Raw genomic sequence first — 60,948 nt, 5'->3', positions numbered from 1 at the left:
ATAAAACATGTTGGTCTCATCACTTCAGCCAATGGCAGCTCACAGTCCACATGAACGGGGCCCCACAATAGATCTATCTTCTTCGCAATGGGCATATTTTGAGTATTACCGATTAGGGGATAGGTTGTGGCTGCCTTTCATGAATTCAGTGAAAGCATTCCTTATGGAAAGCAGAGTAGCGACGATAAAAGCCAGTTCGTTGGGTATTAGTCATTGATTACTGCTTTGACACGGCCTTGTTTTTCCAATTTCAAAATCTCATGTTTGCACTACTTGGTGCTTACATTCAATTATTTATTAACATAACTTGAATTCACGTTGCAGGCAAGGATAATTGGTGGCAGTTGGCAGTAATCTATAAGCATTTCAGATTTTGAATTTTTGAAAATCCTTCTTGAACTACAAGTTGAGACTCCATCTATTTTTGGATGATGGGTATGTGTGTGAACTGATTCTCTGTGCACACTGGGTGAGTAATCCTTTTCGTTTATTTATCATTCATCATTTTTACAGGTAGACATGTGGTTTTTATTGGACTGTTTGGGTGGCCTATTTCAAATTACAATTTGATTGTCATTAGTACTGCACATATTTGATTTACAATCAAGAACTGCAATTCAGCTGCATTAGAATTTACATTTATTATGTGATAGGAAGTTGATGAAGGCCCATGGCTCACAAAGGCCTAGCATGTATGATTTTGGACTTTGTTGATAGATTTATGATCTAAATATCAAGAACTGCAATTTCCCATATGAAGACTAATTTAAAGATGTTATTGAAAATTTTGATAATTATTTTTAAAATTTACCTATTATTATTCTAGTTGCCATCTTAGATAAATTAAATTGATTTGAAATCAATCTAATAATTTGAGAACTTTTATAGGAATTGTCAGTTTTTTTTAGTATTGTAAAAAGACAAGTTTGATATAAAAAAATATTATCTCTTTCGCTAAAATATTCTTGTGGGTGTATTTTTGTTCAAATTTTCACCATTAGATGTCATGATCTCATTGAAAGATTGTACCAAAAGTGTACAAATTGATGGTCTAACAATTCGATATTGTAGGATTTATCTAGCTGTTACCATTTCTCATATGGATCACTTTGTTTGACAATTGTAACCATGCAATCAATGGTCACTAGCAAGGACAATGGATGTTCTCGATAAATTATGAGGAATCATCCACCCCATGGGCCCCACCTTGAATTTCTCATATTTCTCAAAAAACCACTATTGACTGGACAGTACTAACTAGAAAGGTGCAACGCAACATGGACCGTTCATCATGTGGGGTCCATCTTAAATTCACCAGCCTAGCCCATTTTCTGGTCCTTGTCAACAATATCTTCATGTAGCTGGTACATGTCAAAAGTACCAGTTGTACAAACCCTACATACCGATGACTGGTGGGATCTACTGCCAAGTCATCAGACCACTTCTCAGATGACACGTTGTCTCAAAATCATACTGGTTAGAAGTTCATAAGCATCCAACCAATCACTCATTTTTGAGCCATCAGGAAAAGAATAAAAAAGCGTCTAGAAACTTGTCTTTGGATGGAATGTTCAGTAACACAAGATAATCACAATTTTTCGGCATAAAAAATCCATGAGGTGACCCACAAATCAGTCTGTCCGGATTGCTTGACATAATTTACCGAAAAATTATGATGATATAATCAGCCGGTTTGGCTGCCACTTAAAAGATGAGTCATCTCATCTAAGTTAATATTAACTATGTATTAGAGATCATACTTTATACTAATTGTTAGTTATATTTTTAATCCCCACAAAAACAAAAACAAAAAAAGATCTCTAATACATAATTACAATTAAATGAAACAAGATGAATCTCATTTTTAAGCGGCAACCAAACAGGCGCTACAAAAATAAAAAGATGGCAATCATTTTAATAATCGAATCTCTAATACATACTAGAATCCCTCCAAAATTCAAACCTGAAAACTACATATACTGGAATAATAACCCATGTGAAGCATCATCAATTGTAAACAACAATTATTGGACCATACTTGAAAAGGCAACAGGTCAATACCAATGAATGAGATGGATACGGCCCAATGAAGATGGTGTTGAATAGGAACAGCTTCAGATGGGTAGCCTTCAGGATACACATACAGTCACACCTTCACCCAGGCTTTAGCAATGTCCCCAAAGCTTTGAATGATCCATTCCTCCCATTCATTTCACATTGCTATTAGCTAGCCATGATAAAAACATACCAATATTTTGATGATCCTAACCATCCAAGCAATAGTATGAAAAATGGATAGTCAAGATTGCACAGAGAAAAACCAGGTCCAATCATCATAGTAAGACATCAATTCAATAGGCCCCGTTTCACTAATGGTTCTGAGGCACTTTGGTTAGATGATGCTACCAAACTAATCTAATGCTCATAAAAAATGAATGGTCACAGTGACCACGTTTGAAAGAGTTAGGATCATCAAGTTAGTGTGATTTTTCTACAATGGCTTGTCAACAATGCTATGAAACAAATGGTCAGTGAGGATCTATTATTTGCCGTCACACATTATTTAAAAGCTTCAGGGATCCCTCCAGCAAGAGGGCATTTCGATCATTTATAAACATAGCTTGGACGACAATTTCACAATGGTAGTACCACCAACAGCTGCCATAAAACAATAATTAGGCCATTTACAATAATCTCTTTTGTGAAACCAGCCATGCTATAGACAACCTTGATAGTAGTTCTAAGGGATTTTAACTCCAAAACAAATATATTAGGGTGAGTTTGGAAGTACCCAAATCGGCATTCGTTTGAATGTGTTGGCAGGGTTTTGAGGTTAGAGAGCATTTGGCAGTGTGGACAAATTGCAACTCAAGTGGGCAGTTATTGGTCTTCTGCTACTTGTTTCATGTATAAAGTGGAAAGAAGTGAAGTAACTACCTTTGGAAAAGCTTTCAGCCCACCCTCCGATTCGAAATGTACTTCCAAACATTCCCCTTATAATGTTAGACGCTATTTACATGAAAAGCTTGGCGTCAACCATTGGCATTGATGCCATCTCATTTCGTACATTTATGTAATTGGATGGACGGTAAAATATAATTTCTCTATGGTGATCATATGGATGGATTATCTATCTCATCATCAGCGTTATCGTCTCCTGTCTCATCTGCTGGAATCGGGTTATTCATTGTAAATCTCCAACTGTCTCCTTCTTCTATTTCCCATTGCCTTTTCAGTTCATCAATTGCTTTGGATGCAGCGGCCGCAACAGCAGGATTGCTGTCTTCTGCCAGCCTCTGTCAGAAGAAATGATGACTTCAGTGAGACTGTTGAAAAAAACAGACAATATCGATATATCGATAATTCTGTCCAGAGACTTTTGTGGTTGTGTTTGGATGCTCAATTGAATTAAATTGCAATAACTCAAGCTGATCACGAGGAAATTGACCAATATGGGGCTAGCCTCACGTTCACAGGTTTGGTTGTTACTCACGATAAAAATGGTATCATTTCCACATTTGTAATTGATTCATTGCAATTCAATTCAAGTGGGCATCCAATGCAACCTTCAAACTATCAAGATTTGGTGAAATTGCCTGTAATGCTCCCATGCCGGCATTGCCAAGAGTCCACATGGATGGTGCTGCCGCCAAGGCATTGGCTAGAGCTTGCCTACAAAGAAAAAACAGCAGATCAATTGCGAAGATGTGAAGTTCAAAATTGCCGGCATCTCAATGCAAATGACAGTAAATTAATACTATGGTTGCACCAAGTGTGAAGAAGCAGTAACAGATTCAGGTTTTTGAAACAAAATTAAAGACTTCTAAGACTAAACTGAAAGTAGGGGCAAAAACCTCAAGAAAACGCTTTTCAGAAGATTTTGTAGACTTCACCCAGGGAACCATATTCATTTAGGCTCTGAATTTGCAACTTCGTGGAAAGTTTGGTTCCGAAGGGGTTAATCTACCTATCAAACTAGCAAAGAGTCTTCAACTTTTGGTTTATTGACACTTCCAAATGGTACCATCAGGTGCCTAAAAAGAAAATGCCCTATAGGCTGGAGTGATAGCAGAACTGGCAATATGGCCACCCCATAGTTGTCACCTTTCTGGAGGTATCATACAATGCTCAGACCAAGATTTTGTACACTATTGGGTTTTCAGTTTGCACATTTGGGGACCATTGTTCAGCGATACAAATTGTTGATGCAATGGTCCCCACCATAGATGGCCCATGCACAAAAACCCCAGATTGGAAGACCGTAGCCAACTAATCTTGGACCATTGCTTTGCGAACACAGTGACGTGTTAGGATTTTCCTTCTAGGAGATTTTTGGTGCAAGACCATCCAAAATTGTTCCAATAACATCAATGGTTCAGATTGCAGAACCATGGGGCAACACTTGTAATTGAATTTGCAAATAGCCTGGATCTCCCTATGCATTTAAATCACTAGTGGGTATGGCAGGTGCAATGCACATGGAGGTAGGAAGTGAACTGCCAGAAGGGGGATTGAAATCGTAGGTTCAAACATATGGTAGCTATGTGGGGCCCATTGTGATGTGTGAGTGCCCTCCAACCATCCTTTAGATACACACCTACCAATGTGAGGCATGAATCCAAAAACCCAGATTGATTGGTAACTTAGGTGGGCCACAAAAAAGAAAAAGGGATGGAATGTAGCATCCACCAACCCATTCATCAGAAGATCGCCACCAAGATGAAGGGACAAACCAAAAAGCAAGCCATTGAAAAGTACAAGCAGCCAAACCGCATGATTGTATTTTGTCCATGGTGTCCAACATGAGTTTTGACCATGAGTATTAATTGGATGTACAGCAAGCATGAGAATGCGCAATCGATGCATGGTTTGCAAACTACATAGACATCATGGGGGGACCCCACAACTCAAATGTATGGCAATTACCATTCTCTACCAGCTCGAATGGCCAGATGGCGGTACGACTATGCAAAATGACAATCCCCAACATTTTATCTAAAACCCCTTTCATATCCATTAGTAACCCAAAGATGTAACCATTCCGTGCACTAATTGCTAGAAAATGTTGCCCCTCCCTACTCGTGTTATATCTAGCAGAGATGAAGTTATCAAGCCAAAAACATACCTCCAATGGAAGCCATGACCGCTGGTTATAAGAACTTGCTATTCCACACCCTCTCTCGCTTAGGCACTTAAAGATAAGGAAGATTTGCAAAAACATAAAAGAGGCTTAGGGACCAAGACTTCATTATTTGGCATGCCTAGGTAACTCCAGCCCATCATGGAGTCTCTTCAAGTCTCCACACTTTGTAACTCCCACCTTTTAATTGGATTCAATGTACATGATAAACATGGTAGGTAGCATGCCCCAATCATGGTGCACATTCACACTGATGCAGGCCCCACTAGCATGCTCATACACTTAAGATCCAATGTCCAAGTCTGATTCATCTTGATCAAAACCATTATCCCTGATGGCCCACCAACCCAAAAATCTCACAACACTTGTACAGGCCAATACCTAAGTACAAAGTAGAAACTCTGGGCCACATTTCCCAATCAGTAAAAAAGGAGAAACGAGTAAGCACCCAATGTAAAGCAGACCGTATAGTAAAATAACAAATCTAACAAAAACTTTTAAGGCAGGATCCAACATGTGGGGTGTGTGGGCGTATTAAAAAAAAAATGGACCTGTTTGGATGCAACCCGAATTACAATTGGTTTGGTGTTTTCGGTAGACAGAAGACATTATTTAGGGCCTCAATGGGAGATGGCCCACGTTGTGTGAGCTTCTTTTTTTTCCAGCTTTTTTTCTTCCCAAATAACAAGCAAAATAAGAACGGGAAGGATGTGCTATGGATGAAGAGCACCCAGTGTCCGTCGGGAAGTGGGAACACCAAAACCCCTCAGGACCGGTTTTAAGCGTCTTTAGTAGCTACGTGTCTCCCAGGTTTCAACTAAAAAAATGTTTGGTCGCATCCCTTCACTCGATTTTATTACTTCTTTGAGGAAGCCCATACTAATAAAACCCCAAAAATGATGCCTCGGCTAAATGGTGGCGAATGGATATCCCTTTTTTTTTTTTCAAAAGGGATACCCCATGTTTCACTAGGGATATACCATAGCGGCGAACAAATACCCCATGTTTCACTAGGGAAATGCCGTATATGGTTGTTGTCGTCAAAGTATTCCATCAAAAAGGGTCTTGACACATGCCGCAACCTCCATTTTCCTAGCCATTGGTTGGATGGTTAGAATAATCTGATAGAACGGATTTTTAAGAGGGATGGGAAATCAAAAGTGGATACCACATAATTTACGGTGAATAGAAATAGCTTTTTAAGTATAATCAATATAGCCCGTCCATTTTCAAAGCGAATGATTGGTTGGTTAGCATCATCCAAGTAAGGTTCTATAGGGATGGGCAAGCAAATGTAGGCCCTGCACAATGGACAGTGAACAAACTTTTACTAGTATAATCAACAAAGGTTGTTCGTTTTCCTGGCCATTCATCAAACAGTCGGAATCACCCAATCAAAGTGATTTTGGGGTGCATGATGGATGCTTGAGATAAATGATTGGAGCATTTCTAGTGTAATCATTATGAGCCATCCATTTTCCTAGAGCCACTTATCAGTTGGCCAAGATTCTAAGACCAAAGTGACTTTCAGGAGAGATGGGCAATAAAAAAAGCTTCCGAATCCATATCATTGACCGGACCCTTTTCTAGTATAACCAATGCAGATTGCCCATTTTCCTAACCATTAATTGAATGGTTAGGAGTTAGGCCTATCCGATCAATGTGATTTTTGAGAGGCATAGACAATAAAAGGTGGACCCAACAAGGAAAAAAAAAACCAATAAAAGGTGGACCCAACAAGATGAATGGTCTAGATCATTGATCCAAGTTTTCTCTCAATTTGAACTGCCCATTTCAGAGCAATTAACCAAATGGTTCGGATCATATCAAAGTGATTTTTGAGAGCATTGGAGAGTCAATGGGGGCTCCAAATGATGGGCAGTCCAAATCAACTATCAAACATTTTCTAGTAAATCAATGTGGACTGCCATCTTCTTAGCCATTGATTAGATTGTTAGGTTCATCCGATCAAGGAGATTTTTGAGAGAGATGGACAATCAAAGGTGGCTGCATAATGGATGGTCTAGAGTAATAATAACTATCCCCTTTCAGTATATTGATCAACGGTTGTGGTCATCCAATTGAAGTGATTACTAAGAGTGGCGGGCAATTAAAGGTGAGGCTGACATGAAAGATTGTCGAGACAATGTGACCCATCAAATTGTATACTTCTCCCAGGAAACAGAGTGTGAGCCAAACAAATCAGTCTTTTTCCTGGGAAACAGCAGTGTGAACCATACAGAACTTAGATGTTTCCAAGAAACTTTATCTAAGGGAAGTGAACCAGGAAACGTGTTACAGAAAGTGTTTCCATAGGAAAAATAAAAACCAGGGAAAGACAGTTCGCAGGACAGGCCCTAAGGTAACCAGTATAGTAAATACTTCAACCAGATCATTAAAAGTAGCATATTTTGGTAAATTCTAAAGAATGGGAAAACATACCTTGTACTATCATCAGGAGAGCTCGAACACTCGGCCAATAATGAGACACTACTTTTACCATCCATTGCATCAAGATCTATAAGAGTTGCTACTAACAGTTCGAGCTGCCCCATTGAAATCCAAATAGAAAGAATGAGTGAGAAAATGATTATTGAAAAAATAAATATTTACCAATGGTCTCAATCAGAAAATGAAATTCTACAATGATAAAACCTCTTCTGGGTCAGTGTAATCTATTCCATCAGCTTCCGAGAGGGCAGATGCCATGCCCCAATATGCATCCTGTAAAATATTGAACCACGTTCTGTAGGTAAAAAAGAGAAGAAATAATTTATAAAAAGCAGAATATGTATTTGACGATCCACTTGGATACTCAATTGAATTGAATTGCTATTAACATAATTCAAGGATGAGGAAAGCACCAAAAGGGGTGCAATGCCATTTTATTTAATAATGTCAACAAAACCATTAAATTGCACCATGTGTTCCAAGTTGGACTTGAATTAATAGTAATGGTAATTCAGAAGCTAGTCCCTCATTACAAGAGGTCTGGCCCCACAGGCGACTTTGCATGCAGCAACATCTCAAAATGCCATGTGCATGGGGCATCTGAGCCATGCATAAGGTTGTTCCCACTGTGAAGACAAGCTGGTGCAAAAATCGTGCAAGCAAAAAATTAAAAAAAATTAAAAAAAATAAGAAATAAAATCAGAGAGAGGATGGTTTAAAAGAAAATGCAAATCTCCACATTCAACACGAACATGTGGCTCTCCTGATTAGTGGATTGGCCTGATTTTTGCATCAGATCATCTTCACATATAGATCCACCTTTTGCACACTCGATGTAGCACTCATTGCCAAGTTGACACACACTTTGTGAGCAAAGCTATGTGTGGAGAGGGTGCATGTGAGGCTTGCACACCTCTCATGATAAATGGAGCGGAGATATCCCCTCATTTAGTAATTTCCACCTTAGCAACTGAGTTATTTCAATTCAGTAGTGCATCCAAACATGGCCAAAATGTAGATAAGGTGACAGGTAAAGACCTGTATAGCAGTAATCCTGTCAGTAGAGATTTCTCCAGGAAAGAAATTGAGAGCCTTCCCATTCTTCTCGAGTGTTATAAGACCCATCACGTTATTAACTGATAAAGGACCTTGTTTCTTAGGGCTACACAAAAGGAATGCATGCAAGAGGTCATGATCTGATTATACAAGTACACAACAGCCACTGAGATATCACATCCAGAGATCACTGGGATTTTTATGTTATTGCAGCAAGAAAAACAGACTAATCAAGTTATAGGCTCTTGGTTATAGAGAACTTACATCTGTAACATCTTGCTCACCATCATGTCATGAATGTTCCTAACAAACTGCAAGATCCCAACATAGGAATTATTATTCTTTTTCTTTGGGCCCTGTCTTGTCTCTGTCATTAACATGAAAACGTACATATGGCAAAAATGGACCAGAATTAAGCCCTTCATCAGGTGGGCTCCTCTATCAGAGTCCATAGCTCAAAAATCACAACAAAGGACAATCCTAGACATCTCAGTGACCTACGAATGGTCACAAAAAGTAAAAATCAACTAATCAATGGTCAGCAATCAACAGCTAAAATCTTGTCCTGAGGGTTATAATCATCTAATCAATGATTTTAGAGATATGGATCATCTAATGTAAGCCTACCTAATAAATGTCCTCGATCTCGTGCATGTGCCATCTGAACTGCTTTTGGATGTGATGCAGGACAATTAACCACTAGCACTGAACTGATAGAGCATGGCGAATTAATCCCTTTATCTCATAGCCCAGGCCCCAAATCCATGGGTGAGGTCCTCAGCCGAACCGTCCTTGTGGGCCCCAAATCCATGGGTTCCACCCTACACAAGCCACCCACCTCACACTGGCCCCAAATCCATGGGTTATGCAGGCCACCCACCCCGAGTGTGCCCCTGCATCCCACAGGCCAACCCACTCGAGCCCGTTGTGAAAATGCCCCCGCATTAGGATGTCATACACAACTATTAGTGTTGTGTGCCCTAAGCCAATGTTGATCTTGACCATTGATCAAGATGACCATGACCCTACCCGGGCATGTCATTAATGCCATAATTAATGTGGGCTTGCTCTAAATTGTACATGTATTAATGGGTTAGAAGAGAGGGGTTCCTTTGTTGTCCTTGGGTACTTGAGAGTGGACACAACAACCATGGGCCAAGGGAGAGTTGTGGGCCATGGATCTCATACCCATAATGACAATGACCATTTAAGCGGGCTTGGGCAGCCTATCACAGAAGACCGACTCTTGTGTGAGGGGGGACCAATGACAACTTGGATGGGGGTGGTTTTAGAGGACATAGTCCCTGTTTCCAACAAACTTGAGGTTAACCATTAGAGGTAACAAAGGTGGAAAAACCAACCGCTCACCCACAAATGACAACTCGGGATGGAAAGGCTCCACCATTGGACTCAACGATGAATTGGTGCCTTTTGCCCTACCTCACATAGGAGTGTAAGTGTTCATGGATATGGGATCTTATCATTAGACACTTCGGACATTTGCATTGGAGGATTTCTTTAAGTCTCTAAATTAAGAGATCTATTCAAACATTTGCATTGGAGGATTTCTTTAAGTCTCTAAATTAGGAGATTTATCATGTCCGGTCCATATCGACTTGTGTCTGTACCAACTCTCCTTAGACCTCTAGACATATGGGGAGTTGAAGTTCCTAGTGTAATGTGCCTTGGCTCTCCTCACGAGGTCATCTTGGTAGCTCCATCTGTATCGGTGGTTGGGTATATGCATAAGGATATGGTTGAGGTCCATATAATCCAACAAGGGATACACTAGTTGCCTAAGAACACTTTTATGGCTTAAATCTTGGTGATCGGACCATCCATCAAATTGTTTTTAGCTGGACCCGACACTTAAATAGTTTTAAATGTTTTTGTAAATGTTCCCAACTACTGATCTTTTTGTTTTAACCGTTAAAAAGGTTTTAATCACACTTGATGGATATTTGATGGTTATGATCTTGCAAACCACCAGTTGATCTCAATGAGTATTGGATCAAGGGTGGATGAATTGTGTCAATTTAGGGATGAGGTGTATCATAATCGATGCATCTCATGAAATGCTAGCTCCTTATATGTAGATCTTATGAGAGAGAGAGAGAGACGGATGTCCCTACCCCCCTTAGGCATCACCTAGAGAGAAGTAGAGAGAGATTTGTCTCTCCTCCTTCCACATCCACACGCTGGGATCCACTTATTTGGATGGCTCACCTACACACGCTCCAGGACTTACTGTAGGGGGTATGCTTGCAGGCATCTTACTTAACGCTCATATGAGATAGATTGGGGAGAGACCTAGTTTGAAGGATCTGCATCGACAGCTCATCCAGTTTCTTGGCAGTATCAAGCAGAGGTCATTCTAGTCATAGGATATCTTATATTGGAAACTTGATGATATCGAGACAGGGATCCATATATCAGGTTTTATTAAAATTAGGAATTTTTGAAAATTTTATTTCCAATGCATTTTTCACCAACAACAACTCTGTGCACGTGATGCGGATACACAAGCTTTTCCCTTTTCTTTAGTGTCAATAAGATTGGAAAACAAAAGTGCATGTCGGTTGTGAAATGATTTGAATATGGCTAAAGGTGGCATAATAGTTAGAGCTTTCATACAACAACAACAAAAGAAAAAGAAAAAGAAAGAAAGAAAAGAAAGGAAAAGAAAAGGCAAACATTTCAAACTTGACTGCTTTGAAATTATTCCAGGAGACTAAGATTAGAGTCCACATTTTGTAAAATATTTAAATTTGATCAGTATTCTTGAAGAGCTTCATATTAGGGTCCAAATTTTTTACATTTTCTTTGGAATAATCATTAGTCCCACATTAATTATATCTATTGAAGAACAATAGAAACTACTTCAAGAGAAAAAGGAATCACGATCAATAGTTACATGGCAATATTAAAATAGACATAAATAGAACTGGATCTCGCCCAATACACACTCTTATGGAACTTATTGAAATGTTACTCATGACGGATCACTTTACCTCCAAAGCCATGAAGGCATCTTCCATGGCGCGTCGCCTCATAAGAAAGTTGGCTCGCCGCAAGTCCGCCTGCAATGAATCAAGAGGCAGCTTCCATATATAAAAAAAAAACTTTTACATTGTAACACTTCAAGAGTGCAATAGCAGTTTTGATTTATATGTTTCACTAAATACAATCTTGATAGTTATGACCATTGTTCGAAGTATCCCCAATATTATCTATATCTCTAGCTCAGCGATATCGATTACACTGGTACCAATACAGATAACATTGGTAGTATAAAAAATTCCAGTTATTGCCGATATATCGTTAAGTATCGCCAATGTATCAGTATCACTAATGTATTGACAATACATTGCTTGTATTGTCAATGTATCAATATCGCCAATATTTTCGACTGTGTAAATTCCAAGTGTCGCTTGTATCACTAGTATACTGGCGATATTTCAACAATATCACCAATGTATCGATATTGTCAAAAAATTGTTTATTAAAAGACATTTCCATTTCAAATTTCTTTATGGGCGATGGTTGTATGCAATGTTCAATTTATCGATGATAATATCGATAATTTCGCGATATTATTGTTATAGCAACATGAACGATATCAAGACCACGGTCTTTCGTTTCCTTTCCAATCGTCAACAATTGCTCTGCAATGTCTTGTGTTGTCGATATTCTTAAATATCAATGGATCCTTGGATAGAAGGTTGGATGGTTGGATGGATAAATGGGATGGTTGCATGGATAGATAGGATGGATGGGATGGTTACGATAGCACATGCTTTTAGGCCCCCATTAAATGGAAACTTATTATGTATGCATTCTTTTTGCAATTGTTTTATTCCCAAATATGCAAATATGTGTATTTTAGCGTCTCCTGAAGTTTAACTGAAAAATTCCACAGTTTTCCTCATGCTTCCCCACATTTCTAGTTATCGACGATATTCTCGGTGATATCAATATTACTTCCATATCCCCGACCAACAAAACTTATAACAATACTAATACTTCGAAGTTCAAACACTAGTTACAACAACTTGGAATGGTGCCAATGTAGCTTCTAAATATAGAATTCATCACATTGTCATTCTTCATGAATGCAACAGTTGTGTTGCTTTATAAAATTTAGCAAAGGTAATCAATCTTGATAGTTACATGGACTTGGAATATGGTGTGGATCTTCTACACGGCATATGCATATCCTCGCTTTGGCTAACATCTTGGCTAAATTTTTTTAAGGGCCATCAATGAGGCTAATAGCTCGGAAAACCTCAAACTAACAACACCACCAATCTTCGGAATTAGAGAAAAAAGGAGCATCCCAGCTCCAGCGTAAAACAACCAGATTTGAAATTTTTGAAAACGAAACTTAACAATTCTAGTTTAAATAGAAGTGGAGGTCTGATTTTCAAGCTTAGACCCATCCACCATCAAGGAGGAGATACATTTAGACTGGGCTCTACTGCTACCGCTGGCTATACCATGAAAATATTTAGGGCATGTTTGGTTCGTGGGGTTTAATGTTATGGAATTGCATTAAATGGGATTAACACCATTATTGCACAATGATTGCATGTATGGAAATACCATGGTATTTTGGCCATCCAATTCCCATGTTTGGGATAAAATTCTTGCTATGGGAAAAACACTGGATTAAGCAAAACCCGTTTGGTGGACCATGGAATTGTAATCAATGAACCAAATTCACAATGGATGTCAGTTACTTGTACACGTATTTAAGTAACTAGAATGTCACGTGTAAAGGGCATATATGGATGGACAGCATGGGTAAAACACATGCATCAATGTGGGGCACACATGTAGTGGATTTCAAATCCACCGGAAATCCCGCATGGGACCAAATGCAATTCCATCCCATGTAATCCCAACCCTTCCCATCCTCCCCAAATGCAGGATGGAATTTGCACGGGACCAAATGCAATTCCATCCCATCTAAGCCCATGTACCAAATAGGCCCTTAGTGTTCCCATCCCCATCTTTAAGCCAAACAGCCTGCGAGCGCTAGCGCCACTTAATATCCTCTTCCTTAAGTCTCTAACTATAATTAAAAAGGAACTTATCTTTGGAGACTTTTTGTCTTCTGTAGAGAGTGGCTAGAGCTTCTCCTTAATGTATAAGGTTTGAATCTCCCTCAAGATGGCGCCTAGCTCCCTCTCCCTTTGCTCGGGCACTTATGCCAAACTTTAATATTCTCCTTTAGCAACTTCAACTTATGAAAGAGCCTAAAACCAGCTCCACCTGACACCTCAAAGGAAGACCACCTTTCAGAAATTAGAAGCCTAAAACCTTCAACTTTAAACCAAGCCAGTTCAAAGTGGAAAGATCTAGGGACCCAATTAATCTTGTCTGATACATGGAGCAGGGGACAATGATTTGACACCGGCTTGGGGAGGCCCCTCTGGTGAACCAAAGGGAATTTAAGAACCCAATCTAGAGAGAATAAAAACCAATCCAGCCTTGACATAGCAAGCTTAGCCTGACCATTAGACCAAGTAAACTTGACACCTCCCAAAGGGAGATCGACCAAATCATTGCTTCATGACTAAATCAAAGAACCCTTGCATGTTGCCAGTGACACAAAAGTCCCAGAATTTCTCATGGACAAACCGGACGATATTAAAATCGATGGCGACACACCAAGGTGGTGCCAATTTGCAGCAACAACAGAAAGTTTATCCCAAAAGATAGGATGAAGTCTTGGCGCGTTAGGACCATAAACTCCAGAGAAGACCCATCCGAATCCCAACCAAACTTCCCCAAAGATGACCAGCGCATAAAAACAATGAGATCTAAAATCCTCCCTACATGGGGCCTTAGGGTCCCACATAATCAAAATACCTCTCGTCGAACCACAGCAGCCAAGACAACCCACCCAACCCTTTTCTTACCTCAATGGACTCGACAACATTATGGTCCAAATTCTGGATTTTGGACTCTTAGAGAACAATGAGATTAGCTTTAGACCGAAGGCAGACATCCTTAATCAGGATACGCTTAAGGGTGCACTCTTAACCCTCTCCAATTCCAAAAAAGAATCTTCATTGAAACACTAGTCTTACATTTAGAGACTTTATTAGCTTTACTCACCGATAAAAGATTGAAGGGAAACTTAAGAGCATATAAGACGGAAGACAATGACCATATGCTTAAGCTGAGTAATACCACGTCCAATAATGTTTGAGGAGGTACTATCAGCCAAGGTAAATGATATTTTGGAGGGAGTAAGATCAAATAAAGAAAGAAATTATAATTACCGGCAAAATGATCAAAGGCCCCAAAATCTATTTTCAAGGGAGAGGAATAGGATTATAAGAGATGTTTTACCTGAATAAACCCACATGGCAGTAGATGTGGAGGTACATTATTGGATGTAGGACCACTAGAGTAGAGGAACAATGCATATTCTTCCCATGATAATGTGACATTTAGAGATTTTATTAGCTTTACTCAGGGAAAAAGGCTGAAGGGAAACTTAGGAGCATATAAGACAGAAGACAAATGACCAGATGCTTAAGCCGAGTAGTACTAAGTACCAATAATGTTGGAGGAGGTACTATCAGCTAAGGTAAATGATATGTTGGAGGGAGTAAGATCAGATGAAGAAAAGAAATTACAATTACCAATAATATGATCAGAGGCCCCAAAATCTATTATCCAAGGAGAGGAATAGGATTATAAGAGATGTTTTACCTGAATGAACCCAATTAGCAGTAGATGTGGAGGGTAAATTATTGGATGTAGGACCACCGGAGGAGAGGACCCACACATATTCTTCCCGTGATAATGTGACATTAACTTGATCACCACTAGCATTGGAAGTAGCAGAAGGAGCGGGTCTACCGTCAGATGGAACATCATTAACAACTAGTGTCTAGTGATTGATTGGCCCTGGGAGGTTTTTTATGAAGGTGCCAACAAAAATTCATAAAATGATTAGTCAGCCAACAGTGAGTGCAGAAATGATCTCTACCGCCACAACCACCCCTACCATCCCCTGAAACTCTACCACCTACACCATAATGAAGTCTAGTTCATCCACCACTATCTCTAAGAATACCAATGTAACCTAATGAGGTAACCAAGGTTGATTTATTTGTATTATTAACTTGCGTGCTGTCAGAATCATTTTTAGTGGGAACTCTTTAAAGTCTAGCATAAACTTCAACAACTTAATGAATCGAAACACCACCCAGAATCTTATCCTTAATGGATTGATACTCCCTCGGCAAGTTGAACAAGAGCTTCACCACTTTCATGTCTTCCATTTGCTTCTTCATAAGTGTCACATCCAAAATAATGGGATGATAAATCAAAAGTTCTTCCCATTTGACAAAATACTCACCAAGAGATTTATCTCCCTTTTGAATAGAGATTCTCTTCGTACCGCTGATACACCGGAGAAATATTCTATTCTGAAGAGTACATCTTCCACACTGTATCCACACATCCTTAACAATATTAAAAAACACTGAGTTTGAACTGACTTAAAGTTCCATACTTTTTTAAAGATAACATTTTTTTTTATTAGAAAACCTAACAAGGCAAATGCGAGGCCAAACAAATAAGGAAAAGAGGGAGGTGGAGCTCGCCTCCATACATTGGAGGCCCTTAAAGTTCCATACTATTCACAAATAAGACCTAATTTGGGCATCATCATGATCCACTTTTTATATTTAGGATCAGATTCCTCAGGGTTGGTCTCCATGAAGAAGTGATCCTTCTCTCGAGCCAAAAGAAACACACACATTAATAGAATTAGCCCTGAGTAAGTAGTTATGCCCATTAAGTTTTGCATACATGATTGACACATTAAATGAAGAATTAGGATTCTCACCGTATGATGAAGAATTAACAAGTACACCTTTAGACACCATAACCCACTTCTAACAAATTTGATGTAACAAGTATTGAAAAACACTAATCTATAGCCAGATCCATATTCACCTACATCCCACGACAACTACAAATATCAATATCCAACTCTTCACCATTTAGAGTTTACTAAAACGTCAACTATAAATCTCAAGATACGGTCATGGATACCCAAAACATACTCAAAAGCTGTCTTTCCTGTAAAGTAATCGAAAAATAACATGTGCAACATCACCTTGACATAAATTAACAAGCTTTCATCTTCTGAGACAATTTTTGCACTTCCCTAGCAAATGGCAGCACCCGCCTTGAGGCGATTGCAGAAAACATCATGCTTTCTGCAAAAAAAAACGAAAGAAGAATTCTCTTTTCTAGGGTTCGATCAACACTTTAGGGTTTTGTGAATTCCTCGAAGATCCGATCGATGGGTTAGGGTTTTGAGGAGAAGAAATTCTAGCTTTGAATCACCTACTGATGCGCTCTAATACCATTTATTAAGATTGATGAAGAGAAGAGACAGAAGAGGAAGGTGAGAAAAGAGGGAGAAGGTCTGTGCAAATGGCTCACACACCCACACTCCTCTCTCATATTATTGTTAGGGCTTTCATTATTAAAAGGAAATTTACAAAACTGCCCCTCTTTACTTAAAACACTATATACGCTAAGCCCATGAGGCTAAACTCTATCCCAACATATATTTTGGCCCAATAATTACAAGAGACCACACATCAGACCAAGCCAGTCCACCTGAGTGATCACAACCAGTGTTCGAAATATCGGTATCGCACGATGTATCGCACCCTTGGGATACAGATACGTATCGGTTATCGCACGGGATATATCGTTTGTATCGCATAGTTTATCGCACTTTTTGGGAAATATGGGGAAACATTGGGAAAATGGTTGAATTTTTTAATGAAACTTTGGGGATTGTTAAAAATGACCTCCATACACACTTTCAAATCATAAAATCTCAAAAAAGAATGGCACATAATAGGTTTCCTTTGTAGAGAGTCCTAAGCTTTGCGCTGTCCGATTGAACTAAGACAACTATATCCAGTATCCACCCCGTCTATCCATTTTTCTATATCATTTTAGGACGTTATGCAAAAAATTAAGCAGATCCAATAATCAGGTAGACAATATCATAGGAAACAATGGTGATTGACCATTAGTAGGCCACTTGAACTTTGGATATGCTTCACTTTTTGGGCTAAAAGCATAAAATTATATGGTAAAATGGAGGGATGGAGCCGATAAAATACATGAATTATAGTGGCCCCACAGAGTTTACTCACTACGTCGTTCCCACCCCAGACGCACGCGGATTTCCTGCGAAAGCCTTTCGCAGGGAGTTCCTGGGCTAGGAACCCAGATGGGGCCCACTGTGATGTTCGTGAGAAATCCTCCCCTTCCATCAGTTTTGTGAGTTCATTTCAGGACAATATGCCAAAAATGAACAAAGCTTGAGTGGGCCGTGCTAAAGGAAAATGTGGTTAGGGAAGTTCCTACCGTTGAAACCTACCTAAGTTCGACAGTGATGTTTACGTGCCATCCATACCATTAATAACTTCATTCCTACAGGGATGAAATGAAATCACAAATATTAGCATGATTCAAAACTTTCATGGCCCATGAATATTTCAACTGTGGACATTCAATTATCATGTTTTCGGCCCACTTGAGCTTTGGAAACGGTTCATTTTTGGCATCGTGTCCTAAAATAAACTCACAAAATGGATGAACGGATAGGATTTCTCACAAACATCACAATGGGTCCCACCTGAGTTCCCAGCGCAGGAACTTAATGCGAAAGTCTTTCGCAGGAAATCCGCGTCCGTCGCAGGCGCTCCTCCCGCTCAGGTTGTCTGAACGATTCAAAGTGAAATGGGCCCCACAGTAATGTATTTATTATATCTATACTGTTCATGCATCTGGAGAGATCATTTTAGATCAAATGAGTAATATCCAAAGCTCAAGTGGACCACACCACAAATAGTTGTGGGGACTGATTCTCACCGTTAAAACATTTGTACGGCCCACCATAACGCCCACCATAACGTTTATTTTTCATCCAATCCACTCATTAGGTCACACAAATCTGGATAAGGAGGAAAAATAAATATCATATCGATCAAAAATTTTGTGACCCCAAAAGGGTTTCAATGGTAGACCTTTAATCTTCCACTGCTTTTTTCAGTGTGGTCTACTTGATCTTTGGATCTGTCTTATTTTTTGGCTCAAGTCTTATGACGAGCTCACCAAATGGACGAACGGTTTGGATATAACGCATACCTCATGATGGGACCCACAGAACTGGGTGACGACGTCAACACACCAGTCAGTGGTGTGCGTACGGAAGCGGATTGCGTACTGAGTAACTCTGTACGCTAAGCGTACTGAGTAAACTCTATGGGGCCCACCGTCATTCATGCATTGTATCAACTCCGTACATCCGCTTTATTATATAAATTTAGGCTTTAAACCAAAATTTAATCATATCCAAAGTTTAAGTGGACCACACCACTTGAAATGGTGTGCATTGAAGTCTACCGTTGCAAAGTTCTTGGGGGCCCACAGAAGTTTTAGATCAAGATGATTTTTGTGTTTTCCATTCATCCATGTCTACGTGATCTTATGAACAGTTTGGATGACAAATAAACATCATTGGGGGCCTTAGAAATGTTTCAACGGTGGAAATTAATATTTCCACTGTTTCCTTTGGTATGTTCTACTTGAGCTTTTGATATACTTCGGTTTTGGGCTCAACACCTAAAATGATCCAGAAAAACGTATGGACAACGTGGATAGACAACATACATTCAAGGTGGGCCCAACTGAGTTTACTTAGTATGATAAGAGTGTACTGAGTAACTCAGTACGCAATTCGATTTCGTGCAGACGCCACCCTATTCAAAAAACAGGGCAGGACGCCCTTTTTTTTCTAAGCAGAGAAGGTTCCGGCCCCAAAATCTCCCAAATCTTCGGATTCCGACTCCCAAATCTCCCAAATCTTCGGATTCTTCGGATTTTGACAAGGATTTCCCCCGATGTCGCCCAAATACCCGGATTTCTTCGGATTTTGACGGATTTCTTTCCCAAATCGAAGATTTTGCTTGCACTAACCTACGAAAGAAGCTTCGATTGGAATGGCCCACCAAATGGAAGCTTTCGATGATGACGATCTCTTGTAAAGGTACCGAAATCCAGTTTCTTGTTTTTTTTTTCGATTTTTTCAGATAATTATAGTTTCGATTTTTTTTTTTTCGATTTTTTTGAGGAAATCGCGCGATATCGTCGAAATATCGTGCGATATCGACGATATATCTGCCGACATCTGAAATTGGGATTTTTTGGTATCTTCCGGGGGTTATCGGGCGTGTATCGTCTCGCATGGGTGCGATAACGATAATATCGGCCGATATATTGGCCGATAGTATCGATATTTCGAACACTGATCACAACGATCCATAGCAGAGAGAATCTATTTGTTTGGGGAACTTATTCTGCTTTCTAGGCTTTCTTCTAATAGAAGTTTCATTACCTATTAAAAAAAAAAAAAAGAAGCAATAAATGTGTCCAAAAAGCTAAAAGGACAGTAAGAACTACATAAAGTTAACATAAATACTAATAAAATACAAGAAGAAATCTAAGTTTTTCCTAACAGAAGTATCAACGTGTGTTTGATGTTTCTGTCTAACATGGGTGCTAGATACATCAAGTTTCTTTAGAAAGTGCGGTGTCTAGCTTTTTTCTCATTGAGACAGAAAGAAGTGCCTAGCTTCAATGCAAATTTGCATACAAAGAAGATGAAGTGATTGACGGTCTGTAGCAAGTATCATGCATCAAGATTATCATATCAAACTAATAAAAAAACCCCAAAATGGTACCTCTAAGGCCCCATCACTCCAATGCTGGTCTGCTACTCTCTTCAATTTAGACTGAGCTTTGTCTTTCAGGATCTGGTATGAAATACAAGGGCCAGTGCATGGGTAAGTTGCATGTAGGCCACGCCACCAATAGTTTAGGTACAGGTAGGCAAGAATCAAAACATGCAAGAAAAAACACACCATGGCTATATCATGTAGGCGTGCAGCTTTTTTCTTCACACCATGGTCAATCTTCTCAGTATCCTCCCTTGCTCGAGCTGCCCAACATCGTTCTTATTCAAAATGAAGGTGAATAGACCAGACCCAGAGTAATATAGACCATGCTCAAACTCAAGCAATCACAGAGTACTTCAGTAGCGTCTTGAAGACAAGATATTATGAAATAAGAAACAAGAGCAGGATTTACCATCAAGCTTAAGAAACTCCAAACCAAGAATTGCCACATCTTGGCGTGCCCGGTCATTCAGCCTTGTTATACCACTGGGGCATGATTGGAATGAAAAAAAAAAAACTTGATCAAATGCCTCTAAGAAACATGAATTGTATGACTGATAGAGAACATGAGAGAATAACCCTCTCAAGAAACTGGATATTAGAAAGAGGGCTAGACTTCTAGGTGCATTTTCCACCATTACTCAAGCATCAGTCACTCATCCACTTCAATGGCGTACATGCACAAAAGAAACCATGGGCCCTGTTATGAATGGAGTATAGCCTAAAAATCAAACTGATTGAATTATCCTAACCATGCATTGGGGGGCATCAAATGGACTATCAAGGTAGAGGTCCAAATCAAGCGTTCTCTATCAGATGTTTAAGATTGTCCTATCAGTGTAATTTATAGGCTTTGATCCATCTACATGTATCTCAAGCATATAGTGGATAAGCCACCAAAATTTGAAAGGGGCGGACTTAAGCACATGGTGGTCAAGCTTTGGAAAGGAACTTTAACATATTGTAGCAACAAGTAAGAGACCTTTCATTTATGATGGGAGCATAATTAGAATAGAAATTTTAACAGTGATCATAAAAAAACATGTTCTGTAAATATATAAAAAGTTTGCGACAGTAAAAATTACCGCGAAAGCAAGACAATGTCATTACGAGCCCTTTCGTTGACAAACTTTGCATCATTGTGGACGAATTTACAAGCCTCGGCTAAACCTCGACTAGGGTACGTTGTTCTTTCAGGCATGACTGGATGGTCAGACAAGATAGATTCAAACAATTCTCCAACCTCACCATCTCCAATTTGATCCCTGTCATGAAAATAAGGTGTTCCATTAATGGTTTTATAATCAGCCATGCTTCAAATTGACATGAATAAAAATGACATTCCTTAATAATTTTGGATAGAACTGAAACAATCAAAGAAAAATAAAGCATTATTTAGATAGCTATTAAGCATGGTAGTAGAGCATTGACATGTTAACATTACAATAGCACAAATGGAAGGTGGTACATGATTCATATTACCAATTTGCTACACAACATAATAGGCACAATTTCATTTCTGGTTTAAAATATCAAAATGTAAACCAGAATAAAGATGACACAGATACGCAGGCAGAAATGAGCATGTCTAACTCCAGAAGGGATGCAACACACAAGCCAGTCCCAAACCCCAGTAAAGAAGGGTTAATATCAAGTGGCCGGCCAGTTGTAAAGCTTCTGCCAAGCAATCATGAGAATTCATGTTTGAATCCTGTGATCGGCAAAATGGGATTTATAAAGCCTAGGCCATATAGTTGGGACAGGGCTATTTTGATTATGATGATGATATATATAACCAATTTTCTTTTGCCAATCAGATGGAAGACTATTACGCCTTGTTCCAATTTGTGGAGGAGCGAGGGCGTGTGATGAGCAATTTGAGATCCCCCAAAAAAGCAATTGGAACCTCCAAAAGCAGCAGGGAACTGGTAAGTTTGTATTCGAATGTTAATTAGGATGCAGGGGACTCGGAGGGGGGAGTTAGAAAGGAAAGATGGGTAAGTCTTTTCCCAAATGAAGATTTTATCCTGGAATGTGAGGGGGGTAGGCAGCAAGCAGAAAAGAAGGCATATCAAGGATGTTTGCAGGAGATATAAAGCTCAGCCGGTAACGCTCTAGGAAATGAAGGTTCAGAATTTTAATTTGAAGCTTTTATAAACTCCGTGGGGAGCCTCTAAAGCAGATTGGGTGGCTAGTGATGCCTCGGGCAGGTCAGGAGAATCGCTGTGGCCAGGGATTCTTCTATTTGGTATAAAGAGGATTGGTGAGGAGTATTTTCTGTCTCTGTGGCGCTGAAGGGGTTTATGCAGATGTTTACTTCAGTTTATGCACCCAACTAGGATGATAGAAGAGAGGAGTTTTGGGAAGAGTAGTCAGCTGCTCGTGCCAAGTTCAGCAGGCCATCAAATAGAGGTGGAGTTTCGGGGAGCATGCGAGCCTTCTCAAATTGGATTGATCTCCACGAGCTTTCAGATCTGCTTATGAAAGGAGTGAAATTCACTTGGTCCAACAGGCAAACAAGGTCCATTATGTCCAGATTGGACCATTTCTTAGTCTACTCTGGATGGATTGATAGTTTTCCTCTCGTCTCTCAGCATGCGTTGCTAAAAATAACCTCAGATCACTGGCCCATGCTGAGAGCTGTCGACGGGGAGAATTGGTGTCCAAAACCATTCAGATTCGAGCTATATTGGCTCGAAGTGGAGGGCTTTTCGCCGACGATTTAGGATTGGTGATCTTCTCTCAATATAGAGGAATTTGCGGGCTTCAAGATCTGTTGCAAGCTGAAACAGTTGAAGGAAAAAAAAAAATTTCAAAATCAAAATATGGAAGAAAAAGGTGCACAGCAAAAGAGATGAGGAAACGGCTGGCATTCGTTTTGAGTTGCCAGCCCCTGATGTCAAAGCTGAAGAAGGGGTTTTGCCTCTTGAAGATTTAGCCAAACAGATTAGGCTTGTCCAAGACTTTGCAGCTGCGGTGAAGGAAGACAAAATTAAATGGAGGCAACGGTAGAGGAGCTTATGGATTGAGGGAGACAAAAGCATGAAGTTTTTCCACAGTATTGCTAGTGCTTGCACGAGGATCAATAAAATCAGCAATATACTAGTAAATGGGACTCATATAGAAGATAAAGACCATCTCTACAAAGAAATTGGTCGCTTCTATACGGACTTGCTTTCGGGGGAGGAGTGGAGAAGACCAAGATTGGATAACTTGTCATTCAAACACTTCTCGGCTGAACAAGTCAATTCGCTCAAGTCTCCCTTCTTAAAAGAAGAGGTTAAAATTGTCGTCTACTCCTTGGGAAGAGATAAAGCCCCGGGCCTGAATGGTTTCCCTATGGCCTTTTTCCAAGTTATTTGGGAGGTGGTGAAGGTTGATGTTGTGAATTTTATGTCAGAGTTTTTTGAAAAAGGCCGCTTATCGAACAATCTCGGGGCATAATTCATTGCCTTAATCCCCAAGGTTTCTGGTGCAGAACCTTCAAGGGATTTTACGCAAATTGGCCTTATTGAAGGGCCTTATAAAATCTTGGCGAAGGTGTTTGCGATCCAGCTGCAGAATGCAATAGGAAGCATCAATTCCAACAATCAAAGTGCTCATCCTAGTTGGCAAATTCTGGATAGTGCCTCAATAATGCATGAATGTCTTGATTGAGGGCACAAAGGGGGAACAAAAGGCATAATATGCAAATTGGATATCGAAAAGGCCGATGATCATGTCGATTGGAGATTCCTTGATTATATGATACAACATAGGGGTAACGGTATAAAGTGGCAATACTGGATTCACAAATGTGTGGGACCGGCTTGCTTCTAAATTCTTCTTAATGTCACAACGAAAGGTGTTTTTTTAAGGCTCAAGGGGTCTCTGTCAAGATGACTCGTCTCTGTTCCTTTTTCTCATGGTGGTCGAGGCCTTGGGGAGAATGATTGATAAGGGGCAAGGTGAGGGCTTCTTAACAGCTTCATGGTGGAGGGATTGCCATCTCCCATTTCTCATCTTCAATGTGCAGATGACATTCTTCTATTTTGCGATGCATTTCCCGTCATGGTGGATAAATTGAGAATGATTGTTTATTGTTTTGAGACGGTGTGCGGATGGATCTCGAAGAGGTGGAGCAGCTAGTTGATGTTTTTGGGTGTGCAACGGGTCACTCCCGCCTACGTTTGTGGGTCTCCCTCTATGTGGGAAAACTAGCCAAACACCTTTGGGATAAGGTTGTTGAAATATTCGAGAGGAAGCTTGCAAGATGGAAAAGTTGGTACCTATCGCTTGGTGGGCGCATCACTCTCATTAAAGAAGCTTTGTCAAATCTTCCTCTATATTTCATATCGCTATTCAAATGTTGGGTTTGGTGCTTTTAAGGCTTGAAAAACTTAGACGGGACTTCTTGTGGCAAGGAGCGGAGGATAAAAAGAAATTCCACTTGATCAGTTGGAACGAGGTTTACAAGACACGAAAGGGAGGAGCGGGCATAAAGGACCTTAAATCAATGAATTCAACTTTGCTTGAAAAATGGCTTTGGAGATTTGAGGAGGAAGATGGGGCATTGTGGAAGGTAGTGGCCAAAAGTAAATACGGGTGTTCGAAAGGGGATTGATGGACTAGGGAATCTTCAGCCTACAGAACTTGGCCTTGTGGAAAGGGGTCTCTTCTGTAAAGTCAACGTTTTTGGAAGGTGTTGGTTTCTCTTTAGGGAATGGTGAAAGAATTCAATTTTGAGAAGATGTGTGGGTGGGAACTTCTCTATTAAAAATTGAGTTTCCTAGAATATACCGTTTGGCTCCAGACCCTTCCATATGGCGGCGCACTGCTTTTCCCACATCGATGGGGCAATTATTTGCGAACCCCCTTGTAAGTGGTTTCTCTATGACATGGAAGTCAATGAATTTGCGGCTATCTTAGATCACATCCACCTCTACGCTCCGTCTAGTGCCGATTCGGATAAGATGATGTGGAAGGCTAATAACTCAGCGTCATTTTTTGTTAGATCGCTCTATCCCTTATTTGTGGAGGTGGTCTCTAAAGGGAAGCCAAGGTTACCAAGTTCGTGTGGCATTACAATATCCCTCCTTAGATTGCGGCAATCGGGTGGCTGGTTTGAAGGAAGAAAGTATCTGTTAATAATCTTCGGAAAAGGACACTGATGATTCCCAACATACATATATTGTGCATATATGACGGGGAGGCAGTGGATCATCTTTTTATGCATTGCCCTTTTGTGGGGCCAATATAGGCGGACCTTTTGGGCCGGTTCCAAGTCTTGTGGTCTTCATCGGGTTCAGTTGTTTCCTTTTTGTCTCGATGGCATGGGATGGGGCTTGGGAAAGTGAAAACTGTGTTATGGAGGATGGCGTTGCTTGCAATTTGGTAGGTTGTGTGGGAAGAAAGAAATGTTAGATGTTTTAACAATGAGAGGAAAGCAATGGAAGCCATGTCATAGGGCTAGGTAGTTGATCATCGAATGGGCCTCTTGTGTTCCTAAGCTGAGGGATTGCAATTTTGATTTCTTGGGTAGTTTTCGGGTCACCCTCTCGGTGTCCCCTTCCTTCTATAGTTTTTTTTCTCAATAAAATTTCCATTCTCTCTCTCTCAAAAAAAAAAAAAAAAAAAACAAAAAAAACTTTGAATAGTATGATGGTGATGGTGATGATATATAACTTTTTCTTCTCTTGAATACTATGAAGAAGATGGTGATGGTGTATAATTAGGAGAATGAAAAATAAAGATCAGAAAAACATGGGGAAATATGGCATGCACGTATAAATGGAAAAAATAAAGAAAGATCTAATCGGTAAATGGGCGGTGCTAACTTGAAAACCACAGAAATTTATGTTTCCGATGTTAAGAAAATGGGGGTTTTCGTATCTATGGCCATACATAGAATGTTGAGGTCCATATATTCAGCCAAAAATATGTGGCCCCATGTCATTGGCTTTTAAAAATGTCAGCTAAGATTTTTTTTTTTTTAAAAAGGTGGATAACACCAAGATCAAACAAAAGAGCAAGAAGCCATACATATTCATTGCAAGAACATTGCATGGCTCAATATACAGCTACCAAAAAGATGGGAGTTCGATGAAGTTCAATGTTAAGAAAACGGGGGTTTTCATAATTAATCTGATTACTCAATGGCTTTTAAAAATGACGGCTAAGAAAAAGGTGGACATAAAAATGTCAGCTAAGAAAAAGGCGGAGAACACCAACATAAAAAAAAGGACCGAGAAGCAAGACAGGAACGAAGAAGGAGAAATGATGATGAAGAAAGAAAGAAAGAAGCTTCTCACTTAATTCAACCATAACGGGCTGACTTTTATAATGTCACACTGTTATGGAGCAGCATGAGTCAACACCTAGGGACTTATCATTGTCAGCTTAGGTGAAGAGTAGGTCACAATTAAGAAGACATCAAAAGGTCCTAACTAGGGGAGGACCAGACAAAGTACATGACGTGGTGTCCAAGCACGAGATAAGAATGATGAGGGGGAGCAATTATTTGAATGACAACATAGACAACATGTGGGAGGTTGAGAGATCAAGGAATATATGACATTACAGATCAGCCATCCATCAGCAACATTCCATCTTCTCAAATGCCACCACCTAGAAAAACTTCCAAAAGACAATATTTTGCTCAAGAAGTCATGACGTTACTAACTATGCACAGATGTTTAGCGTACTCAATATCCAATATCCAAAGGACTCAAGAAGACAATGGCCTGATCTAGGAACCCAACATTAATACCTTGTATCTATATAACTTGGGCACATACACGCGTGTCAGTGTCAGACACTGATAAGGGGTGTCCGATGTGGTGGCTTTTAAAAGACAGATCCTCCAACATATCCTTCCAAATATTTTGTTAAAGTCCCTTGATATACATTGATATGTCATCCTCTAACGGCTTGAGCTTTTAGATCAAGTGGTGATGTGACATGGTATTAGAGTGGAAAGTCTTGTGTTCGAATCCCGAGAGTAGCGAATATGCCTCCCTAATATATTCTCCCACGGGGGGCCATTTATGGTGTGAGTTGTGAGTGTCCCTCCACCCTTGCCCGGTATGTTCCCATGCGGATTTTCACCCCGCACGTGCGAGTGTTAAAGTTCCTTGATATACATTGACATGCCATCCCCTAACAGCTGGAGCTTTTAGATCAAGTGGTGATGTGACATATTTAATATTAAAAGCAACAATATATAATAACTGCCATGCATAAATAATGGCAATGAACCTAAAAATCAGTTATTTATAAGTAGAAGAAGCATCCCAAAAATAAAAGTTAATAAGAATTAAACATTAAAAGTTTTTTTAAAAAAAATATTAGTCATGTCAAGAGCGTTGGACACAAAAACACAAGTCAACACAGCATAATTTTAAGAGTATAGTCCATGTTAAATAGCCGTTCATCAACCAATTCATAAGTAAAAAAGATATAACCCATAGAGGCAAGTGTATTTATTATCAACGTTCATACCTGGATGTATCTGAACAATCTTGAGAGTGCCGAACACATTCTTTAGTTTCACCATTATGTGTTCCTGTGGACAAACATAAAACAGCATGTTCCTTGGAGATGACATAATTGTAGGGCTTTCCATATACACGCCAGGAACCTTCCGTGAAACTTAGCTTAGAACCTAGGAGATGCCCAATCTTTTGTTTCCTAAACTCAACTCTTTGATTTGTAGAATGCAATCCAACATGTTGGGACTTGTTGAAAGAATATATACTTCCTACTGGTTCAATGAAGTTGGCCCTATCAGTTGCAAATCGACCACCAGAAACCTTGCTTGTTGTAGGTACCATTGAAAGTAGCAAACAAAGAAGCAAACAAACGACACTGACAATTAATAATTTTCAATGGAATGGAATTGATTTCCCAGTTCCCCACGTTTTTCTTTTCATATTTAACCCTGAAATAGATAGAAAGATCATATTAGGTAGTTGGATTTCAACCAGAATCTTCAAGAGGAAGAAAATCTTCAAAATGAAGCACTGTGAACTTCTACTGCAAAAGTTTTTTTTTCTGAGAAGTAAAATGCATAAATGAGGACTTGAACCCTGGTTCTATGTGTAACCAAGTTTTTATTAAAGTCTACCAAACTCGTTAGAAAACAAATGTTCCATGGAAACACCCTGGTTATACTAGAAGTATCAGTTTATTTGATGTCACCTAACCTATAGATTACGGTAATTAGTACATGGTGCTGGAATTCCAATGTCAATTTACAAAATTCAAGATAAACACAAACACACAAATAGCATGGGATTCATTATGCTAATACCATACCATTCAAATAAAAATATTTGCATCCCCAAACAAGATGTGGAAAATTCAGATTACCCACACCAGAATTGCAGATGCGAAAGATTTTTGCTTTCTACTATAAAACTCCAAAATCTACTCAAATGCAAAGATAACTTCAAACCAGCTGAAGATAACCCAAACCAAAAATTGCCAAACTCTCTTGCTTGTAGTCTAAGATTGTAACACTAAAAATATAATATCTACCCTATAGTCTAGTCATATCAATAACTACGTCTATGTTTGGATGCAAAATTGAATGCGGAAATTGAGTAAAGAGGAAATGACAAAATTGCAATAACCTTTCCAATATGCCGATACCATTTTGGGGATAACCCAGGAGGTTGTAAAGTAAGGTCACTATTTTCTAAAACTAAATTGAAAATCAAAAAATATATCCGTACCTAATTGTGGGTTGTATCTGGCATAATTAAAAGACCCTACTTTTCAACTTTTTAGATCTTTGTCTTTGACACTTAAGGAATTTTACAGCTGTGGAACAAAACACTATGTGCAAATTTTCCTTAAAGTTGAAGATTGTGAAACTATAAACACTGTCCTTTAGGGTCAAGAGGGAAAGTCTACAAAGTCTGGCAAAGATGCGAGTTCCAAAGGAACTACTGGTCTGAGACAACAACAATCGTATTTATACGATTCTCTTAATCGGACTTGATATTGAATTTTTTATTTCAAATAGAAACATTTTGCAATAAAATAGATTATAGTAAAAATAAAATGCGTAATTGCAAAAGAAATGCCACAAAAATTAACAAAAAACATTATTTAAGAAAGATAAATACTTTGAAATTTTACTTACAATATCTGGTTACACTCTTTTAAAAATTACAACTGGAGTAGGACTGGTTTACAGGAGTTTGGTTCTAGAGAGGTTTGGGGTTAGGAACATAGGTTAGTATCGAGGATTGATTTTTGCTTGAAGAAAGGAGCTCTGCCCCTTTCCTTGTGTGCTTATGCTTTTATAGATAAAGAGAGATCCGAGATTGAAATGTTTTGAAATCCGGATGCTTCGCAAGAGAGTTGAGGTGTCTGGACTTTTTTGAATTTCGTATGCTTCATGAGAAATTTTGTCAAAAGATGAATAGTGCCTTGTCGGGTACTATTTGTCCACACATTACTGTAACAATAGTGAAAAATTTACTATTTTTTACAGTAACTCTTGTCTTTCGTGTCGACGTTAACTGTTTATTACAGTAGTTCTTGTCTAGCTTTTGGTGCTTTGTTTCTTGTGGAGCTGGAAAGAATCTACAATATCTTAAATGGAGATGAATCATGCTGATGATAATAACTAGATTTGGGTCATTGGTTTACTAAAGTGGTTGTACGAAATCGAGTCAGTAACAATCATCTTCGTTTGCTTGTAGAAAATGAGTACTGGAAAAAGTGTTTTATTCATCATCTGAGTCCAGCTGTGATGCTGCTTCTGATAGAATTTTTCTTGCTTTTGCTTTTGTTTTTGCTGATGCAAGTATTGTTTGAATACTTGATTTGGGGAGAATAAATTCATGTTCTTTAGAAATACCGGTTTTGCAAAGATGAAAGTTTTTCTTAAGAAATTCTAATAATGCTGGCTTTTCTGTTTTTCTTGTATCAAGATTTTTCCACCATTTTGTTTTAAAACGTCAAACTAAAGGGGTATATTTTTTATTTAAATTGTTTAATGTAGTAGTATTCTCTTGTGATAAATGAGCCATATATTTGTCTTTAGAAGTCTAAGGGATATTTAGGTTTTCTAATTTTTTCGTAATTGTTGTTAACATTTCTTGTGAAGAGTCTTTGAATAAGATCATATCTTTGGAAATTTCACGAGGTTTGAATAAAGTAACTTCATCATGAATTAAGTTTTTTTGTGGTAGTATGTAACTTATAGTTTGTTGATGTTTTGTTAAATAAGTTTCTTCAACTACGTTTTCTATTCTATCTGAGGTGTTTTCGATTCTAGTTAATTGTTCTCCTACAGTTTGTAAATAAAACTCTTATAGGATCCACTTCTGGATTAACTCCTAAATTCAAGCCTTTTCTACCACCGTGTCAGTCCATATATTTACAAAACCAATTTGACCTCTTAACCTCACCAGCACCAGATAAACCCAAGACTTTTGCTCAAACAGTAACAAAACATACTGTAGTAGAATCCTCTTTTTACACACCAGAACAACCTGAGAATATTTTTAATCTCAATCCACAATACCTTTGCAAACAAGATATTCTTCCAATATTACCCCTTGAATCAGCATATCATAATCAGGGTATCTTCCGAACTCTACAACAACACTTTCTGCCAGATTGGCACTGGCCCGCTACTATAGGGGCAAAATGCATAAATATTATGAATTCATACTAGTAGACACAGACTCCTGCCAAATTACTCATATCCTAAATTCTAAAGAACCCAACAAGATTTCTTATTCAAAATGTGTTATTTTACAAGTCCTCTCTTACAATGATTGGAAACAAAACCCCAATACTGCCAGACAATTCTCTTAGCCCTTTAATCTTCCAACATATACTTATTATGATTACCAAGAAGCATGGACAAGAACATTTTTCTTTCAAAATAACAACCTTAGTCATTCATAGTTTTTCCATTTCTCCACAAAAAACAAAATAGAATACTCAGAATGGTTTTTAAATTTTTGAAAATTCTTTGGACCAGACACAAAAATCCTTCCTCAACCATTACAAGATAGTTTTTCCTTCTATAAAGAAAACTTCCAATTACCAGAAAAATATTCTCTTTCCCCATCTCTCCTCATTTTCTTCACTCATTTTTCGCTAGCATATATTAGCATGTGGGAATACAATATTTAAGCCATAAGATCATCTGAACCAGTACATTTAGTTCGGCATTTTAAACAAAATGGTGGAAAAATCATGACACAAGAAAAGTAGAAAGCCAGCATTATTAGAATTCCTTAAGAAAAACCCTCATCTTTGTAAAACTAGTATTTCTACGGAACATGAATTTCTTCTCTCCAAATCAAGTATTCAAACAATACTTGCATCAGCAAAAAAAAAAAAGCAAATGCAAGAAAAATTCTATCAAAAGCAGCATCACAGCTGGACTCAGATGATGAACAAGACACTTTTTTCAGTACTAATTTTCTACAAACAAACGAAGATGATTGTTACGAACTCGATTTCGTACAATCACTTTAGTAAACCAATAACCCAAATCTAGTTATTAGCATCAGCATGATTCATCTCCATCCAAGATATTGTAGATTTTTTCCAGCTCCACAAGAAACAAAGCACCAAAAGCTAGACAAGAACTACTGCAGTAAACAGTAAACGTCGGAACAAAAGACAAGAGTTACTGTAGAAAATAGTAAAATTTTCACTATAGCTACAGTAACACATGGACAAAGAGTACCCGACAAGGCACTATTTATCTTTTGACAGAATCTCTCGTAAAGCATACGGAATTCAGAAAAGTCCAGACACCTCAGCTCTCTTGCGAAGCATCCGGATTGCAAAGCATTTCAATCCCGAATCTCTCTTCATCTAAAAAAGTATAAGCACACAAGTAAAGAGGCAAAGCTCCTTCGAACCTTCTCAAGCAAAAACCAATCGTCGATACTAACCCTTGTTCCTAACCCCAAACCTCTCTAGAACCAAACTCCTGTAAACCATTCCTCTTCCAGTTGTAATTTTTAAAAGAGTGTAACCTTGTAAGTAAAATTTCAAAGTATTTGTCTTTCTTAAATCATATTTTTTGTTAATTTTTGCGGTCTTTCTTTAGTAATTATGTTTTTTATTGTTACAATAATCTATTTTATTGCAAAATATTTCTGTTTAAAATAAGAAATTCAATATCAAGCCTAATTAAGAGAATCGTATAAATACAATTACTGTGGTCTCAGACCAGTAGTTCCTTTGGAACCCACATCTCTGCCAGACTTCGTAGGCTTTCTCTTTTGACCCTGACGGATAATGTTTAGTTCCACAGCCTTCAACTTTAAGGAAAATTTGCAAATGGTGTTTTGTTCCACAACTGTAAAATTCCTTAAGTGTCAAAGCCGAAGATCTAAAAAGTTGAAAAGTAGAGTCTCTTAATTATGCCAGATACAGCCCACAATTAGGTATGGATATATTTTTAGATTTTCAAATTAGTTTTAGAAGATAGTGAACTTTCCATTCCGAGTCCTACATGGAAGTAACTGTAATTTGGACCAACATCCCTCGGTATGGATACAACAGAGGGAAATTTACAATTTGGTCTTTTCCTTTTTGTTAAACATAATTACTGTGATTTGATCCGGTGGTGGATACAAATGCAGCTGTGTTTGGTGTAACCAAACACCCTGAAATTTCATGTTATTTGGTGCAACCAAACACAGCCCAATTTATCTTCCTGTGTGATAAAAGGAAAGCAAGAAACAATCATAAAGGAAACATGCAAGTTTAAACATACATCAAAATTACAACATAGGCATATGATTCCACGATCTAACGATATCGACACCCACCCTGATTTCAATTCCCAAAATCGAAAATGGGTGTGTACAAAACAAACATTCCATACAACTTCAATTCCCAAAATGAAAAATTGGTGTATGCTAAATCCATCAGGGTGTGTGTGAAACCAGTACATATCGCCTGAGACATACCTGCATCGCCCATGAACTATATGGCTGCATCAGTCTGTATCGGGCTGTTTGGGGCCCAATACAGCCCGATACATGTAATCAGTGACCAAATCAGCCCAACAGGGGACAGTAGGGGGCCATACAGGTGGTGAATGATACTATACCTGATACACCGATTTAAGACCTTGATTGGAGATGATACTGTATAACAAGAACATGATGGATCTACCTCTCTAAAGTATATTCATTTACGACCGTCCATCTAGTTGTCCCTACTATGGATGGGAAATGTGTCCAAATAAGCACAGATCGGATGTTCCTATCCAGCTTATTAAGGTCCTTGAAAGCTACGGAAGAAAAACCAATGGCTACGATTGTCTCATAAGTCTGATCTATGACATATGGGTCATTGACAATGGGTCCAACTCGATGAACGGTCCCGATTGATGAGAGGCGAGAACTACATATAACGGAGGCACAGCTGTTGGAAGTAAAAGAAGAGTAGGAGAGAGAGAGAGAGAGAGAGAGAGAGAGAGAGAGAGACTGACTTTCAGTAGCTAATGACGACGATTTTGAGTCCGAAGCGTGCGAGCATGAAGAAAGAAAGAGGTGCGCTGTTCGCACGGCGGCGTAGTTTAACAAAGTGCGCACCTTGAAGTAGGAGAGAAAAGACGAGTATTGAGAGGAGACGGAGCAGTAGCCATGGAAATGGGAATGGAGGAGAGCCACAAATTCAACGTATGGCCCGGCGGGGCCACGTACAATTTGGCTGTTCCAACGGAATCCTCTACAACACCTGTTGTATAAAGAGCGTGAAACATCCCCGAGCTCTTGGGCCCACAGTGATGTTTGTGCTAAATCCAATCCGTCCATCAGTTGAGACACTCATGTTGAAATATGATGCAAAAAAATGGGGCCGATAAACTACGTTATCCCATGAGGAACAGTAAGAACGGAATGCCCACCGTAGAAACTTTTCTGGGGCTACCGTGTTTTTAATATGCCATCCAAACCGTTAATCAAGTCAGTCCCTCGCATCAGCCTGATGTAAACTCAGGTGGACCACACAGTGAATTTAAAAGTTTTTTACGTGATTTTGCACTTCTCCTGTGGTGTCCGTCACCTGACCTTTGGATCCAGCTGTTTTTTTTGCTGGGCATGCTGAAGATGAGGTGGAAAACTGATGGACGGAGTGGATGTTGTACGTACATCACGGCACGGTGGCGCCACAGCGCTCGGGTGTTGCACGCGTTTTCTACAACAGGTGTTGCATAGGAACGCAGATTAGGTGCAACTCCGGATCTAGGGAGGCCGTGGGGCCCACCTCGATGTATATCTTGTGTATCCACGCCCTCCATCAGCTTTTCCAGATTATTTGAGGGCATGGTGCCGATAATGAAGCTGATGAAAAGTGCAGGTGGACAAAACACTATTAATTGATTGAATTCCTACCGTTAAAAGCTTCCTGTGGGCCACGAAAGTTTTGGATGAAGATGGTATTGTGTTTTCCCTTCATCCAGGTCTGTGTGGCTTTATCAATACATTGGACGGAAAATAAACATTACGATGGACCCAAAGAATATTTTTAATGGTAGACCTTCAATCACCATTGCTTCCTTTAGAGCTGTCCACATGAGATTTTTATATGCTTCATGTTTTTAACTCATGTAATAAATTGAGCTCTAAAAACGGATGGACCGCATAGATATACAACATATACATCGAGGTGGGCCCCACGGCCAGGGCCTCACCCACTTGGCTGGATCCGGGGTAGCACCTAATCGGAAACGGATTGGCTACTCCCCTGCCGCCAGCCAATGGCTGATGGTCGGTGCTCTGTGGGGCCCTCCATGATGTATGTATTTCATCCCTGCCGTACATTTATTTTTCTAGATCATTTTAACATGTGAAACCAAAAATAAGGTGTATCCCAATCTCAAGCGGAGCACATTAAAGGAAACATTGTTGAATGAGTGTTGACCATTAAAAAAATTTTGGGGCCATAAGAGTTTTGGATCAAGCTGATATTTGTTTTTTCCACTCATATATGTCTTTATGACCTAATCAACAGATTGGATGTTAAATAAACAGTACATCTGGTTTTAGGATGATTTTAATGGTGGATATCCAATCAATATTTTTTTCCTGTGGTGTGGTCCACCTGAAATTAATATCCCTTCATTTTTTATGGTTAGTCTCTAAAATGATCTTTAAAAATGGATGAACGGAATGGATGAAACAAATACATTATGGCGGGTCCCACGGAGCCCCGATCATTAGCCACCGGGCCAGTTGCAGGGGCAGTAGCCAATCCATTTCCCACCTAATCCGATTGTCCGTGGCTGCTACAGGTGCACGTACTGGCGTTCTCCAGGTAGTACGGATTTTGTAACATACTCCAGTTGAGTATGGCCGATCTTATGCTATTCCCTTACCCATATTGCATGTGTATGCCGATCTAGATGGTATGAAACATCAGATCCATCCGTTCTTATGGACCATAACCCAGAAATCATAATCTATAATTAATGTATCCGTCGGATCTGGTTCCATCAATTGTATGGTCGAGAAATGATTATCGAGTTGAACATATGACATGGAGGTGGGATTTTTTTCATCCATTTTCGATGACATAGTTCACGGTCTGGACCGTGCGATTGAGTTTGCATTATTTCATGTATGAAAATGAAGGTGCATGCATACAATCCAACGTACTCTTTCTATGTAAGTTCTATTTCCCATTCCATCAATCCGAATCCTGGGAAATTTTCAACCGTACGAGCAGTATATGGCCCACAACCTTTTTTGTACCCATTTCTTTTTAGTTGCCAAGAATATTTTCCGGGCATACCGACGCACTTACACATGACAAAAATGCCCTTTTCTAAAATAGGCAATCCATCGCCGGATACGGTTATAGCTACGGCTATATACGTGGCCATAGATAACCATAACTCCTACAATTCCACTGCAAGTCGCTGTCTCGATCGGCGATTAATCACGAATTTCATGATTCCATCCACCGATGTATGGTTTCAGATTATAACCATAACTATAGCCGCAACCATATCCATTTTTTTTTTTTTACGCGGAAAATTTTGTTCTACTTACATTTTCCTCTAACAAGTATTTATATAAATATGTATATATAAGCCTTTAAAAAAATTTATCTCTTTTTTTCATTTCTTTCTTTATTCATATAATAAGAATATCTTCTAAACCAAAATTAAATACTTGACGTACCATATATGATTTTAGGGCTAAAAGTTGGGCAGGCTCAACCCGACCAACCTGTGACCGACCCGACATTGACTTGGGCTTGGGCATGATATATCGAGTTTGGTCTTGGGGTTAGGCCATACAAACACCAACCCAATAAAACTTGGGTTGGGCTTGGGTTGAGGTCTCGGGTTGCCCGACCCAACATGAACCCGATTAATACATAAGTTCCTTATAAATTAATTATAGTTGAAGGCAAAGAAAACTCCAATGCCTCCCCTCAAGCTAATAAGATATACCGAATTTTCCTCTCCCAAATAAATTGCTTGATACAAAATACGACTTGTAATGGAGTAGTTGTCCTATACTTTAACATGTTTGTTTAGAAAGAAAAAAAATGCATGGAAATGATCGTGAAGTGAAGGGAATTGACCGTGAAATGAAACAGAATCGCCAGAATTGACCGTGAAATGCATGGAAATGACTGTGAAGTGAAGGGAATTGACCGTGAAATGCATGGAAATGACTATGAAGTGAAGGGAATTGACCGTGAAATGAAACGGAATTGTCGGAATTGACCATGAAATGCATGGAAATGACCATGAAGTGAAGCGAATTGACCGTGAAATGTATGGAAATGACCGTGAAGTGATGGGAAATGACCGTGAAGTGCATGAAAATGACTGTGAAATGAAACGCAATCGTCGGAATTGACCATGAAATGCATAGAAATGACCATGAAGTGATGGGAATTGACCTTGAAATGCATGGAAATGATTGTGAAGTGAAGGGAATTGACCGTGAAATGCTTGGAAATGTCCATGAATCAACACAGGATGGCTGGGAATGACCATGAAATGCATGGAAATGACCATGAAGTGGAGCGAATTGAGCGTAAAATGCGTGGAAATGACCATGAAGTGAATGGAATTGACCATGAAATGCATAGAAATGACCGTGAATCAACACGGAATTGCTAGAAATGACCGTGAAATGCATGGAAATGACCATGAAGTAGAGTGAATTGACCGTGAAATGCATGGAAATGATCGTGAAGTGAAGGGAATTGACCGTGAAATGCATGAAAAATATCGTGAAGTGAAGGGAATTGACCGTGAAATGAAACAAAATCGCCGGAATTGACCGTGAAATGCATGGAAATGACTATGAAGTGAAGGAAATTGACCGTGAAATGAAACGGAATCGTCGGACTTGACCATGAAATGCATGGTAATGACCGTGAAGCGAAGCGAATTGATCGTGAAATGTATGGAAATGACCGTAAAGTGAAGGGAAATGACCGTGAAGTGCATGAAAATGACTGTGAAATGAAACGGAATCGTCGGAATTGACCATGAAATGCATAGAAATGACCATGAAGTGACGGGAATTGACCTTGAAATGCATGGAAATGACTGTGAAGTGAAGGGAATTGACCGTGAAATGTATGGAAATGACCGTAAAGTGAAGGGAAATGACCGTGAAGTGCATGAAAATGACTGTGAAATGAAACGGAATCGTCGGAATTGACCATGAAATGCATAGAAATGACCATGAAGTGACGGGAATTGACCTTGAAATGCATGGAAATGACTGTGAAGTGAAGGGAATTGACCGTGAAATGCTTGGAAATGACCATGAATCAACACGGAATGGCTGGGAATGACCATGAAATGCATGGAAATGACCATGAAGTGGAGCGAATTGAGCGTGAAATGCGTGGAAATGACCATGAAGTGAATGGAATTGACCGTGAAATGCATAGAAATGACTGTGAATCAACACGGAATTGCTAGGAATGACTGTGAAATGCATGGAAATGACCATGAAGTGGAGTGAATTGACCGTGAAATGCGTGGAAATGACCGTGAAGTGAAGGGAATTGACCGTGAAATGCTTGGAAAATGACTGTGAATCAACACGGAATGGCCGGGAATGACTGTAAAATGCATGAAATGACCGTGAAGTGAAGTGAATTGACCGTGAAATGCGTGGAAATGACCGTGAAGTGAAGGGAATTAATTGTGAAATGCTTGGGAATGACCGTGAATCGACACAGAATCGCGGGGAATGACCGTGAAATGCATGGAAATGACATGAAGTGAAGCGAATTAACCGTGAAATGTGTGGAAAAGATCGTGAAGTGAAGGGAATTGACCGTGAAATGCATGGAAATGACCTTGAATCAACACGGAATCGCCGAGAATGACCGTGAAATGCATGAAAATGACGGTGAAGTTAAGCGAATTAACCGTGAAATGCATGGAAATGACCGTGAAATGAAACGGAATCACCGAGAATGACCATGAAATGCATGGAAATGACCGTGAAGTGAAGGGGATTGACCGTGAAATGCATGGAAATGACCGTGAAGTGAAGGGAATTGACTGTGAAATGCATGGAAATGACAGTGAATCAACACGAAATCGCAGGGATTGACCGTGAAATGCAGGGAAATGACCATGAAGTGAAGGGGATTGACCGTGAAATGCATGGAAATAACGGTGAAGTGAAGGGAATTGACCGTGAAATACATGAAAATAACCGTGAAGTGAAGCGAATTGACCGTGAAATGTATGGAAATGACCATGAAGTGAAGGGAATTGACTGTGAAATGCATGAAAATGACCGTGAAATGAAATGGAATCGTCAGAATTGATAATGAAATGCATGGCAATGAGCGTGAAGTGACGGGAATTGATCGTGAAATGCATGAAAATGACCGTGAAGTGAAGGGAATCGGCCATGAAATGCTTGGAAATGACTGTGAATCAACACGGAATGGCTGGGAATGACCGTGAAATGCATGGAAATGACCGTGAAGTGGAGCGAATTAACCATGAAATGAGTGAAAATGACCGTGAAGGGAATTAGCCATGAAATGCATGGAAATAACTGTGAATCAACACAGAATCGCCGGGAATGACCTTGAAATGTATGGAAATGACCGTGAAGTGAAGCGAATTGATTGTGAAATGAGTGGAAATGACCTTGAAGTGAAGGGAATTGACTGTGAATGCTTGGAAATGACCGTGAATCAATACGGAATGACCGAAAATAATCGTGAAATGCATGCCGAAAGAACATGAAAACAAGGGAATCTATGTACTTCAAACACACTGCATGTTCATGAAAGCTCATTGAGCTTGACAGTATCATTGTACTCTCCCATAATATAGTATTCATCTCGAGAAATTGCATGACAACGAACATCTCATCCCTTCGGTATGAGATCCTTTAATTGTTTCTCGGCCCACGGTATCAATGGTCCAACAAATGATGATGCTGATTCTCTTCTCTTATAGAACATCTATTGAATTTTCAATCTGATCGTCTCTATTAGCATAATCACGAGATATTCTCGTGCTTGTTTGAATAGAGCATTAACACACTCAGTTATGTTTGTAGTGACTAAATTAAATCTTTTTCCTGGGAAGTGCGATGATGCCCACTTTTCGTACCCTATTTCCCTCAACCATGCATGTACCGGGGGATTGGCAAGTTCGATATCATGCATTAACTTTTCGAACTCAGCCCTCTATAAGTCTTTATAGCTTGCCAGTAGTATATTTCTAACGACTTGTCTTTAAACATATCCACCAAGTTTCGGTATATATGGTAGGCGCAGTAGCCATGGATTGCTGCTTGAAAAACCAGGGGAACTTCTTTCATTAGACCAACTTACTTATTTTCTAAGATTTCATTAGGTCGATGGTTGAAAATTGATTTCATTCACTTCGCAGTCAATTTCATTCATTTCATTTCACGGTCAATTCCATGCATTTCACGATCATTTCCCTTCACCTTCATGGTCAATTCGCTTCATTTCACGATCAATTCCATTAATTTCACGGTCAATTCATTTCACTTCACGGTCAATTCCATGCATTTCACGGTCGATTTGCTTCACTTCATGGTCAATTCCGGCGATTCCCCTTCACTTTACGGTCAATTCCATGCATTTCATGGTCAATTTCCTTTACTTCACGGTCGATTCAATGCATTTCATGGTCAATTCCCTTCACTTCATGGTCAATTCCATGCATTTCACAGTCAATTCCCCTCACTTCACGGTCAATTCTATGCACTTCACGATCAATTCCCTTCACTTCACGGTCATTTCCATGCACTTCATGGTCAATTCCGGTGATTCCCCTTCACTTCACTGTCAATTCCATGCATTTCACGGTCAATTTCCTTTGTTTCATGGTCAATTCAATGCATTTCACGGTCAATTCCATGCACTTTATGGTCAATTCCCTTCACTTCATGGTCATTTCCATGCACTTCACGATCAATTCCCTTCACTTCACATTCATTTCCCTGCATTTCATGGTCAATTTCAGCGATTCCCTTTCACTTCACAGTCATTTTAATTCATTTTACGGTCAATTCCCTTCACTTCACGGTCAATTCCGGTGAAATGCATGGAATTGACCGTGAAGTAAAGAGAATTGACAGTGAAATGCATTGAATTGACCGTGAAGTGAAGGGGAATCACCGGAATTGACCGTGAAATGCATGAAATTGACCGTGAAATGCATTGAATTGACCGTGAAGTAAAGGGAATTAACCGCGAAATGCATTGAATTGACTGTGAAGTAAAGAGAATTGATCGTGAAATGCTTAAAATTGACTATGAAGTGAAGGGGAATCGCCGAAATTGACCGTGAAATGCATGGAATTGACCGTGAATTGAAGGGTATTGACCGTGAAATGCATGGAATTCATCATGAAGTGAAGAGAATTGACTGTGAAATGCATAGAATTGATCGTGAAGTAAAGGGAATTGACCATGAAATGCATTGAATTGACTGTGAATGACCGTGAAATGTAGAGAATTGACCATGGAGTGAAGGGAAATTGCCGGAATTGACCGTGAAAGGCATGAAATTGACCGTGAAGTGAAGGGAATTGACTGTGAAATGCATTGAATTGACTGTGAAGTAAAAGGAATTGACCATGAAATGCATAGAATTGACTGTGAAGTGAAGGGGAATCGCCGGAATTGACCGTGAAGTGAAGGGAATTGACCGTGAAGTAAAGGGAATTGATCGTGAAATGCATAGAATTGACCGTGAAGTGAAGGAGAATCGCCGGAATTGACCGTAAAATTAATGGAAATGACCGTGAAGTGAAGGGAATTGACCATGAAATGCATAGAATTGACCGTGAAATGAAGGGGAATTGCCGGAATCGACCGTAAAGTGAAGCGAATTGGCCATAAAATGCATGGAATTAACTGTGAAGTGAAGCAAACTGACCGTGAATGTGAAAGGAATTGACCGTGAAATGCATGGAATTGACCGTAAAATGAAATGAATGAAAATTCACCCTAACTAATTGAAATTGACTGCAAAGTGAATGAAATAAATGAAATTAATTGCGAACTGATTGAACTTAACCACGAAGTGAATGAAATGGATTTTCGACTATCGACTTGATGGAATCTTGAAAAATAAGTAAGTTAGTAAGCTAAAGTATCATCTCCTACCCCAAAATCCTTTTTGGTATGTCAAGTAACTTTGGTTCAAGAGATATGTTAATTAATAAATAAATAAAGAAATGAATAAAAAGAGAAACTTTTTCTATACGCTTATATATACCTATTTATATAAATATGTGTTAGAGAAAAATGTAGGGGAGGAAAAGCTCTCTTGGCGAAAAATAAATAAAAAAATAAAAACAAAGTACACAGGCAGGACAGCGAGTCGGGGCTGACCGGACAGGCTAGTTTTATTTTCTCTCTCTTCTAATCCTACCGCTTCTTATGGGTCTCACTATGATGTATGTGTTATATTCAAACCGCCCATCTATTCGGTGAACTCGTATTAAGGCTTGAAATGAAAAATAAGATAGATATAGTTATCAACCACACCGTAAAAGGCGGTGGAGGATTGAACGTCCATCATTGAAACCCTTTCATGGGTCACAGAAGTTTTAGATCAATATGAAATTTGTTTTTGCTCTTCAGCCAGGTCATTGTGACCTTATGAATAGATTGGATGGAAAATATATGTTACGGTGGGCCCTACGAAATTTTTAACAGTGAAAATCAAGTTTCCCGCTGTTATTTGTGGTGTAGACCAGTTGATATTTGGATATGATTCTTTTTTTCCGATGATGCTCTGAAATGATCTCGAAATATGGAAGAACGGTGTGGATATAATAAATACATCATTGTGGGGCCCACGTGGAGGAGCGTCAGCGCTCGTCTTCGCACACCTGGCAATCGGCTTCCGGAAGGAATGAATGACGGTGGTATTTTGGTCCCTTGAGAAGTCGGCCGTACACAGGGGAAATTCTTGGAAGCTAAAAAAGAGGTGGCCATAAATGGGTCGTACGGTAGGAAATTTCTCCCGAATCCTCTCGAATCTCGATCTTATCCGAACGGTAGTTATCTGATATTCTACGGCAGCTTTGATATTTCATACGCACCCAGTTGTATGCATAGTGCCCATTTGATTCAATTTAAACCGTCCAAATTGTTATAGATGATAAATCTGCCATCATATTGATTAGATGATCTCGACTGCTGATCGGAGTGCTTATGTTTGTTGAATCCATATGGTTGGATGTTTTTCATATTAACCATCTATTAAATTTCCAAGAATCGGACTGCTATGATATTAATTAGGTGTTAATTTTATTTAGTGGCCCATCTTAATTGTATTGAATCATTGGAATGTTTTGAATTTGAGTTATATATAAACCATGGATTCATTTTCTGGGTGAATATGTAGGAACTAATGAGATCCGGCAGAGTACCAGAGTTATCTTTTCACGACTTCAATGCATTTGCATGCCCGGTTTCTGTCTAGATATACCCCGTCGCTGTGGCATCTCAAAGACCGGATTAGGTCAGACCCCGGCCTCACCAGAGACGGTGCGGTCCTTACCACGGGGCCCAATTTGATGTGTGTATTATGTATCCACACCGTTCATTCGTTTTTCCATATCATTTTATAAATTCTCTGAAAAATTAAATAAATCTAATTACCAGATGGACTATATCATAGAAAATAGTGTTGATTTACCATTAATGGGCCACAAAGGTTTTGGATCAAACTAATATCTATTTTTTCCCCTCATCTAAGCTTATGTATACACTACGGAAACATTACGGTGCGCCCTAAGAAGTTTTTAATGCCCTAACAGACGGCGTGGATTCATAATACATACATTAAGGTGAGCCCCACAGCAACCGCGCAGTAAGGGCCGCACGGTCTTAGGTGAAGTCGGGGCCCACCTAATCCACTCTGCTCGGAATCCATTGTTGGTTGGCTAACAGCAAGCAAGATTATGTGGTGGAATAGGGAGAACTGGAATCTGATAGAGCCATCTGTTGTATGGTACACGTCGCGGAGTGATGTAACAACCGGATTCGTCCAAATACTAGGCCGGTCATGAATTGCTTATGTATCACAGATCAAGCATGTTATGCAGTCGTACCCGTATGAGGCCTAGATTTGTACACGAGCCAAACTGAGTCAGGTTTGGCTCAGCACAGTTCAACTCCGCGAGCAGATTATCACAGCTCAATTTGGGCTCAGCTAAGCCTTCGGGCTTGACTGACTAGCTTGGCTCAACTCAATCAACTGCTCGGGCTAGCTCGTGTCTAGTTCAGGCGAGCCTATCTTTTGAACCAAGTTCAAGTTCGAGTTTAAGTTTTAAAGTTTTTAAGATATATATATAGGGAAATGATTATATACAGTCGAGCATATGTAATGTTACCGTGAGGTTGAGTCATGTCTTCTCACCAGTTATTGAATAAGAGTTTGTAGAGTTCACGGTGTAGATAACTCCATAGTAATAAAGAAGTAAAGACAGAAAAATTGGTAGATGTTTTTTCCTATTGCAACTTCCATGGATGTGAAAGCAGATTGCGTGGCGCACCCACAACCTTAGTGATGTGTTGACGTAAACATGATAAGTGGCCTCACCATGATGTATGTGTTATATCCAAACCGTCTATCTATTTGGAGAGATCATTTTAGGGCATGTGCCCACAAACGAGGCAGATTCAAAGGTTAGGTGAACCAATACCACAGAAAATAGTAGGGACAATGATGTTTACTATTGAAACCTTCTTAAGATGCACCATGATATTTATTTTCCATCGAACCTATTCAGAAGGTCAAACAAACCTAAATGAAGGTAAAAAATGAATATGAGGTTGATCCAAAACTTCTAATGCTCCTAGAAAGTTCTCAATAGTAGGCATTAAATCCTCAATGTTTTCTATGTTGTGGTTCACTTGAGCTTTGGATCTACCTCAATTTTTGTATCATCCTCTAAAATGATCTTGAAAAATGGATGGACGGCATGGATACAACACTTACATCATGTCGGGCCTACATAACTTAGTGACATAAGCACACCGCCAAGTCAAAGTGTGGCACACCACGTAATCCACTTCCGAGTTCTGACCGGACAACACCTCGTTCCTATAATGCATGGCTAAGCTTCTAGCCGGTGGATGATGTATGTGAGAAATCCACTATGTTATCACGCTAGGACATGTGCCCAAAATGAAGTAGATCCGAAACTTAAGTGGGCCGCACAATAATATGAAAATGTCTACTGTTGAAACCTCCCACAGGCATCGATAGTGATGCTAATATGCCATCCATTCCGTTCACAAGGTCGTTTCTGTTGGGATGAACTGGAAACACAGAAATATCAGCCTAATCCAACTTCTGTATCCATGCGAATGCTCAATGTTGGACGTTCACTGCTTATTGTCATGCGATCCACTTGAGCTTTATATCTGCCTTATTTTTCAGGCAATGTTCTAACATAACTTGGCAATTAGATGAATGGTGTGGATTTACAATACGGTGGCCACAACTAGGCTGTCCGAGCCAATCTATGTCCGACTCATAGTATCTGGCTCTCTCCGTTCAAGCATATCTCTTGTTTGAGAACAGTAGTGGATTGCCCTTAGTTTATTTAATGTCCATTAATTGGATGGCTAAAAATGCTTGATAAGTATCATTTTAGTATATAATTAATCCAAAACAGGACCCACAATTTGGATGGTCAGGACGTACAATCCTCATTGTTTCCCTTCATCTAGGTCTTTTTGACCTTATTAATAGGTTAGATAAAAAATAAACATTATAGTGGGCCGTTGAAGTTTTTACTAGTAAGAGTTCAGTCACCAATTTTTTCCTGATCTGTGATCCACCTAAGTTTTGGATCTGCTTAATTTTTGGGATGACATCCTAAAATGGGCTGGAAAGATGGACGGACGGCATGGATATGCAAAAATTCATAAAGGTGGGCCCCGTGGTAAGGGTAACACCCACAAAATCCACTCCCACCTTCTGTATCTTCTTCCTGGAAGTTGATTGCGTGGTGTGCACAGCACCATCGACTTCTGCCATATGTTCACGCTAGCAAGTTCCATGGGCCCCACCCTGCCGCATGTACTATATTCACACCGTCCATCCATTTAGTGAGATCATTTTAGAGGTTAGACTTAAAAATTAGTTAGATCCAAAGCTCAGGTAGACCACACCACATAGAGCAATGAGGATGACACCCACTGTTAAAACCTTCTGGGAGCCTACTTGATGTTTTTTTTTTTTCCTTGTGCAATCCAACCATTTCGTAAGGTCATGCAGCCTGGGATGAAGGGGCAAAACAAAAATCAGCTTGATCCAAAACTTCAGAGAGCCCTGAGAAGTTTTCAATGATAGCAATTAATACCCACTACTTTCTTTGGTGCTATCCATTTGAACATTGAATCTGTCTCATTTTTTAGATCATGCCCTAAAATTATCTACCCAAATGAATGAATAGTTTGGATATAACACACACATCATTATGGGGTCACATAACTTCATAACGTCAACACACCGCAAGGACACCACGCAATCCGCTTCTTTTCCTCCTTACGAATCTGTAATCAACACGACTTGACTGCACGGTAACATTGCATACGCTCGATCGTGTGTGTGTGTGTGTGTGTGTGTGTGTGTGTGTGTATAGAGAGAGAGAGAGAGAGAGAGAGAGAGAGAGAGAGAGAGAGAGAGGCATGCTCACCTACGCACCTACGCACGTGTGCACTTTTCCACACGTGTCATGGGTGTTGAATCCAAACGGTCCATAAGATGCGGAATCCCATGAAACCTTAAGGGGTGAATTTTCACCCTGATCTAAGATTCTGGTGGGCCAGAGCAAAGAGAAATTCAAATCAAGAGAAGAAACTGTTTGCATTTTTCACGGCCCACCAAAGTTTCGGATCAAAGTAAAAATTTGTACTTGGAGGTTTCATGAGGTTCTGCTTCATGTGGACCATTCAGATTTGCGAGACTCATCAGATATGATGAGTTCTCAAAAAAGTTCGTATGTAGTACGTACGAACTGGTTCGCAGGTGAGCGTTTCCGTATATATATAATTTATTTAAATTAATATTTATAAAATATTCGTATTAAGTGAACCTGATCCAAGTCAAATCAATTTGAATTGAGTTAAGTTTTGAACCGAGTTGAGTCAAGCTCGGTCTAGCTCAGACACGGCTCGAAATTTTTTCATGCGCAAAAAATAAGCTCGACTCAACTTAAACCCAGTTTCAAGGTGAGTTGAGTCGAGTGAGTTAATCAAGCTAACCCAGTTCATGTAAAACTCTATCCATATCTTTTATTTGATTCCCCCAACGTTTGTCATTTTCGATTTCTGTTCGTGCTTCGTGGGTTTCCATGCATATGGATGGGACCTATTGCTATTCAATCAAATACTAGGCCACACATGTTAACGAACAACCTTTATTTGATCAAACGTGTGCAAATAAGATAGTGTAGGCATGCTTAAACTCAAATTTAATTGAATGCTTGTGACCCAGGCACCAAATCAGTCGTAAGATCACACCTGTGAGTGTTGATCTGATTGTTTAGTATGAAAGGGTTAGTCATTCTAAATGTCTTTTTTTTTCTCAAGCTATGGACTTTTCTTTGAATAATTATCACGAACTTTGGATTTTCTCAATATTACAGTAATGGATGGAAAAACGAAAAAAACTAATGGCTAAATCATTGATTTTATTGATTTATAAATGAAGTTCAATACGATTAATGAAAACGTAAAATAAGCAAAGAACTGAACAAACGATAAGTACCCATGATTTCCCATATAGACAAACAATCAAGGCAGATGGTCAATAAGATGTGATCATGGTGTAATCTTCCAAGTAAGGACTCGGTTAATCAGGAGATCCGATGATGATTGGTCATTGATATTTATACTACTTCGAAGCATACTACAGCGATGGTGCTGGATAGCAACAATCTAAGCTACTCTAAACTTTGGGCTTTTTTTTTGTAGTGGAGTTTGACATAGGTGGAGGGTTCTTAAGCTAAAACTAGGATAAGCAACGTTGTGATGTGAGATTGCGTATTTTGGCGAGGGACCTAAGCTATTCTTTGACTACTTTTTATATATATTTGGGAGTGTGATGGTTTGTATCGGGATTTTCTTGCTAGCCTAAATACAAAGATCTTTCAAGGTTATGGGATCAATTTGTATCTTAATCGAAATTGGATTCTTCATTGCATGCCTTGATTTTCTTGTGTTTTTAGGGGAATTTACTTCTCGAAATTTCGTATTCACCACGAAAGCACCGACCATCTCTGGAATTTCTTCCCATTTTAGTAGAATGTGTTGTTTTGAATACACGTGTGGCTTCCGTGAGGGTTACATGTCATTAATCTTTTGTGAGGGCCACATGTGATTCATCGTAGTGTCTAGTTTGTGAGCGTACGTACTGCTTTGAGCAGTTTTGCTTTTGGCAAATGATGTGTCGTTGAAAGGTATGGGGCTAAAAATATCCTCACGACGCTAGTAGGATTTCATTCATCGTTCGTACATAGTTCTGACACATTACGACATCTAACTGGTTCAGATGAACGTGCCAAGACAAGTGTAAAATGGGACCATCATGTCTACATGTATTTGGACCATGTGCCATCCATCAAGTAGAAAATGGAAGAGTGAGGGGCCCACATATGGCATGACAGAATGATTACATGCATAAGTCGCATGCTAACGTATCAAGTGTGTGAGATATACATGCATAAGTCACGTGCTAACGTATCAAGTGTGTGAGATATACATGCATAGGAGGGGCCCTTCATGAAGGAGTATGAAGATCATGCAAATATTGTTCAAAAGATAGTGAAGTTGTTTAAAACATGGATCTGATCAACCCACACGTTCGGCCTATCTTAGGTGGGCTAGTCGTTCTTTGCACATCCATGTGTACGATTTAATGTCAAGTGGGCTACAGAATGTGAATTTTTAAGTTTTAGACATGATTTTACATTAGTAGAGGCACATGAAGTTTTGAATTAGCCTAATTATAGGCCCATTGCTAAATAAAGAGTTGCATGCCTAATGTATGGTTTAGATGTATGGTCACATTGTTCCAACCGGTTGTGGGCAATCAACGATAAGTCCAACCTGTGAGGAAGCTTGTGTGTGCGCAACATCCACTCATAGGATGACCGCACCATAGAAAATAATCGGAGGTATGAGTTGTCATCCACCTAATGGGTGGGTAGGGCTGGTTTTTGAACAAGGTGATTTTATAGTGGAGCAAAGGTATTGAGTGGCTTAGATGTCACACACGTGACCCATCTATTGTCAAATGGTAAATTAGCAGTTCAACAATGGGACATGAGCATCTCTCTTCTTCATCCTGTCACACAGTGCGACATCAAAGCCGTCAGAAGGGTTGCTCCTGCTATGGGGATCACCCTTTGAAAAGAAAAACAACATGATACCTGCATTGGTAGGACACGCTTCTATGTTTTTATTATATCAAAGTGTAAGTGCTATAATGTTTAAAGCAGACTTCATACCTTGTTTGTCAAATTTCGTATAGTCAAAACATCTTATCAAATGATCTTTAAGTATGATTCAAGATCAAGGTTCAAGCCTAGTTCAAGATCTAATGGAAGATCAAGCTCAAGATAAAGTTGAATATCAAGCTCGAAAGACAACATGAAGTCAAGATATACTAATGTTCTAGTAGAAGATCAAGCTCCTCAGACAAGTTCAGGTCTCTAAACTACTTCAAGACAATGAGGTTTAGTCCATACAAGTATTATAAACCCTAGAAAGACCTTAGGTTTAGGCGCTTTCAAAATATATTTAAAATTGAGTTTTTATGCTTGTATTTGGTTAAGTTTCGACCAGCCTAAGTTTTGGCTCGACTAGCCTAAGATTTTCTCAACTAGTCTTAGTAAAACCCGATTGAAAACAAAAATTTCTATTTCACCTTCGACTAGTCGAAGGTCACTCTTCGACTAGTCAAGCATTTATCGAGTCAAAGTCCAACAACTAATTCGGTTCAGATTTTGTCATCCTCGACCAGTCGAAGATCACCTTTAACCAGTTGAGTAGGGCATTCGACCTGTCGAAGATCAGTCAAATCTTATCCCGCTCAAATCTGAAAATTCATTAGAACATAATCTAGTGCTTGGGCCAGTCGAAGACTGTCTTAGATGAGTCGAAGCAACAACTTCTTTGCCTATAAATTGAGGTTCTTACTCAATCTGAAAATGCATTCAAGTCTATCAAAATCCTTCTGTTAGAGAGGGAGAAGCCTTAGTTATTGTCAAGCTATTGAACGGTATTTATAAATCATTTTATAGTTTCTTTTATTTAATTCCTTAATCTCTAATTCTATCATTCTGATTCAAAAAATAGAGAGAATACTCTTCTTTTTGAGATTTAAATGAATTAATGCAAGTAATCATTGGTTTAAATTTAATTAAAATCAATCGAACTTTGGACCTTTTCTATCGGACTGAAAATTGAACATTCGACATTCAAGAAAAGCGGTTCTTCGGTTACAACTTCTTCTACGATGAATATAAGTATCCATTTATATTTTGTATTTAGTTTTTGTGAGATAGACATAAAATCTCAGTGTTGGTTTTTCTAAGATTAGCCAGAAAATCTCAATGAAGGGTTTCTTTTTTTGTGATAGCCCAATAAAATCATAATTGTATCAGGTTTTAAGGTGAACTTATGAAAACCTTATTCATAGTAAAAGACAATATTACGTGGCTTGTAATTTTTGGAGCGGAGTAGGTGTGGCTATTTGAGAATAATTTTTTACACACCGAACCACTATAATTCTTATTATTGTGGTGAATGCTTTTATTACTTTTGTGGTGAATGGTTATAATTTCATTTTAGTATAAGTGGTGAATGTTTGTAATAGTTAGTTTTATTTACTCTTGCTTGTTTGGAATTTTGATTCTTATCACATTCGTGAAATAAAGTTGTCTTACCTAAACTTGTTTGGGTGAAGGTTGTCCTACGAATCAGTTCGAATCAACGTTTCAATACTAGAGCAATTAAGATTTTTGATTTGTTTATTTATTCAGCACTTTATTCAATTATTTGGAATAGTCCTATTTAATCCCCCCCTCCCCCCTCCCCGAACTACTTCAGTTCTCCTTTTCACAATGGCTTTCCATTATGTGGCCCACCCAATGTGTATTGAGCTAATTTGTTTTTTGCTATGTGTTCTTCATGGTCAGTTCAACCTATCTAACGAATTGGATTTCACACACACATGATAAATTGTAGTGACAAGTTAGTCGATGAGTGACTCAAAACTCAACTGAGTTGACTCATGAGTAGATTTCTAGCATAATTTATTGGAAACTTAATTTGGTTTGATCCAGTGTGACTTGTCAAGTTAGCACACTAATTCAGTAAACTCTACATAATTCATTGTTAGAAAAGAAACAAAGTACACAATGGAGGGTTACAAATTCCCTTTATGATATAATAAACTCACATATCTGAAAAGTTCAACATGAAGATTTGCACTTTTAAGTGTTGAGCAAATTTCCAATATTGCACACCAATATACTATGAAAGAATGATATCAAGAAGATAAAAGTTGGAGGATAGAGAAGAGAGTACATGACCATGGTGGCTTAATCTAATAATGTATATTTGTACCTTCTAGACTATGATGTCCATGATTTATAAAATTTGTAGGGAGTGTCTTTTTGAGAAGAGCCACTTTAGAAGATCAATATACTCATTCATAGAAATAGACATTCTATATGAAAGGACATTCACAATTGTCTTTTTTGGATAGATGCAATTATTTAACAATATAAAAATGATGTCGCTATGACCTAAATCCAAGTCAACACAACTGCCAACAAGTGTAAAGTGCGCCTAATAAAGTGTCAAAAAGCATCCTACAGCCCATGTCGCACTCGCGTGTTACCCTTATAGAAAATTGAACCCTAGTTCCAATAGTAAAAACTATTGAAGTGTAGAGCCAGCACACCAGAGCGTTGCTCCACCAGTCAAGTGGGCTGCTCATTGGTCAAGTGGCCTGCTCGACCAATCAAGGGCTTACTCGACTCAAAGTCCAACGAGCAGGTTTTTTGGGGCTCGACTAGTTGAGGAGCCTGCTCGACCAGTCGAGGGTTACGTGAATTTTACAAGGACTACGTAAATTTGAGGCAGTTTCGCAAGAGTGTGGAAGGAAAGTTGCCTAAACTATAAATAGGGGTACCTAGGGTGATTCTAGGGTATTCTAAGGTGTATGCAAAGGGTTTTTTTATATACATGCAAAGATAAAAGGGCTATCTCTGTGCATGGGAGCAAGAAGGTTAGTATGTTGCTTGTAATTTCATTTTTTCATAGTGGAAGTTTGCACCCATGTGTTTTTACCCATGTTGGAGTTTTTTCACGTATATTCTGTCTTGTGGTTTGTTTGGTATGCTTTGATTCTACTTCTAGATTATATTTCTTCTTATTTATCGTTTATGGGTGAGATCGGAGATTGGATCTCGGTTCACTTGTGTTATTGGTGTGCTGCGCAACAACTGGTATCAAAGCTATTGGTTTAGTTCAAGTGGGAGGGATGACGGAAGAAGAGAAGACTAAAATTGAGAAGTTTGATGGTTCAAACTTTGCCTTCCGAAAGATGTAAATGGAGAATTATTTGTATCAGAAGGACTTATATATTCCTCTAGGAGAAAAAGAGAAGAAACCAGAGAAGATGACAGATGACGAATGGTCTTTATTGGATCAATCCGACTCTCTTTATCTAAGAGCATCGCCTTCAATATATCCAAGGTGAAGACCACAAAAGAATTAATGCAAGCTCTAACTACGATGTATGAGAAACCCCCAACAAGGTTCATCTTATGAAACGGCTATTCAACATAAAGATGTCAGATGGTGGGAGCATGGCTGAACATTTAAACGAGTTCAATACAGTCACGAGCCAATTGGAATCCGTTAGCATCACTTTTGATCACGAGGTTAGAGCGTTATTGATCTTGTCCAATTTGTCAGACAGTTGGGATGGTTTAATGATTGCCGTGAGCAATTCTTCAGGATCGACAAAGCTGAAGTTCGATGATGTGGCCGGTCTAATTCTCAGCGAAGAATCTAAAAAAAAGGCATTAGAAGTTTCAGAGGATTCGGGGAATGCTCTAAATGTTGAAGGAAGAGGAAGATCACTGAACAAATGAGGCAATAAATACGGACGTTCTAAGTCGAGGAAGAAGTCCAAGGGACCGAAAGACAAGGACAGGTGTGGCATTGCGGGAAGAATGTGTGCATAAAACGTGATTGCAGGGCGCTTAAGAAACAAAAAGGAAGCTCTCAAGGTGGGAATGATTCGGTGAACTATTTGAGGAGAGTGACATAAAGGCGTTGATCTTGTCTCTTGATGCACAGAATGAGTCTTGGGTCATAGACTCGAGTGATTCGTTTCATGCCACTTCGTGTAAGGAAGTTCTGCGTGATTATGTGTCAGGTGACTTCAAGAGAGTCTACTTAGGTGATGATGAGCTGTGCAGTATTGTTGGAAATGGAGACATTCATATAAGACAGAAAGATGAAATGGTGTTAAAATTGAAAGATGTCAGATATGTACCAAGTTTAAAATAGAATTTGATCTCAGTGGGGCAGTTGACTGATACCGGATATGTGACGACATTCACTAGTGATTCCTGAAAGATCACAAAAGGTGCCTTGGTGATATCTCGAGGCAAGGAGGAAGGTACTTTATACGTAACTTCTGGATTGTATAGTTCACTCGTAGTCGCATCAACTGGAGTGAATGGGCAGTTATAGCATCAGAGGTTGGGACATATGAGTGAGGAAGGGATGAAAGTGCTATTGTCAAAAGGGAAGCTACCGGGGCTAAAGGCTATTGACTTGAAATTCTGTGAGGACTACGTGTATGGTAAGCAGAAGAGGGTAAGCTTCAAGAAAACAGGATGCGCTCCAATGATGCATCTGTTAGAGCTTGTACACACTGATGTGTGGGGACCAGCACAGGTATCATCTCTTGGTGGCTCACGTTATTTTGTTTCTTTTATTAATGATGCTAGTAAAAAATTGTGGATCTATTTCTTAAAGTACAAATCTGACGTATTCGATGTATTTAAAAAGTGGAAAGTAATGGTAGAAAACGAGACAGGTAAAACAGTAAAATGTCTCAGATTAGATAATGGGAGAGAGTAGTGTGATAAGAGGTTTTAGGAGTATTGTGCAGCAAATGGAATCAAACATCAGAAAACGCTTACAGAGACACCATAGTAGAACAGTGTGGCTGAACGCATTAATATGACTATCCTTAAGCACGCCAGGAGCATTGGGTTACATGCAGGATTACCCTAGATGTTTTAGGCAAATGCTATGAATACTGCCGTATATCTTATCAATAAAAGTCCCTTAGTACCATTGGATAGTGGGCTACTAGAAGAAACGTTGACTGGGAAAGAAGTGAATCTTGCACATTTCAAAGCGTTCAGTTGCACTTTATATGTTTACATTGATGCAGAGCACAGAAACAAATTGGATGCGAAGTCCAAGAAGTGCATGTTTATAGGCTACGGGCAGCATGATTTTGGCTACAGATTTTAGGATTCAAAGAATCAAAAAATCATCAGAAGCAAAGACGTAGTCTTCAATGAAAAGGTGATGCATAAAGACAATGTGTTGCAAAATAAGGCCGATGCGAAATAATTTGTAGAATTGAAAGAGTTACCAGACACGGGTGTTACAGTGCCACGGGATGAGCATGCACAGGAACATAATGAGGCAGAGCCGCAGACACAAGTTGTGAGGAGGTCTAAGGAGACCTAAGGTTCGATACTAACCCTCCTTTCATTATCTACTGTTGACAGATAATGGTGAAGCAGAGTATTTTGAAGAGGCATTACAGTTAGATACACGGGTTAAGTGAGAGTAGGCCATGGATGATAAGATGGACTCTCTGGAGTCAAATCGTACGTGGGGGCTAGTCACTCTACCTAAGGGTAAGAAAGCTCTTCATAACAAGTGAGTTTACAGATTGAAGGAGGAGCACGATGGTTTGAAACAATACAAGGCCAGATTGGTTGTGAAAGGGTTCTAATAAAAGGCAGGTATCTACTTCACTGAAATATTTTCGCCAGCTGTGAAAATGTCTACAATTCGCATGGTCTTAAGTATAGTGGCTATAGAGGACTTACATCTAGAGTAGCTAGATGTTAAAACAACTTTTCTTCATGGGGACCTTGAAGAAGAGATATACATGTACTAGCCAACAGGATACATAGCACCAGAGAAGGAGAACAAGGTGTACAAACTAAAGAAGAGTATATATGGCGTGAAGCACGCCCCGAGGCAGTGGTACAAGAAGTTCGACAATTTTATGTCGAGAAACGGTTTTAGGAGATGTTATGCAGACCACTATTGTTATTTGAAGAAGTTTGATATGTCATACATCATCCTTCTTCTGTACGTTAATGATATGCTTGTAGCTGGATCAAGCATGAAAGACATCTCATATCTCAAAAACAACTGTCTAAAGAATTTGCCATGAAGGATTTTGGAGCTGCAAAATAAATTCTAGGCATAATGATAAAGCGTGACAGAGAAAACAAGAAACAGTTTTGTCACAGGCGGAGTATATAGCCAAGGTATTTGATTGATTCAGTATGGGAGGTACTAAGCCGGTTAGCACTCCATTAGTCAACCACTTCAAGCTTTCTAAGGAGCAAGATGCGAAGACGCAGGTGGAACATGACTACATGACTAAAGTCCCATACGCGTCAGCTATTGGGAGCTTCATGTTGCTATAATGAGCACGAGGCCAAATATTGCTCAAGCAGTGGGAGTTGTTAGCAGGTTCATGAACAACCCTGGGAAGGAACATTGAGAAACTGTGAAGTGGATGCTGAGATACCTGGTAGGTACTGTGGATGTAGGGTTGTGTTATAGAGGATCAGAAATCAAGCTACAAGGCTGCGTAGATTCATATTTGGCAGGAGATATTGACAACAGAAGAAGCATTACAGGGTATATCTTTACTCTGGGTAGTGCTGCATTCAGTTGGGTCTCTCAGTTACAGAACATAGTATCCATTAGCACAACGAAAGCAGAATATATTGCAACTACAGAAGCGTGTAAGGAGATGGTGTGGATGCAAGGTTTCATGGAAGAGTTGAGAAAGAAGCAAGCAGATTGCAAACTGTATACAGTGATAGTCAGAGTACAATACACTTGGCTAATAAATTCAGCCTTTCATTCAAGTACCAAGCATATTGAAATCAGATATCACTTTATACGTTCGTTACTGGAAGATGGATCGATTACTTCGGAGAAGATCCATACAAGTGAGAACCCCACAGATATGCTGACCAAGGTAGTCACATGGGAGAAGCTGAAGCTCTGTTCAACTTTGATTAGTCTTCAGGCCTGAAGACGGGAAGGTGGTGCACTTTAGATGTAAGAAATGAAGGATTATGGTGATGTGTCTCCAAGTGGGAGATTGTTGAGGTGTGAAGCCAGCACACCAGAGCGCTGCTCAACCAGTCTAGCGGGGTGCTTAACTGGTCAAGGGCTTGCTCGACTCATAGTCCAGTGAGCAGGTTTTTTGGGGCTCGACCAGTCGAGGAGCTTGCTCGACCAGTCGAGCGTTACATGGATTTTACACGGACTGCGTACATTTGAGACGGTTTCGCAAGAGTGTGGAAGGGAAATTGCCTAAACTATAAATAGGGGTTCTTAGGGCTATTCTAAGGTATTTTAAGGTGTGTGCAAATGATTTTTTATATACATCCAAAGTGAAAAGGGCTATCTCTATGCATGAGAGCATTGAGAAGGTTAGTATATTGCTTGTAACTTCACTTTTTCATAGTGGAAGTTTGCACCCATGGGTTTTTACCCTTATTGGGGTTTTTCCACGTATATTTTGTCTTGTGGTTTGTTTGGTATGCTTTGATTCTACTTGTAGATTATATTTTTTTCTTATTTATCGTTTGTGGGTGAGACCGGAGATTGGATCTCGGTTCACTTGCGTTGTTGGCGTGCTGCGCAACAAAAACCCCTCTTATTATCGCTTATTTTATTAGTATTTTAAAGAAAATTTTCATATATATTAAATACATTTATTTTCTAAAAGTAATCTTTATATATATAGGGAAAAGGTACTATGCGCTCGACCTCACGATAAGCTCCCATGAGGTTGAGCTGTGTGGGCCCCACCATGATGCGTGTCGACCATCAACACCGTGCATTTGATGGGTCCCCTTTAAATTATGGGATATCCCAAAAATCAGCCGTATACGGAACTCAGGTGGGCCGTACCATCTAAAATCATGTGAAAACACCATTAAAACATATAAAAGCACTTGGTGGGGCCCACCTGAAATTTGCATGCGCTTGAAACTTGGTCTAAACCCTCATCCAAGTGGGACACACATAATGGATGGGCTGGATTTGCAAACCACATCTCGGTGGGCCCAAAAAATGATTATGAATGTTTTAATGGTGCACGACCCCTCTCCACTTCTGTATGTGGTGTGGCCCACACAATTCACGGATTGACTTGATTTTTGAGACCTAGGCGCACGATGGAATGGTGCATCTGACTGATGGGGTAGATGTTCGAAACGCATCATGGTGGGGCCCACATAGCTCGACCCCATGGGACGGACTCGCGAGGTCGAGCGCATAGTACCTTTTCCTATATATATATATATATATATATATATATATATATATATATATATATATATATATATATATATATATATATATATATATATATATATATATATATATATAAACACAACACTCACAACCACTCAAACCAAATTACTCATTCTAGAAAAATTAAAAGAGTTTCAACCAACGACCTCATATCGAGAGACAAGCACACGTGCTAAAAGAGCTTTATTGCTATAGACATGTCCAATGTTATCATTTGATGGATTCATGTGTTATGCATACACATAAGTGATATACTTATATAAAGTTATTGATTTAATTATTAAATATCTAATTGGGCTGCATGGTGAGTCATCTATTGAGGCAACTTGATTTGGCTAGACATTAAATCGAGCATAGTTGTTGGATAATAATGTGTAAGGATGTAGTGTGTGTTTTCACGCTCAAGCTCTAAGCTAAGTCGGACCATTGTAAGTGTGATCCATGTGCATGTCTCCTCCTTAAAGTAGTCATTTTCTTTTGTTACCCTTTCAAAGTTTTTTATTTTTGTAAATAGCACTTTAAAACCACTTTCCCTAAGGTCCTTGAACACGTAGGACTCCATTCTTCTTATTATCTCCCATTCTCATCAGTTCCTTCTCTAGGGGTCCTTAAACGCACATAACTCCTCTAAATAATTCATAATATTGGCCCATTGGCTCCACATAACCTTTAAACTAAGGTTGAGAATCACTTTGAAGGTGGGCCAATTAATCATGGGGTCATTCTACGAAGAGAATCAATCCAGTTATATTATCTTCTATTTGGACAAAACTTGCTCATAACTAGCATCTTGATTGTATTTAGCCCTTGTGCATCACTGGGTTCAATCATTAACTGCATGCTGTTCATTTGCTTCATCATATCTACACATGGACAAGTGTGTGTGAGCACCCCCGATGGAGGGATCGGTGCATCCAAGGTAACTTCTAAAACTGCATCCATGTGTTCGTGGCAAAACGGTTAAAAATTCAACATAAATGAGGAGCATTTTTTACTTCATTTGCTTGGTTCTTGATTTGGGAGCATTCTATTTCTTCTTTGCAAGCAATCTTTTTTATTTTTTTTTCTTTTGCCATGTAGATTAATTTGTTGGTGTTACATTGTCGATGTAGCTATAATAGTGGACCTTGAACTCTTGTTTCCACTTATCTATTGGAAATCAACACAAGCTATTGAAATTGGTCATGGCAGAAACTCACAACAGCATTACTCACATGAAAATACAATTCCCTCTACATTGACAACTACACTCCAAAGCACAAGTAAGCAAAGTAGGGTTACTAAGGCGGCCTTATGAGAATTCTATAAGGTGGGCCTTATTGATCAACAGTCTAGATCGCCCGAAGGGTTGGATAATGTGATCAAGAGTACCAGTGGACCCCACTCAGTTGTGATTCAACTAAAATTGTATAAGGGGTAGTGCAATAAAGCTATGTAAAGCGTACGATGTTCTAGTTGGACTAGAATTGACAAATTTGTGAGGAGACTAAAGGGATAGGAGTTTCGATGGGTTCCAAACTCCTCAACCCTCTAAACTATATAAACAAGGTTGGGTCCCCAAGCCTATACATGTTGAAGCTTCTATTCCCTTTTCGGTGTCTCTTTAAAAGTGTAAGGTACGAAAGACTGCAGCATCAAGCTTAAAGACATGGCGTCCCAATCAGGTACGTCGTTTATTGAGGTTATTTGATCTCCATACCTGATGCATAGCACAGTCCTTTGTAATCATGAATATTATCGTTTACAATTGGTATCGGAGACGGCCGTGCATTGACTATGGAAAGTCGGTTTAGTCTATTGAATTTGTTATAGAACCTTATGATTGGATTTTTGTGAACCAGATATGGACCATGGGTATGGTTCTTTATATGTTTCTGTAACATCCTGATTTTTTACTATATTAGATTGTAAAAAATCCTTAATTTTTTTCTATAACTAGCCCACATCGTCACTAACTAACCCTTGATGCTCGAGGTGAGCCTATACGTAGGTGATACCAGTAAAGAACCGCACAAATTCGATTAACCAACCGTATACTTAAACATCAAGTCTAGCCTGGTGAGTTGTTCATCTAAGGCCCAAATCTAACCGACCCATCACTGACTAATTAAGACATCCGTGACTAAATTAAAGATCTACCCAAAGCTGAGCCAGTTATGACCCAGATCTTAACTAATGTACCAAGTCAACCTATTCACTCCTTTAGCCTAAGAACCAACGGTTCAGAATGATCATGACCGAATCACCATTTTCGCTAATTTCGAATAGGCCACGCTGTGAACTTAGTTAATCCAAACCTTAACAACTGTGCCTAAGAAATCTTCCTACCTAATTCATTCAAAAAATGCCTCGATTATTCAAACAAGCTCCAGACCGCTCGTTAGTGGCCCACTAGTTACGGTATTATAAATAATGTCCGTCTCACTGGGCTTGACGTCCATCGTGGGTCGCGAACTAAGATAGTGCCCAAAACTGCTCAACTTGGGCAAGAAGCCAAGTGCTTGAAATGCGCGAATCCTCTGGCCTAAAATCTGAAAACTTAAGTCAAATAAACATTCTGCTCTTTTGCGAAGTTGTGGCTTTCTGACCGTTAGATCGCAACCAAACTTGAGGCATGAGTTAAGGATATTTTCCTGCTCATGTCCGTATAATTGTTGTCCGGATCGATCGCTGACGACCGTTGATCGCAAATAAGGCCCCCGCGGTAAATTGAGTCATCCGTTTGCTGCCAACTTTGGATCGCTCATCCAATAATGGGGAACTTTTACCATGGCACATATCGGCTAGGGGGCCACTGGAACGGCCCCAGGGATTAAAATTCAGCCCACTAAGGGCATTTATGTTAGAAAAAGGACCATTGAGACCACTTAAACACAAAAACTAAACTATATAAAGTCTAAAATTTCACTCTCCCACTCACATCCGAATTTCTAATTTCAAGGGAGTGAGAGATAGGGGAAAAGAGAAGGAGAGAGCTCCTTGGGGAGTTGATTTTGGGAAAATCCCCCCTTACTGCTGCCCACAACAGACCCCACAACCACGCTCCACCATAGAGAGTGGCCCACCGGTAATAGAAAGGTAATCAATCCATCCCCTTCCAAATTTTAGGTATCCTAAACTACTTCCATAAACTCTAACATGCAAATTCTATTGGCATAGGGTTTTGTTACGCCAACCTGTGGAATCAACACCTTAGGAGCAGCTCCACAAACCGTCAAACCATTCTTAGGTGTGAACCAGTATCCTTAGGTGACCAATTATTGAACCTAGGCTGAAATTAATGATTGTGTGTGTGAAGTTATTGTGCATGTTGATTAGTAAGAAATTCATTGG

The 60,948-nt window shown here is 39.3% G+C and overlaps 1 protein-coding gene across 7 annotated transcripts; it reads right to left on the bottom strand.

Annotated features, from left to right (window-relative positions):
• Positions 1–2,632: 2,632 nt before the first annotated feature.
• Positions 2,633–34,063, bottom strand: LOC131237555 (senescence-associated protein AAF, chlorolplastic). 7 transcript variants are annotated; one of them, XM_058235378.1, is made up of 13 exons: positions 33,905–34,063; positions 27,919–28,357; positions 21,525–21,704; positions 20,852–20,925; positions 20,626–20,717; positions 20,446–20,517; positions 11,659–11,727; positions 8,912–8,958; positions 8,630–8,753; positions 7,796–7,864; positions 7,583–7,686; positions 3,597–3,672; positions 2,633–3,296 (listed from the first exon to the last, which is right to left on the bottom strand). In XM_058235378.1, exons 2-13 carry the CDS (start codon positions 28,248–28,250, stop codon positions 3,114–3,116), a joined length of 1,422 nt encoding a protein of 473 aa, XP_058091361.1. In that variant the 5' UTR covers positions 28,251–28,357; positions 33,905–34,063; the 3' UTR covers positions 2,633–3,113. The 7 variants fall into 7 exon arrangements, with proteins under 7 accessions (XP_058091361.1, XP_058091365.1, XP_058091363.1 ...); XM_058235382.1 differs by having other exon boundaries at positions 20,626–20,702; XM_058235380.1 differs by lacking the exon at positions 33,905–34,063 and adding an exon at positions 33,586–33,878.
• Between the last annotated feature and the right edge of the window lie 26,885 nt (positions 34,064–60,948).

The sequence above is a fragment of the Magnolia sinica genome, chromosome 2 (genome assembly GCF_029962835.1).
Source record: "Magnolia sinica isolate HGM2019 chromosome 2, MsV1, whole genome shotgun sequence".
Lineage (NCBI taxonomy): Eukaryota > Viridiplantae > Streptophyta > Magnoliopsida > Magnoliales > Magnoliaceae > Magnolia > Magnolia sinica.
This window is presented reverse-complemented; position numbering and strand designations above follow the sequence as displayed.

Coding starts and splice junctions, on each gene's coding strand:
- LOC131237555 (XM_058235378.1), bottom strand. CDS start 28,250: ATGGTACCTACAACAAGCAAGGTTTCTGGTGGTCGATTTGCAACTGAT. Junction 8,959..11,658: donor ATGCCTTCATGGCTTTGGAG/GTAAAGTGATCC, acceptor GGGATCTTGCAG/TTTGTTAGGAACATTCATGA. Junction 3,673..7,582: donor TCTCCTGATGATAGTACAAG/GTATGTTTTCCC, acceptor TTTTCTTTGTAG/GCAAGCTCTAGCCAATGCCT.